Consider the following 72,089-nt stretch of genomic DNA (forward strand, 5'->3'; position numbering starts at 1 on the left):
CTGTAAATGTATGTGGGAACGGGCCTGATGGGGAGATTCCGAGGATGTTCTTTCAAGTGTCATAGTATTGCGAGAATGTGTTATGTGCAATAAAGGTCATAAACTCTAGTATAAGAGGCCAGGCCTCAGAGATGTGGTTAGAGCACCTCGTGACGATACTTGCTGTCTGAATTGATGTGTTCTCCTCCGGAGAGAATAAAATCCTCGTTTCCTGCCTTCCAGTCTCCAGCGCCCGCTTCTTCATTGATTAACATTGGTGGGTCATAGAGGCGATACCGCCGGGCAACATAAAAAGGGTCTTTGGTTACTGGTTGTCTTTGGAACCCTTTTTTACAATTGGCGTCCCAAACGTGGGGCCCATCAGCGACTCGTGGATCCAGTGGGAGAGGTCCTGACGACAGAGTGAACGACTGCAACGATCGGAAGGTACCCTGTCCGATAGACCCTCGTCTGACAGCCGATCATCCGAACTTCACTGGTTCCGAACAGACCTCTCTCGAGTGATCTGCGGTCCTGACTGGGAACCATCAGGAGTGCCACGAGAAGTACGGAGAGAAGAGGACGATCGGGCGCTGGATTCGGAAGACAAGAAACTGTCCATGCGGTCCGGGTAAGGTCGTGTAAACACGACGAATTGCGAAAGTGATAGATAATTGAAAGTGATCGATAATTGTTGAGAAAATACTAGTATTACTTTTTGTTAATTTATTGGAGATTCACTGTCTACAAACGGAGAAACAACAGGCTCTCCCTTTATAAACAGCGAAGGATAGGTACGCACCCGTCGGACCTATTTTTCTCCCCTACTGAACAATTGCCCCTTCCCCCCATTGATTAACTGTTATAGATTGTTTTCTGGAGATTCTCTGTCTGAAAACAGGGAAGATTAGGTCCCCTCTTTACAGATAGTGAAAGGGTAGGTGACGCGAACCTTAGCGAGCTTACTTATTCTCCCCATTGACCATATTGATTTTTTATTTTTGACCTAACATTGATTGATCTAAATTGATTCATGAGGTATTCACTACGTGCAAACAACGTAGAATAGAAATATTCTGTCTAGTCTTTGCACGCAGTGATAAGATAGGTAGTGCTGACTATTATCCCATTGTGATCCGTCATGCCTGTCTTCTCCCCACTGGTTAGTAGCCTGTTTAACCCGGACCGCTTATTAGAGATGAACCATCCGGCTCCGCTGGAAGGCACCCCTAATAAGGACATGTTCATGAAGCATGGATTGATCGCTATAGCCTATAGTGAGCTGTGGCATAAATATACGAAAAGGGATCGAGAAAGTCAGTGGCCACTGAGAGGATCCTTTGATCTTGACAAAATAGAGACGGTAGAAATAGCCCTTCGTAGGAATGAAACAACACCTATTATGCTCGATAGTCTCGGCATGTGGCGCAAAGAAGCCACCCGACGAAGGGAAGACGACGAATTTAGGAAAGGTGAAGGGCCAGCGATGGCGCAGTCCCGAGGAGTAGATATGAAAGGAGAACGGTGTAAAGGGGTGTGCCGACAAATCAACCCCGGAACACAACGACCCGAAGGTAATCCCCCGACACTACGCACAGGACGAATAGATTTAAAACAGAACCAATGTGCTTTCTGTAAACGTCTCGGGCACTGGAAAGCCCAATGCCCGACTTTGCAGAGCATAGGTAAGAACGGAGGGTCGACAGAAAGGACAGACCGACAGAAAGGGAAAAGACGCGAAATAAAAACCAATCAGACTAGTGCGGACAGGACAGATAGAACCACACCGTTTGATTATGCTCGATGGCACAGATTTCGTCAGACCAATTTTAACGACATGTTAGAGTTTTGGGACTGATTGCTCTCTGTTGCTCCCCCACTCTGAAACCCAAACACAATTGCAGATCAGTGTAAACAACCCCCATTAGAGAAAGGACTCAAGGAAGCCAGAAACGTCTATTATATAACTTAGGATTTAATTACGGTAAAGAAAAACACACAACCAACAGTAAATAGAATAACTAGTAGAACTCTCTAAAAAAAAAAAACAAACTTGGTTAATAGGAAAAATACAAAACATATTATGCTCACTCCGGAAGTCCTCGAAATGTAACAATTCGATGGTCCCGCCCATCCGGAACACATAGCACGTGTGGGGCGGGGCCTGCCAGCAACCATGGGCCAAAAAGGAGATTGCTGGCGAGAAGGTCCTGGAGGCTCCACCAAGCAGGCAATGAAATGGTCTTCCCATACTGCCCTTCCAGGGATGGCGTCCCCCGGGCCGCGAGTAGGGAGGGGGCGGCTGCAAATGACCCCCTCCCTCGTATCTCCTGGTCCGGCCATCACGAATTCCTCCAGCGAACGGATGCAGGGTGGGCAGGGAGGAAGAGGCGACGCGGACGAGCCTCTTCCACCTCCACAGATAGGAGGCTTCCCTGCCCTGGTCCGGCGCCGATGTCCTCCAGCCGGGCGACGGCCTGGTATATTTTCTCAGAACAGGACATGCAATGCCCGTCTGGTATATTTCCATAGCACAGGACACACAATGTCCGACGGGCATATTGCGGAGCACCGGATGTACAGTGGTCCCCCAAGAGTCGGAATCAGGGGTGTAGGGTGGTCATCATGTGCGCCCCTGATTCCAAGGGGCGGCGTAGGATGCGCCGGGAGAGGAAGGCGGCCCGGACGAGCCTCTCTCACCTCCCCAGACGAAGGCTCCATTGCTGCAACCTGGCGCCCTGAACCAAAATGTCCTGCTCCAGCAGCATGATGCTCTGTCCTTCGCCATCACAAGAAGTTTCTTCCACTCCCGATGGATGCGACAAAGGTGGCTGCCACAGGGTCTCAAAATGGCGTCTGGGCCCTCGAAAGGCGGGTCCAGGCCGCTGGAGTAACTTTGTCCGGAATTGCAACTCGGGCACTTGCCCACCTGGGCGCAAGCCCCCACCATCGACAAACATCCCCTCGACTTTGAAGATTCTACCAAAGTCCCAAGAGCCCTCAGCCCCTTCAGGCTTCCGGAGGGGAACAGCTGCATTGATCACTAATGAAATAACCACGGCACAGCAACAAGATGGCGGTGCTCTCGTGTCTGCATCAGCTTCCGTCTGAACCACCCAGGAACATTATGGGCTAACGAACTCGAGTAAGTTCCGGCTGAGCATCAACGTGACCCGGTAAGAAAGACTCTACCCCCTCCCTCTCTTGATTGACGGTCCACACCACCAGCCCCTCTGTTAGCACAATTTTCTTTTGAACTGCCGAAAGGGACCCTGGTCCAACCGCCAATCGTCGAGGATATTTTTCCTCTGGTACTACTTCCGGACTAAGCCGGCCTCGCCCAAGATGGCGCCGGTATCAATGGAAACTAACGGACGCCTCGTGGTGTTCCTTAACTAATGAAACTTGATGTACTAAGATATATATACGAACCATTGTGCACTCGAGGGGAAAGGGAGGAGGGTTCACTTGGCGAACGTTTGAGAGGGGTTCCGTAAAAATGTTGATTTCAATGAACGATTTATTTTTGATATTTATTGTAACTGGTACATGACGTCGCCTATGATGCACACCCACGGTTTACATCTAGAAAATACAATTCCTATGAGCTTGACTGTGTTTCCATTTATGAACTAAATTGCCCCTGGTTCCCTCGTCACGCAATGAAATATTTTTAGTTACTTGCAAATAATAAATTAGGCCTTTTTTTACATGTTCTTGTGTTATAAAATAACCCCCTACTGTATGTGCCTCCATCAACGACATATCAGGCTAAATTATGATTGTGCTCTCACATTTTACGTACTGAATGACTATACAAATAAAAGTCTTAAAAACTATGAATAGGCATCGCATACTTTTTGTAAATATGGGTATCGGCGGGAGGGTTTTTTCTGCGCGCAACCGTTCTGCTCTTTTTTTAAGGTTATCCGAGAAATGATTGTCCGGCCCCGGATTGATGATCGGATCCCAGGTATGATACGTTGCCTCCAAAATATGCGACTAAGCTCAGGGACTGACATATGAAGAAGGACCTCGACGTCCGAGAATGGGTAAAGTAAAGCGGCGTGATTGATGAAATGTTATAAAGATATGGTGGTCGAAGGTACTGAAGTACCGGGTTGTATGAAGAACTGATATGCCTTAGGACCTCACAGCTTTGGGAATGATTTAAGGATCCCGATGGCCAGATACATCTACAAAACCACGTACCTCACGCTAGGCACCTCTAAATCCTTTTTAGCGTCCCCCTACTCACGATCCTTCATGCCATCCTCGAACACCCCCATGAACCACCTATCACATTGCCCGCCCCCCTTTGACTGCAGAGACAAAGACCCTAAGGATTATATCCCGAAGAGATAAGTACGAGTATGCAGTAAGTAAAGGACTTTCGTGCCCGTACATTTGATGTGTTCGAATGTTGTTCCCCCACCTCCCCTCTTTTTTCCCTCCTTTTCCCCTCTGCAGATTACATTGGGGTCCCGATTAGGGTACCGTAAGGGATCTGGAGCCACGTCACGCCCGATGCATGAAAACGGACTACCGCTGCAAGACGACACAAAAAGGACGCCCTACCCAATACACGACCTTTTTATACCAGATCTAATGCTCTTCTGTCCCAAAACTGCATGCTCTCTACATCCTAACACAGACCCGAAACGTCTAACGTTGGGTGACGCACTGAATAGCCCAAACAATACACGGCCATTCTCCATGTCCTATGTGTACTGTTTGGCCTATCGTCTCTCTCTCTCTCTCTCTCTCTCTCCCTCTCTCTCTCTCTCTCTCTCTCTCTCTTTCTCTCTCTCTCTCTCTCTCTCTCTCTCACTCTTTCACCCCTCCACACTTTCCCTCTTCCTAGCGACTGGCACCTAATTGACGAACCTGGTGCACCTCCTGATTGGCCCCAAATACCACAAGTATTTGCACAAATTTGTCCTAAATGAAATTGTATCGGTACCACGTTACTACCTCTCCTTTTCTGCTAAATATGGATGAAATTTAAATTGGCCAAAAGGAAAGGGACAGGTAAGACGACTGAGGTTCCCTAAATTTGACCCACAGCCAGGGAACCATTTGTCAGTGGCTTCTATATGTCTGTGGTAATGCGACCATCCCCATTCCAAATTGCCTCTACACCCCGAGCAGTAAGAAATGATCGAGACACCTCCGTCTTCCCAAAATGCCCCCAGTTTGGTGTCAGCTGCCCTGAACGAGAGCCTGAAAAACGCCCCCTGCTCTAATTCACTGTGTCCCTAATTGTTTTCCATAAGATCCCTCCTTCCCCGAGGATAAGTTCAATAATTACTGCCAACCACCCCCCGAGTTTTTATAAGTAACCAGGTTGCGAGGATTTATATAGAAAGTTAGAAAGATGTGTGCAAAGTTGAAATTTAGATCGAAAATCGAAAGAACTTGTTGCAGTAAGCCTTGTTGTAAATAAGATGTTTCTATGTAATGCAGACTTGTTTAGCCTATGTTCACCCCTCAGAAGGATGCCTATCAGACTATGGTGAATAGCACGTTGCACTTTTTTTAAAATACGAAGCCCTGAAGGCCAGCCTAGCCTTGCAAGACTCGTACTAGGGAAATGGGTCTCTACCAGAAGAACTGACATCTACTATAATAGACGTATGCAATAAATGAGTACCAGACCTCGTACCTATTGCAAATGAACGTAATAACCATCAAAGCGCCAAAGAATTAGCCAGCAAAAGGAAGTTGTAAGGAATCCAGCAAACCCATCATCAATTGTTTATACGTTAGCCGCAAGAATCTCCAATGTAGCGAGTGCTTACCCCAGTTGCTTGGTGTTGGGAGAGAAATAGATTTATGTAATTACCTTCTTCTGGAAAAACTCTAAAAACTGTTTCTTTCAAAACTCATTTAAGGGTATCACTGTCGGAGGAGAAAGAGACCGGATGTGGGAGCACGCGGCCTGACTGCGGATTGTGGAACATCAGCGACAGAGGCCGAGGCGAGACCACAGCAGTAAGGAGACGCAGGACGGGGCACTGTCTCAGACAAAGTTAAGGAAAGGGCTGACCTGAAGCCCCTGCTCTATGATCAACGTGTGCCCTAAAGTCCCCGCCCTCTGAACATGGTTACGGACCCGCCTGTCGCAAACTCTCCGTCCCCCTGATCTGTTCCCGACTTGGCCTTGCTCCATCCCCTCCTCCTCCGACCTACCATAAGGACTGTTCACACCCGCACCTTTCCACCCGAACTCCCAAGTTCCTCCAAATCCTACTGAGCTACCCAGAGAAGAGTACTCCCTGCGTCAGAAGGGAGGGAGCTCCGATCAAGTAGACCACGAACTATGTTAATCTTAGGACGGTGACCTAGAACTCCACCAAGGGTCGCCTCTAAAGAAAAGATGAACGAAGTATGTGGTTCTACCCACTGCTGAACGCCTTGAAGATGATGGAAGCGACTGGAAATGCTCACCACACAGATTCAAGAGACAAACAGATTTCACAATTCTGGAACAATTGCATTTTCCATTGCAAATCTATGCTCTGCACTAAGGAAGAAGATGCGCCTGCTCCAAAACCGTAACGCATTGCTCCTATGAGGTCTGGCGAAACAAGACAAAATGTACCCCTGCCCGCAGACCTCCAACGACTCAATCCACATGAACATTCCTGTTGACAGAACAAATTGCAATCCAGGTGCTTAACAGTGCCAACAGAAGACGACAAAGACACCGAGAACTCTGACATTTTTATTTTTTCTATATCTCCTTTCTCTCCCGATCACCATTGGACTGACTATGCTCCCACCGAATAAAAAAAAAGGACTTACTTATATGGTAACTTACCAGCTCCTATTCCGAATGACTATAAATATCTATGATCTGTACCCAACGCCCTCGCTACGTAATTCTAGTCTGATATTGCATTACGATGATTTTTCCTACAACCAACTTAACAATGAACTCGTTTACTAGATGATGAGATTCTTTCAATGTGATGTTTATAATATGATGTATATGCACAGTTCCTTTGCCTAAGTCCCCTCTCCCTTACTTATGACCGCTGCAATAGGTATAGATAGGAAATAGGCCAGCAAGATGTCTTGGAAATGTTAAAGGGAGGACTGTGAAAAATTAGTACAAGCTTGGTGAACATTATCTGCGCCATCTTGCCCCTTTTCGAGCCCATTTGTGCGCGTAAGCAACAACCATTTTGAGCACCATGGCCTCCCTGCCCCTCGCTGATAGCCAGCGCGTCTCTCTCTCTCTCTCTTAACCTTGCAAGCACCTCCCGCGCACTGACAACCCCCGCTCTCTCATGCCTTGGGTCATAAACCCCTCTTCAGCGCAGCTCCGCCACAGAACCCCATCCTGTTCCCAGCGCGACACCTCCCTTCATTCCTTTCATGGCCTCAGATCCTTTTGATACAAACCCCCTTTTCCTGTATCCCCGTTTGTCTTCCTTGTTCCCAGACCGCCACCTGGCCTTGCGGATACTGTTTATTACCCCGTACAGTAGGAAGCTTCCCCTCCCCATCAAAGGACCCACGAACCGATCAAAGCCCCCACCCTATGAGATCCGATCAACTCCACGCATTCCGTGAATCGGCGGAATGCCCTGCTGCGCGACAACCACCACCTGTTGTGACCGGGGTGGGGAATCCAACTGTAAATGTATGTGGGAACGGGCCTGATGGGGAGATTCCGAGGATGTTCTTTCAAGTGTCATAGTATTGCGAGAATGTGTTATGTGCAATAAAGGTCATAAACTCTAGTATAAGAGGCCAGGCCTCAGAGATGTGGTTAGAGCACCTCGTGACGATACTTGCTGTCTGAATTGATGTGTTCTCCTCCGGAGAGAATAAAATCCTTGTTTCCTGCCTTCCAGTCTCCAGCGCCCGCTTCTTCATTGATTAACATTGGTGGGTCATAGAGGCGATACCGCCGGGCAACATAAAAAGGGTCTTTGGTTACTGGTTGTCTTTGGAACCCTTTTTTACACACGTCCCCAGAAACCAGATCCCCGGCAGCAGTTGCTCCACCTATGCTGGGTGGTGATTCTTTGGAGTCCCCGCCACTTGGCAGTCCAGTCCTGTCCAGGGTGCACTCACACCTCCATAAGAAACGCAGACACACACCATTGACACCTGCCAACCCCGATTTGGCTCTAGGTGACCTATCACCAGCTCCCAGGCCCACCCTGCCTCCTGGCCCATACAGCCCTGTGGCTCATCATTTCAGTTGTCCCAGTGGCGCTGGTGCAGTTGACTCTCATGTATCAGATGGTGGCACAGTGTCAGTTGTGCCCTCTCCTGTTGCACGTCCTGGCAGTGTATCTGGGTCTATGGCTCACGTGTCAGTTAGGAGATCTGTGGCTGTGTTGCACACTCCTGTTTCTGGTGCTGGCAGTCTGTCTGGGTCAGTGGCTCACGTGTCAGTGACTACATCTGTGGCTGTGTCTCACACTCCTGTTGCTGGTGCTGCCAGTGTGTCTGGGTCCGTGGCCCATGTGTGTGTGACTCGGGCTGTGACTGTGTCTCACACTCCTGTTGCTGGTGCTGCCAGTGTGTCCGAGGCAGGTAGTTCACGCAGTCCCCCTGATTCTGTGATGTGAGGTGCTGTGCACTTCACTGAAATGTTACTTCACATGGTGTGTCCATTGGGAACTGCGTGGCACTCTTGTGGTTCCTGTGACGGGTTGGTAGGGACACGTAGTTGTGCAGCCTCTGATGTACCTGCTGTGTACTGCACTATGCCCTGTTGATGCTCTGATACTGCATACTGCCCTCTCGTTACCTGCTATGATGTACCTGCTGTGTACTGCACTATGCCCTGTTGATGCTCTGATACTGCATACTGCCCTCTCGTTACCTGCCTCTGATGTACCTGCTGTGTACTGCACTATGCCCTGTTGATGCTCTGATACTGCATACTGCCCTCTCGTTACCTGCCTCTGATGTACCTGCTCTGTACTGCACTATGCCCTGTTGATGCTCTGATACTGCATACTGCCCTCTCGTTACCTGCCTCTGATGTACCTGCTGTGTACTGCACTATGCCCTGTTGATGCTCTGATACTGCATACTGCCCTCTCGTTACCTGCCTCTGATGTACCTGCTCTGTACTGCACTATGCCCTGTTGATGCTCTGATACTGCATACTGCCCTCTCGTTACCTGCCTCTGATGGACCTGCTCTGTACTGCACAATGCCCTGTTGATGCTCTGATACTGCATACTGCCCCTCTCACGTGCTGCCTCTGATGGACCTGCTCTGTGCAATGGACTGTTGATTCTCTGTGCCCCTCTCATGTGCTGCCTCTGATGGACCTGTTCTGTGCAATGGACTGTTCATGCACTTGGCCCCTCTCACGTGCTGCCTCTGATGGACCTGCTCTGTGCAATGGACTGTTGATTCTCTGTGCCCCTCTCATGTGCTGCCTCTGATGGACCTGTTCTGTGCAATGGACTGTTCATGCACTTGGCCCCTCTCACGTGCTGCCTCTGATGGACCTGCTCTGTTCTTTGCAATGGACTGTTGATGCTCTGATACTGCATACTGCCCTCTCGTTACCTGCCTCTATTGTACCTGCTCTGTTATGCACAATGCCCTGTTGATGCTCTGATACTGCATACTGCCCCTCTCACGTGCTGCCTCTGATGGACCTGCTCTGTGCAATGGACTGTTGATTCTCTGTGCCCCTCTCATGTGCTGCCTCTGATGGACCTGTTCTTTGCAATGGACTGTTGATGCTCTGATACTGCATACTGCCCTCTCGTTACCTGCCTCTATTGTACCTGCTCTGTTATGCACAATGCCCTGTTGATGCTCTGATACTGCATACTGCCCCTCTCACGTGCTGCCTCTGATGGACCTGCTCTGTGCAATTGACTGTTGATTCTCTGTGCCCCTCTCATGTGCTGCCTCTGATGGACCTGTTCTTTGCAATGGACTGTTGATGCTCTGATACTGTATACTGCCCTCTCGTTACCTGCCTCTATTGTACCTGCTCTGTTATGCACAATGCCCTGTTGATGCTCTGATACTGCATACTGCCCTCTCGTTACCTGCTATGATGTGCCTGCTCTGGTGCCCACTTTGCCCATGCTCACGCATACACTGTGATTAAACCCCTATTTTGTGAAATAAAGGTGGTCTATCAAATCTCGTGGTTTTTCGTTGTCATTCCTGCTTGCGTACTACAAATGTGTATTCGTATTTGCTTCTCATCAGTGGTTACGGTGACATGACACTCCCCCTCCCTACGTCACGTCCCTTGCTGGTATTCACCTCCAGACAGCCAATGGTTTGTGCCTTACCTGCGTCGTCGTCCATAGTAGGCCATGACTAGGACGTGGTGGATCGCGAAGAGCATCGGGAAAGCGTGTAGCGCAGGGTCCATGGTGGTGGTCAGCTTGCGGTGGGTATCTCGGCTGTGTCACCTGTGTTCGCTGTGGGGATTCCGACGTGTTCAGACAGGTTGTTTTTCCGCTGCGGTTTTATGTGTGTTTTCCGCCATCTTGATTGGGGGGACGGTCTTAGTCGTCAGTACGTACGGATGTGTTACGTCCGCCGCGTGGTCGTGTGTAGTTGGCCGGCGGAGCGTGCTTTTCCGTCGCGGACGGAAATTTGACAAGTTTTCCTATCCTGATATGGCGGACGGAGTATTCGCGGCAGGCGGACACGGAAAAGGCTTTTTCCACCTACTCACGGGCCGCGGTGGCTCTTCCGTCCGCCATCCTAATCGACCCCTTAGTGTGTAAAAGAGAGGACAAATCTGTATGTAAATCATTAGTAAGAGATTCGCAAGGTTTGCTGGCGAGCTGCCAACAGATGTGAAGAATAGTGTTGCGTAGAACATGGAATTTAGAGATGAAAGAGGCAGGCAAACTATATAACTTGTAGCGAAGACAAAGAAACAAGGGCCCGATGTAGGTAAAATTGATTTACCGATTTTTAATTACCGAATTTTACCGATTCGGTAATTGAAAATCGGTAAATCAATGTGGTGGACATGTAGGTATTTCCAGATGTGGAAATACCGATTCTGTAACATTGGGTATTTACTGATTCTGTAAATACAGAATCGGTATTTCCCATTGATTCCTATGGACTTCAAAGCCCATAGGAATCAATGGGAAATACCGATTCTGTATTTACAGAATCGGTAAATACCGAATTTTGCAAGGGTGCAGGGGGTGTCACTTTGACACCCTCTTGCACCCCACAAATAGGCATGTGCGCCATGTGGCACACAGACATGCCCTAAGGGCATGTCTGTCTGTCACATGGCTAGGTGTGCATGCACAGATGTGCATGCACACCTGAAATCGGTATTTTACCACACAATAGGATTGTGTGGTAAAATACCGATTTTGTAGGGCCTTTGGGACTCAGAAGGGTCCCACCTACATCTGAGATTTACCGAATCGGTAAAAATACCGATTCGGTATTTTACAGATTCGGTAACTTTACCGAATCGGTAAAGTTACAGATTCTGTAAAGTTGTGCCCCTACATGCCAAATCATGTATACCGGTCGGTAACGGCGGAAAATACCGATTTTCGACCGTTACCGACCGACCTACATCTGGCCCCAAATTCATTATTTGAGAATAATTGGTGAATCTATATTAAACCACATTAACTCCACATTTTCCAATAGAAGGGCTTATTATGTATTAATACCGATTTGTTATGCCATATGGTTGAGGCTACAAAAGAGTCGAGAGAGTCGTTTAATAAAGGATATATAGGGCTAAGAAGTTTGGAAGTAAGTTTAAATAGAGCAGTAGATAATGTTTGGGGTTTGCGAGAAAAGGAAAGATATTCTTGAAATGAAAAAGGAAACAAAAACAAATTCTCAACTGAAGTCCATAAGGGGCATTCTTCTGTAGAATCAAGCAGCCAGTATGAGGCCTGTCGTAATAAGAATGCTTTTTGATAAGCTGGGAAATTAGGAAAATTGACTCCTCCTTCGGTTTTGGGGCGCATTAACTTAGAGATGGACATGCAGGGTTTTTTATTGTTCCATAAAAAGGAAGACAGAATTGAATTAATAGCCATAAATAGTTTGGTAGAGATGGGGATCGGAATGTTGGAGATGGTATATAAAATTATAGGGGAGAGCATAATTTTAATAGTGTCCAGACGGCCCCACCAGGATAGGTATAGGGGATGCCATTTGGTAGTGAGCTCTGAAACTTTTTGAATGCAATTATTCATGCATAGAGTAACTGTGCTTTTAATTTTGTGTGTGAAATTTAAACCTAGATATTTGATATGAGAAAATTTCCAAGTAAAATCTGCTGAAACAAAATCAGCTTTAAAAGTAAATTTAGTCAGAGGTAGACTTTCGCATTTGTCGCTATTTAGTTTATATCCTGAAATCATTGAAAAGGATTTAACCTCCTTTAAAAAGGCAGGAATCGACTCACTGGGGTTAGAAATAAAAATCAAAATGTCATCGGCGTATGCTGCAAGTTTGACATTGGTATTGGGAGTTTCAAATCCATGTATTTGTGTATTTTGACACATTTTTGAGAGAAAGGGTTTAAGGGCTAAATTAAAAAGGAAAGGAGATAAAGGGCAACCTTGACGCACACCTCTACCAAGCTCAAAAAATGATGATATTAGCCTGTTAGCACAGACAGCAGCGCATGGGTAGGAATATAAAAGTGAAACTAGGGACGTAAATTTAGGGCCAATTCCAAAACATTTGAGAGTGTAGAAGAGATATTGCCATTCAACCCTATGGAATGCTTTTTCTGTGTCCAGCGCTATTGCTGCAAGAGAGTGTTTTAAATATGGAACTTTAGATAAAATATAGAAAAAAGTCTCGTATTATCGGAGATTACTCGTCCCTTCACAAAACCGGATTGTTCTTTGCCTAATATATTTGGTAAAATAGGATCTAAGCATAAGGCTAGTGCTTTGGAAAAAATCTTGTAATCTATATTGACAAGTGATATGGGTCTGTAATTTTTACAATATTTCAAATGCTTGCCCTCTTTGGGTATTAGGCATATATGGGCATCTGAAAAAGAACCCTTGCATTTTCCTAACGTGGAACAGGAATCAATTAAAAGGTGTCAGTTAGGCATTAATAATTTAGAGAAATCAAGATAGAATTCGACTGTTAAATCGTCTGGTCCAGGTGCCTTATCTTTTTTGAGGTGTTGGAGTGCATCTAAAAGTTCCTGTTGCGTTATCTCTGTTTCTAAGGATGCTAAGTCAGGAAAGTGCTGCTGAGTCTTATGTAAAGTTGAAAATAATTGTGAGAGCATATGATTTTTAGGGTTTGTTTCAGAGGAGTATAATTATTTTTACAACAGTGCAAATTCGTTCAGAATTTCCGTGTCCTTGAATTTTAAGACAGAATGATCATTTTGAATAGAGTCAATATTCAATTTGTTTTGTTTGGTTTTCAAATAGTTAGCTAAGATTTTACCAGCCTTATTTTTTACCTCGTAACATTTGCACTAGATTTCAGTAGATATAATGAGGCATTGTCAGTTGATTCCTTATTGAACTGTTATTGTGCTTTTGTAAGGGCATTGAGAACATCTTTTGAGTTAGATGTATAAAAGGAATGCTCCAGTCTCTTAATGTCTTGAAGTAAAGATCTTGTACGTGTACGAGCAGTGGTACGTTTTCTTGCTACGTAACTTATAATAAAATCTCTTGCTGCAGCCTTAAAGGCATCCCAAATGGTTGGGAAAGGTAAAGATTCAGTGTGGTTTATAGAAAATTATTCGTTACAAAAGGTAGCAAAGGAAGAGGAAAAAGCTGGCTCCAAAAGAAGAGAATTATTGAATCTCCATTGTCTGAGGGCCTCAGCTTTAGGTAAAATGTCTAAGTCGATTGAGATAGGGGCATGATCCGATATTAATATAGGTCCTATCTCTGCATTCACAAGTGTTTGAGATAAATTATGAGATACAAAAGAGTAATCTATCCGTGATTGAGAGTGGTGTACCGGAGAATAAAAAATATATTCTCTGGTGACTGGATTACACAGCCTCCAAGCGTCTAAGAGTTTATGCTGTGTAATAGTATGTACAAAAGATTTATGGGGTTTATTAGGAATAAATGAAACTTTTGAATTTCGATCTGTAAAGGGATCACAAATCTGATTGCAATCTCCTGCTAATATAAAATTGTCTTCTATACAAAGAGTAATCTGCTTGGCTATTGAGTACCAAAAAGAAGAGTCGCCACTAGTAGGGGCATAAACATTGAAAGAAGAGACTGGAACATCCTTCAACATCAGCTTAACATTAAGCCATCGACCATCAGCATCAGATTCTTGAGATATAAATTTGAAAGTAAGTGATTTACGACAAAGCATCATGACTCCATTGCGCTTGCCATCAACCATTGGAGTAAAATATTTCTCCCACCCTACCTTTTTTTATTTTTAACGACTCATTTTCCGTGAGATGAGTCTCTTGTAAGAATGCTATATCTGCATTTAATTTAGCCAAATAAGTTAAAACTCGTTTTGTGGGGAAGTTCAATCCTCTAACATTCCATGAAACTAATTTCAACAGTATAGCGGGTTAAGGGTATTGAAAAACGAGTATAATAAACAATGGTAATTCAATTCAATGAAAAAATCAGGACAAATATGAGAGAAGATAAATAAAACAAACAAGTGATCATGGCCAATATATGGAGTAAAAGATGGACAGAGAATGATAAAGGGAGAGCAGATATTTGACAAGAGAAAACAGCAGTACGAGGAGATACATATTTAGAGTTGCAATGCAAATGGAAGGGATAAAAAAGCAATAGTAAAATGAGAAAAGTGAATAATACTGAAAGCTGGAAATAGATGACCTCTATAATGAAAATGAATGAAGCAAAAAAAAATAACAGAGTAAAGTATACTAAGAGAAAGGAAGTTAACGACATTCAGGGAAAGGGTAAGGAAAGTATTTAGGAGGGAATAAAGGAAGAGGATTAGGAACAACATTAAAACAAAGATGTAGGGGTGCAACATACCTATATGAGGGAAGACCAGGTAGACACGGGGGTGGAGCCACATGGAATGGGCGACACATCCACGGTCAGCTAAACGGAAAAAGCAGGAAGACGTCATAAGATAAGAATAACAGACCTGTGGGGACGGAACATAACAAACGTTAAGTTAATATTGTAAAATGGGCATAAACACTTATAACTAAGAGCGACAGTACGCTAGCTTGCAAAAAATGAACTCTGATGAAAACAACAATAAATGGAACAAGAACGAGGAAAAACAGTCCTTGAACTACTAAATATTATAACGAGGAGAACAAGATTCAAACAGTATAATCAGTATACAACAATGTCAAGCATTGAAAGAAGAAGGACGAGATGAATCCATGGCAGACGGTTTGCAGGAATTAATGAAGCTTTGTAAATGCAGAGGGTCTTCATATGTGGTCGTTCTGTTGTTGTAGGTGACTTTGAAGCGTCAAGGGTGAAAAAGACCATATCTGGCTTCTAATGAGCGAATATCAGCTCGCATATTTAGAAAAGCCTTGCGTCGATTAGCAGTAGCTTTGGCATAGTCTTGTGTGAAAAACAGAGACGAGCCAGACCATGTGAGTTTTAGAAAAGCTTTAACCGCTGAGAGAACCTTCAACAAATCTGTGTATTCTAGGAAGTATAAAATAACTCCTCTTGCTCTTTGTGAAGATAAGGCACTTGATGGACCACGACCTAAAGATGCGCTCGTTGAATGTTAAGTATCGTTCCCTCTGGCATGTGGAGCAATTTAGGGAGAAATGATTTGAAAAAGGCAAGAGAGTCATTCCATTCAAGGCCATAAATACGTACATTGTTTCGCCTGTTGCGATTTTCCAAGTCTTCAACCTGTTTCTGAAGCGTAGAAACTTGAGAGCGGGGTTGAGAAATGTTGGCACAAGTCTCTGTTAAGGAGGAAACATTTTTTTCAACTGACGAGACCCTTGTTTCCAGTTGAGACCAATTGTCCATCAACTCTTGCAATTTGGTGTTAGTCTCTTCCATGAAGGGTCTAAGAGCTCTAATTTCCTCCAATAATAACTCCATTGACATTGGCAATGTTGATTTTGGTAGTGATAGCGGATCATTTTTGAGTAGTTTAGTGTTGGGTTTCCCTAGAACTGTTGGGGAGGATTCCATTGTTAGTTCCAGACTCTGAGAAGAGGATATGCAAGAGAATCTTCTAGTCTGGAGAATTCAGAAAAAATCGGAGAGTTTTTTACGAAAGTGTTCTTTGGTTTAGACAGTGGAGTGTGGGTTGATTTTATTCTGCCCATAAATCACATGTGGTACACTCCGTGCAGAGGCGGACGCAGTGAGGGTCAAGCGCGATGAGGTAGAAACCGCGCCAAGATAGTTGGATCCATAGAGATCTCAGTACCTTGATATGTGGGAACGCCGTCGATATAGAGTAAAGAAGTCTTTTTTAATAAAAATGACAGTCGTCAGCTTGACTTCAAGCCCACTTCAATACGTTGGTATGGGCGAAATAAAAGTACAAGTGCCAGAGAGTCATTTATAATTCAAAAATGATTGAAATGCGACTGATACTGCCAGGAAATATTTGATAAACAGGAAATATTTGATGAAATATAGCACAAGATGAAATAATTTCAATTTGTAAAAGAAAAGCTTCTCAATCCAGGGTATGCGGTGAACAAAAATATACAATTGTCTCAGAAAGGGAGATTTTTACATCTTAAGGGAATGCTGTGTAGGCTAAATGTAAGCCCAAAATGGCTGCTGGTTATAATGCTTTGAGGAAGCTTAAACAAGGTTCCTTACCAGATATTTCTCCTTGAACTTCACAAACTCCTCAGCAAAAATAAACAAATTGTCACTCTAATTTTCATTTCCTGCTAACTTACAGCGCACTAAGTGGTTCAGTGAAGAGGGGCATCGTTTCAGCAACTATATGTATTTGCGCACGTTTGTGCGATATATTCAAAATGGCGGCTGTACTGGAGTTGGACCGCGAGCGAAACTCATTACGGAGAAAAAAGAATAATTGCTGCCATAAGAGGGGTCATCAAGGGCCTCCGATTGTGCTCCGAAACTTCAGGTACACATACCGGTCTGCGACAGAACTGTAGCCTGCTATTCCGGTCGAGCCGTGGAGCTTCACCCGTGTGCTCCCATTCAGCTCGGGCGTCAAGCCACGCCCCCACAAATATCAAGTCCTTAATATTGTGGCTCAACAATATCGACAGCAAGTATATCGTGGTCGAGAATATCGACTTAAGGCAAGTAATATTGATTTTAAAAATATTGAAATGTTTAATATCCTTTGCAACAATATAGTTGTTAAAAATATCGTTTTTTTATTAATGTTATGTTATTTATTTTAGTTTATATGCTATATATATATGTGATGTATTTTTTGTATAAAAATTGTTTGTATTTTTAATATGTGTATTACATTTTTAGGAGTTATTTATTCATTTTTATTAGAATTATGCGTTTTTAGTTCCGTAGCAGGTTGTGGGTTTATAGGGGAATGGGGTGGTAAGAAATTTAATTATATTAAATGTATTGATTATTTTTATTTATTAATATTTGTTTAATTGAGATTTTATAGTGTTAAACGTGTAAAGTAATGTATTATTAATTAATTCATAATTTGTTGTTAATTAATTTGAATTAACTAAATGGTAATTGATTTTGGTAATTGTGTAATTTATTGTAGGTGTGTATTGTGGTGTAAAGGGTGGGAGGGTGGGAAGTAATTTATTTGTAATTGGTGGATTAATAATTGGTCGTCAATTAATAAGATTAATTAATTAATTAGTAATTATTTATGGTCATTGTGTGATTAATTTTATGGGTGTGCTGTGGTGTTTATAGGAGTAAAGGGTGGGAAGTAATTTGTTTTTAATTAATTAATATATAATTGTTGATTAATGTTAATTATTTGATATTTATTTTGAGTAATTGTTTATTTATTTTGTGTTGTTTTTAATTTTGAAGGGGTAAAGTCTGGGTATTAAATACATTTTATTTATTTAAATATTAGTTGTTAATAGTAATAGTTTTTAATTTAGAAATATGTTTTAAGTGTGTTGTGGATATTGTATAGTGTTAAAGTGTGTGAAGTCAATTCATGTTCATTCATTGTTTTTATTAATAATAATTAGTTAATTATGAAATAAATGTAATTAAAAATGTTGAAGTGTTTTGTTATTGGTGTGGTGGAAATAAAATTAATACTTTTATTTTTATGCTTGTATATATTTTCTAGTTTAAATTAATTATTCTTTATAAATGTATTTTTTATTTTATTTTATATAAAATGTGTAGGTTTTTGTTATATGCAATTAATATTATAATATGTGTTCTTTTCTTTTGATATGTTTAATATATTAGATTTTTTTTAAAATATATATTTTTTCTTTTTAATATTTTTACTTTTTTTTAAATGTTTGAGTGTGAATAATAATGTTTGTTTCTTCGCTATCCCTAATGTTGCACTCACTGGAGTGGGAATAGTAATATTTATCTCTCAGCTATTAGGCATCAGCATAGGAGATAATAATACATATACAGAATTTCTGTTCCTGGTTAAAGCAGTTTACAGGCTTATTATTGCGAAAGCCTGGAAAGATAAATTGGCTCCGACGTTTCAGATGTGGATTGCAAAGATATTATACATATATAATCTGGAGAAAGCTATCTACGACAGAAAAGGCAGAAGGGCAAGAATCTTGGGGGGCAAGATTTGGCTTCCCATTGAGCAGTGGAAGAACAGAAAGAAATGAAAAATAGGGGAGTTGGCATTCTTATTTGTTTGATTGTCGCTGGTTACTGTAGGGTTATCTCGGATTTTGCTTTGTTTTGTCTCTCCATTTCTATGTTTTCCTTTTTGCTTTTGTTTGCTTTTTTTTAGGTATGTAGCTGGCGGTATTATACATGTATAACTGTATGAAAACAAAACTCTGTATTGTAATTACTGTATTGTAAATAACAGAAAAAGAGGGGGGGGCGAATAAAAAACAATAAAAAAAAAAAGGAGTGGGAATAGTAATATTTATCTCTCAGCTATCCAGCACTTTCCCTACTGCTGCATTCACTGGAGGGAGACAAGTAATTTTTACCCCTCCGCTATCCAGAACTTCCACTACTGTTGCGCTCACTGGAGTAGAAATAGTTATTTTTATTTCTCCGCTATCCAGCACTTTCCCTCCTGTTGCACTCACTGGAGTTGGAATAGTAATTTTTACCTCTCAGCTATCCAACACTTTCCCTACTGTTGCACTCTCTGAAATGGGAATAGTAATTTGAACCCCTCCGCTTTCCCTACTGTTACACTCACAGGAGTGGGAATAAAAATGTGTACTCCTCAGCTATTGAACACTTATCCTACTGTTGCATTCAGCGGAGTGGGAATAGTAATTTTTTCCCCCTATCTATCCAACACTTTCCCTACTGTTACTGTCTTTGGAGTGGAAATAGTAATTTTTTGACCTCTGCTATCCAACACTTTGCCTACTTTTGTTCTCACTGGAGTGGGAATAGTAATATTTATCTCTCAGCTATCCAGCACTTTCCCTACTGTTGCATTCACTGTAGGGAGAATAGTAATTTTTACCCCTTCGCTATCCAGAACTTTCACTACTGTTGCGCTCACTGGAGTAGAAATAGTAATTTTTACTTCTCCGCTATCCAGCACTTTCCCTACTGTTGCACTCACTGGAGTGGGAATAGATATTTTTACCTCTCAGCTATCAAACACTTTCCCTACTGTTGCACTCACTGGAATGGGAATAGTAATTTGTACCCCTCCGCTTTCCCTACTGTTACACTCACTGGAGTGGGAATAAAAATGTGTACTCCTCAGGTATTCAACACTTATCCTACTGTTGCATTCAGCGGAGTGGGAATTGTAATTTTTTCCCCCTATCTATCCAACACTTTCCCTACTGTTACTGTCTTTAGAGTGGAAATTGTAATTTTTTGACCTCTGCTATCCAACACTTTGCCTACTTTTGTTCTCACTGGAGTGGGAATAGTAAAAAAACCAAGGTTTCTTTATTTATTGATAGTTCTCTGTTTAACTCTAAACACCAGTTTCTGGCAGAGACCCAGAGTAAACTGAAGCTCCAAGTGTTTATTTATCAGAAATGCTGATGCCTGGCTCCTACAGTAAAATAAATAGCTAGACATTGCAATGTAGCTTCAAGTTATTTTGGAGAAAAACAGGTGGGATGAATGAGGTGTGTGAGTGAGAGCCTCAGTGCTATACAAATGCAGAGAGTCGTTCAATGTACAGAAATATTCCTAATTTAAAATCTTTCTACTTAGGTTGTAAGCAGAAGTGCAAGTTACATCCCTGCATAGAAGATGGGAAGATAGGAAAAATATGGGCCCCTTCTTTTACAATTCTAATGTTTGGATTCATTGACCTCAGTCACCTCGATAGAAATGGACTGGTGTATAACAAAGGCCATGAACGCTCAACAAATAGCCATTAGGAGTAGAACTGATTATCAGTGTTTTAAATGGGCGGGAAGTCTCAGGTACTGAGTACCTGCATGTTAATCAATCAATCAGTAGATATGGAGAGCGTTACTTGTCATTCGCGAGGGTATCCAGGCGACAGCACTCATCTGCAGTAATGCAACCCTTTTAATGGGAGACTGCCAGTGCTTCTTGGTAACAAACTGGTGTCCTGAGATAGTTGAGTACCTGCACTTTTATATTTCTGTATCATGAATGGGCTTCACAGGCTCACTATTCACTTCACACACCACTCCTGCACAGCCAAACAGGATCACACATAGCCTCTAATCACACCTTTGCTACAAAACAGCACCTGCAGTCTGCTTTCAAAAATCACTCTCTGCTTGGACTTTGCAGTCAACAAATGTTGTATTTGAAAATAGACGCGTGTCACTGTGTACAGTCTGCTCATGGTCCCAAGACAACACCACCTTAAGGACCTGATTTATAGGCTGGTGGACGGAGTTCGATACATTGGGACAGAAGATGACAATACCTCTGTCATCCCAGGGGACCGCCACCCACCAAATATGGAGTTATTCACAGGCCATACGGACAGCTCTCTCATTATGACATACGACCTTGTCCGCCACACTACAAATCACACCCTTAGGGTTTTATTGAAAGTTTAATGGACGGGGAATATCCACAAGAAAGTGGCAGAAGTCTTGTCTGCCTCATTCAGAGTGTATAGGCATGTATACACTTTTGTTAGGGCTGACAGGTCATCCACCACTTTACGTAGACGTCCTTTTTCCATGAAAACAATACACAGGCACTGAATCTCCAATAACTACTTGTGCCATGGACAAACATGAATTCTGTTTCAATCTCCTACTTGGCCTCATCTTGTGTTACTCTTAAACAACGTACTCAGATAACCACTCACTAATTTACAGTCTCCTTCAGTCTTCTACTACCTCCTTGCTCCCCAAAGCTCCAAAGCCTCTAGTCTCCCTCTAAGCACTTCTGTAGCAAGGTTGTTATTGGGGGGACTCAATGCACACAAGGAACATTAGCTTCAGGCTCTAGTCAGGTAGTAAAATAAAGTCCTGTTCATGGTGAACCCAGACAAGTGTGAGCCAGAGCACCCGCTGAACCAATGATATCCCCTCTCCTGTCAGTCCCATTTGTAATCAAAGCCATTTCCTCACAACTCTAAACTTCCCTTTGGTTTTTATAGTCATCTGCTGCCTTGGCATTCATGGATACCACTGTTCAATTTCCTCAACGAGAGGGTTCTGTGTAATGATATTGGTTGTCTTTCTGACCGAGCAAGGGTCTATCATCCAAAGACCCCAAACGTGAGAGGTGGAACACGGCCACTGTTCTTGCTGAGTTTCTGGACCCACTAAAGCACAAACAAGTCATTAAAGTGGTGTCAAGCAAACCCAACATGGAAGTGACCCCAGAAGGCACATGCTCCCTGTTTTAAGCTTGGTGACTCCACGACATAGACACAATTTTCACATCCTGAATTATTGCATGTTGGTTGAAAAAAAGGGTATGGGGGCATCCCTCTGATGTCTTCCAGAACATGAAGTATGAGATGCAGGTAAAGACTATGATGTTCATAAATCTCAAGGCGGCTAGAGAAGTTCTACCTATCATGAAGGAGGATGGAAGTGAGGAAGAGACCTGACTGTGGACGATATAGGAAGGCATGGAGGCACTTGGCGACGCGGGAATGGATCAAGGTCTAAAGAGGTCTGCTGAATGTTAAGATAGAGGTATATTTGTAGAAGTTGAATGATGTTTTGAGAGGCGGGGTTTCTTGCCATGCACTTGTTCAGTTAAATGCTATGACTTGAGCTGTGCAATATATAATTTGCCAGCTATTTCATTGATAGTGATGGTTCTTGTTGAAATTGTACCACTTCCATTAGGTTGGCTTTGCCTTAGTTTTGTTAATTTTGCTCTACTTGGATGCTATATATGTTCAATCTTTAGTGCCTAATAAAAATGTTTTAAACTTTAATAGACCAAACTAAGGGGCCGATTATGATGGCGGACGGACCTGAGTCTGTCCGCCACCATAGAGTAGGAGGGAACCTCCGCATGGCCTGCGGAGTTCCCTCCTGTGCAATTATGATGTGACCGCCACCCTGGCGGTCACATCCTCTATTTTTACCATTGCGGCGGGTGCGGCTTCAAGCTGCATCCGCCGCAATGGTAAAAATGCATACATTGCATTTGTGTGCAGAAAGCGGCAGGCACCGTGCGGTGCCTGCCGATTTCTGCATACAAATGCAGGGGGTACTATAGGTACCCCCCATGTGCACCCCCCACCCCCCCCCCTGCACCCAGGGGCCCGCAACGGGCCCCCACAGTGAAGTTACACATGCTTTTCCACGGCGGAAAACCCTCTGCGGAAAAGCATTTTAAACAGCCCATCCTAATATGGCTGACGGTGTCTGAGAGACACCGTCACCATATTAGAGCTTTTCCGCCGCGATTGTAAGCCATCCGCGGCGAAAAAGCTGCGGACGGAAACCAGGACCTACCAGCCATCCTAATGTGGCGGTGGGTCTTTGGTGGGTCCGCTGCGGTTTTTCCGCATCCTCCGGGCCGGCGGTGGCTTCCGCCGGCCCGGAGGATGCGGAAAAACCGCAATCATAATAGGTCCCTAAAGGTGACCCATAGGACATGAATACCCTTATTAACTATGCTATAGCGTGCTGCATGGTCAGGGGGTGAGAGAAGCAAAGCACAAAGTTAAATCTCTAGTGTGAAAAAAGAGCTCCAAGATTAATGAAAACAAAGACATAAATCATCAGAGAAGGAGTAAAGGTTCTAAAATTATTGAGAAATCACTCCTTAAAAAAACACAATTGTCACTTAGAGGAAGACGCCGAGAGCTTTAATGTTGACATGTCCTTGAGAGGACTCTAATCTGCAGTCCCAGGTTATAAAATGTGATCATGCTGTCAAGAGTGTTTTTTTTAAATGTAAACACCAGTGTCTGGAACAGGCCCAATGAACATTCAGTTTCCAAGTATTTATTTGCAATAGTCACGTGGAGCTACTGAAAACAGTATCGCTTTGGGCATGCGGCTACAAGTACATTTTGGAAAAACAAGTTTCAGTACTTAGCTGGAGTAATGTTTACCCTCCTTACTGAGAGAACAGGTTTCTAGAGTAATTTCCTACTACCACTCATGGATGTGAACATCTGAGTGATGCCACAACCCACCCAGATGACCATGGGGCTTTGGCTTGACAACCAACTGCATTCTGGGAGGTGTTGCTTTGAACAATTCACTGAACAGAAATCCACTAATACACCAGCAAACAATGGTTGGTGAAAGGAAAGGCAGTGGAGTGAAAATAAGTTACTCTGATAATCTTACAGTTCTACCCCTGTTGTGCATCAATGCATTTGTGAATATCAAAATCATATTATATTTAAGGAAATATTATGTTATATTATCCACATTTTGCACACTACGCCCCTTGGACCATGTCAAGATGATGTGTTGGCCATCAGATGGGGTTGGCCTTCTGAATCATATCTCATCTAATGGAAATGCCATTATTCTTTTTATGAAAACATTGAAATTAATCTTATAGCTGCATGTTGTACTCCCTGCAACACTAAAATGTGTTTAGGTAGTACATCTACGTATTGGTATTACTATAATCTATGACTATAGGTCAGTTTATTAGAACACCAAGGCTCTCTGAAGATGACAACACAGAGGAATAATCTTATTTTGTGCACAATATATAAACCATGTCCAAAAATGTAACTTATTTTAAGTTTCTAAAGTCAAATACTGAATAAAATGAAGGCCAAGACCTTTCACTTTACTGATGTAAAAATGTAACTAGTGAAACGCTTCTGGGACCTGTAATAAAGAAAAAAATATCTATTTCATGGATACCACAATCAGCTTCAAATTTGAAGTATTAAATTGAAGAAATTTGCACTGTTCTCAGAGTCTGCTAAAGTGCTGATGTTTCATTTCTATAAGGGGAGAATGTTAAGGTGTTATTGTCGACGTCTGACCGCGTCCACCCAAGAGCATCACCAAATGTCTCAAGTAAAGGTGGCAGAAATGTGGTAACTTATATGGGAGAGAATGGCGGCACCAACTGCACCGCACAAGTGAGAGCAGACATTCCAAGATAGAACTTCAGAGTTTGAACCAATGGTAGTGTGAGATCTACTGGTGCTTCGGCACACACATAGGGATAGCAAGAGCTACATAAATGTTACAATATAATGTAGTTCAAAATATGTGCAGGTCACTATTCTTGACATTGTGACAGGTAACCTTCTCTGTACACGCTCTTTCTAGATCCATGCCATCAGATTCCATTTCCAAATGCGGAGAGACTGCGAATCATTCTTCCAACACATATGTGATCACTAAAAATCGCGATTAGGGGCGCCCACATGACCATCCTTGCTTTCAGCGGTTTCATTGACATGAATGTAAAAGGAGCAGAAAGTAACAGAGTGTGGCTTTTCCTTTCCTCTAAACCCTCTACAGAATATATGAGGTTGTTGACATGACAAGGTGTTAATCTTGTGATGTTTTTGTTATTCAGATCCTGACATCTTGTTTAGTTTACATCAATGATTAAGTGCAAAAGGTGGGAGCTTTTTACTAACTGAGTGCTCCTCCCATCTAATATTTTACAAATTTCCACTCCACTGCGCCTTCTATATGAACATTTTCTGAGATCCTCGTCTTCTATCCCTTCTAATACTGCATTTGACAAAAGAATTTGCTCGCCATTTTTAATGCTATGAATTCCCAGAAGTCATTACCAACACATTCTGATCTCTCGGCATCTTACTGTATGTGTACCATTATTTCAGAGAGCATCTCCCAATTTAAGAGAAGAAAGACCTTGGCAGGTGTTTTTGGATACCAGCAGTAAGTGACTAGAACATCTGAAACAGTAACACCTCTAGAAGTGCAAAATGCTTCTATAAATATAAAGAGGTTGGATTAAATCTAGACACACAAGCTTCAGTGAGAGCCTCTCCTGTGTGGGGTGGATTAAAGTTAGAAATGCTATAGATTGGTGGGGTCCATTGTTGATCCACCAGGGCAAGGGTTACACAAGCTGTACCACAAATTCATGGGAGATAAATTTACATATACTAAATTTGAATGATAACCATTATAATTTTGGGGTTTCATTCGGAACCTTCTCGATTGTCATTCATCAGAGCATAATTATATGATAACTATAAATACTTATGGTTATTGATACTACTCTGGGAGCCTAATTTATAGTTTGGTTAGCGGTCGACTCTATCCCAAATGTGACTGATATCCTGTCCACCTTATTACAAGTAAATTATATCTTACAACACTTATAATACATTATTTTTACTGATACTTAATGGGACTCATGCATGTGACTTCTCCTACATTAGAGTTATTTTCCATAGATCAAGGGAAGCAATGGAAATTGCAGTGCGTTTGGCGTTGGCTACCATCTTTTTGGTGTGTCAATGCTTGTTTTGTCATGGTCTTTCTAAATGTTTGTGTTGGGGGAGATGCTGAGCCCCCACCAATATAAAAAAAAACATTGGCATAGAGCAAAAATATCACAAATACTACAGATCGATATAGTAGTCCCTGACAGTGAAGGAAACTACTTTTGTGTGCGGATATGCTCTTTGTGAAAGACCAGAATGATGACACTCACAGCGAGACACATCAAGGGATGAAGTGGACTGACCCATTGCCCCATGCTCTCTGCTCTCATGGGCAGAAGAATTAATGCAACAGACCAATGGCTAAGAAAGGCTGCTTAAAGCCCCTATAAGTCAGTATTTTATATGTAATTTTAGTCAAAATATAAAGGTCTTAGCCAACATCAGGCCTAAAAATAGGTAAAAACTTAATTTTCTTGCAGTCCCAATATAGCTGAAAAAGTGATCCTTAACTCCCGCCTATTCTGAGAGAAATGATGATGGTATTTCTGCATAAGATGAAAGTGCCTCACTTTCTGCATAGGCAGAACTACACGTTTATTACACCATGAATGGAGTACACCTCTTACCCTCAAACACAACACCCAAAGCTTCCCAAATAGGTGACACTATATAGCCGGACTCTACGAATGACACAAACAAAAGGGGGCAGGGCCTCACCCAACCTCCCAGAGAGTGTTTCTGGTCCATGTTGTCAGTATGAATGGTCAAGGTTGCTAGTCTGAAATGATAAACAAATTATATAAAACAATACTTATCAATACACCCACTATCTTACAACCTATGATACGACATATTAAAATGTTCTCATAACTTTTTGGAGACTTAAAAAGATGGTGACAGCTATTTCTAAAGGGTTTGATTTTCTACTATCCATTCCTGTCTGCAAATGATACCTCAGCCTAGAGCTACTTGTCCTTAGTTGCACAACAACTCCTCTTTCACACAGGACCGAGTACGTTTGCCAATAGTTTTATTATGAAACTGGCAGGGCTATGCTTAGCTGAGAAGCTCAGGAAATCCTGACAGCCAGTTGGCTGGTAATCACTTGCGGCGCATGATATACTCACCCAACGTCTCACGTGCGACTTGTCTTACAAAGCACAACCCTATCAATGGTGTGTCTGTGTCAAAACACCTGCTCTGCATTCAGGTCTGCGGTGCTATTGGGAGTGGCCCTAGGCAGAGGGTGGTTTCCAGCAGGGAGTGCACACCATGGCAAGCAGGCTCATTCTGTACGCTTGACATGCTGAAGACTGTAATTCGAGTGGGCCGCGACTGTAGAACAGTGCCCTGACAGTCAGCGGTGTTTCTATTTAGAGCTTCTGAGGCTTTTGGAAGAACAAGTTGAACCTGGAGTTCCTTATGCAGACTCGGAATGCCCCTCGCGTGAACTATTCAGTCTCGTTCAAAAACAGCTCTAGCGTATGCTTGTGTAGGTATGGCCCCGCCATGCACAGTGTGGTCATAACTGATGTCATTTCAGATGTCATCAGTGATGTTATCAATGCTGTCACTGAACATGTCACGAACCATGTAATATGGAAGGGTGTAAGCAGTACATGGCGAGGGCATGAGTTATAGTTACTTCAGGGCTCAGGTTATAGTTGTAGGAGAGTAGGGTCTGCAATCCTATGATCACCCAGATTTTTTGCTTTTGTTTCACTGGTTTACGACTTTCTCTGGCTGTGGGCCTGCCAATCAGACCCACAGCCTGGCTGTTCTCTTTCTAAATTACCACATGTACCCTAGGTGCATCTACCAATTGGTACTGGGCCACCCTATCAGACCCTGTAACTCAGGGCATGAGTGTACCCAGGGCTGCCAGGGGCTGCAGCATGTATTATGCCACCCCTGGCTGGCCTCCTAAATTTGACACAACTGGCTGCATGACAGCTGGGGCAAAGTCGTGTAATCACCCTTTGCTGTAGATATAGTATACCTATATCTAACCCTAAAATGGACACACAGATTCCTATCAGTCACTCCTATGGCAGGCCTTGACAATCCTGAAGGCAGAGTGCTTGGAATCGTGTGAGATGGTGCTCTGGCATGAGCTGAGCCTGTCTGCAACTTGCGGAATCAAGTCCTAATAGCTGTTCCATGATATCGCATACCATATACTCTTAAGTGCATTATAATCCTCGCGGTTAAATGCTATCTTTGGTATTGCTTTATCAAAACATGTCGAGTAAGGTGTCATACGAATTGGAATACTAACCCCTCGCCAATTCTGGCGACGGGGTTAGCATTCCACCCTTCTAGAGGGACACGACATGTATGTAACTGTGAACCCCGGTTAAAGTTAACTAAAGCCTCAGCTCCACAAAATGGATGCTGCCACCACAGACACGAGTCTGACCTCCTGCTGCTGGGAGTCCTTCCAGCGAGGGAGGCCTGGACAAAGGGTTTCCTGTCCGGGGCGGTGCTAGCACCATCCCAGACATGGTTTTGTGTATCCTGGGTAGGCAGGGCTTTTCAGGAAGGTGACTGCTGAGTGGCACCCCGGTGCTCACTACGCATAGGCCAGTCAGAACCAGTTCCAGGGGCACACCAGCCCCTGGCCTGGGGAAGTCCGGAAGGGGAGAGGGGTGTAACCAACCCCCTCCTGGTCCCACCCATAGGCAGGACCTAGTCACCGGGTCAGCCCCCTTTTTTAGTATAAAGATAGGAGCGGGCCCCCTGTTCAAATTAGATCATCTTTGGAATCAAGACACGACTTTCTTCGAAAGGACATCAAGATTTCTTCATCAAGATTCTCCCTTGTGGCTAAGGAGTAGTCACCCTGCATCCGCAGGCACCATCCTAAAGAAACACTGCGGTCTGCTGCAAGTCCTTCATCACGAATCCGACGACCCAGCTCGACGAGACCCGGCTTCCCTGGCACCTATGACCTCTACTCACCTCTACAGCAAAGCTGAGAACCGTGAGTGCGACGAGACCTCGAGGGACCGACGATCGCCAAGACTGCACGACATCTTTACTGCAAGCCCACCGTGTCCTCCACTGGTGAGTGCTTTGGGGTCCGAGAAGCCCCAACCCTGCGCAGCTCCAGCATCCAAGATCAGCCTCCCTGCATCTCCACGATCTGCGTGGGGCCCTTCTGCTGTTTGCTGTGCACCGCGTTGTTTGGCTACTAGCCGGCTGGCTTGTGGCCTTCTGAACGACGCCCGACGACATCACTGCTGCTGGTCTGGTTGCTCCAGACTGGCCCTTGCTTCCTTCTTCAAGAGAGGCACCCCGGACCCTCCTGGTCCACTCCAGACGCCATTTTAGGTCCACCGCGTGGGCTTGAATTTGCCAAGGCTTTGTTTCCCAATCCTGGGTCCAGCGACGCCGACAGCTTCTATCTTCGTGGGACAGCTCGATCCTCCATCCTGGTCGCCGACAACGCCTCCTGGTCCGTGAGATCTCCGAGCACAGCGTCACCCACTCACCTTGTCGAGGTGGCTACCATCCGGTGCCCTCCTGGTGCCCACTGACTACTGGCTAGTAGTCTCGAACTTGGTCCCCTCTGCTTTCAGGTGTCATCTATCTTCAAGATCCAGGCTTGGATCCAACTGAACTCTCTTCACTGGTCACCGGCCAGCATCTTTTCTTCCGGCTCCTGGTCCGTCTACGAGGATTCCCGACGTCTTTTCAGACCTATGCAGCTGCAGCCCCTGGGCTAGGTAACTTCGGCATTTCGGTGCCCCAGCATAGCCTCACTATCCAAGGGTCAGGATCCACTGTCGTTTTCTCCCTACCAGGTCGGGTTCGCCCGAGAACACTAACTTTGCAATTTCTAGATACCATAGACTTTTGTCCGCATCTCGCGTGAGAGTGCACACACTGCACCCGAGTCCCCTGGGTCTCCTAGAAGTAATCTAACGATTCCCTAGTCAAGTCCTAGCGATTCCAAAAGCTATTAGTACTGTACTTACCTGCTAGTAATTTCGCATTCCACTTTTCAAGTATATGGTTTTCCGTGCCCCTCGGGCATTTGTATATACTGTGCTAACTTAAGTATTTTTGTAAGAGTTTTGGTTTGTGCTTAGTACCCTGTCCTCATAAAGAGTACAGGGCTGTTGTGATTATTAATAAATAACTGTTTATTTTCATAACACTTGTGTGGTGTCCTTTCACTTGGTGTTCAAGGGGTATATGTGTGGTAAACAGCTGGCTTAACACGCCCTCTTGAGTCTTTAGCCTTAGACTGCTCGTATCCACGCTACTAGGATAGCTGGTCTATAAGGTTGACTTACAACCAATCATCAATAAGGGTTGCTGGACTGATACATAGTGTTCACTAGAATAGTGAGCACTGCATATCAGGCCACCTTCTCACATTGGTGAGCAGCGGTTGGGATTTGAGCTTGCTGTTGTTTTACCACACGTATCCTAAGAATATCTTGTTGAAAGATCACATAAGTACTGTTAGGTACATATAACTAAAGCTTAGAATACTCTGAGTTCTACTGAACCAGCTGTTGTAGCTCCTCAAGGCCTAGCACACCTTGGCTGCAACTCTTAGCAAGGGATCAGTAGGTAACACATAGTGTAGGTAGGTGCATCACTTACACCACACTAGAAACAGTATGTCGGACAAAGGAGGAAACACTGAGTCTCCCCTTGTGTCAGTTGACCCTTCACAGGTCATCCCTTCAAGATATACTGTGCTTAGCTTCCATGAGTTACGACAAGTGTGTACCTCTAGGAAGATTAAGCAGGGGTCTAACCCCACAACTGCCTTTCTGATTGGTCTCTTAGAGACTTATGATGCAAGGAGGGCTGGTAACCCAGACCCTTCTAATCCAGATGGCAATATGCCCTCCTTACAGGGTCCCTATGATAGCCATGACCATCCCCTTCAGGAGGCAGATGATGCTGATGATGAGGATGAGGATCTGGTGTCAGGGGATGAGGCAGATAAGGGACAGGTAGAAGTCAGCAGACTAACCAGGTCCAACTTAAGCAGACATGAGCTTGGTACTAGGGGAGCCCTGGGGCCACTCTCAGGTCAGCTTAACATTGGGAATGGACGAGCTAGGTCTCTATCCAGAGGCTCTGGCAGATCCCTTCACACCAATGGCTCTCAACACTCCTCTCAGAGGGGGATGACATCTCCTCAGAGGAGAGTGTATGCAGCTAAAGAAAAGGCAGCCAATCTGAGGATTGAAAGGGAAGAACTTGCCCTGGCCAAAGAGAGGCTTGCCTTTGCTAGAGAGCAACAGTTGAGTGGGGCAGTCCCCACTGGTGGCAGCATTGTACCTAGCAATAGGGAAAGGAGTTTTGATACAAAACACCTAAGTAAGATAGTGCCCCCCTTTAAACAAGGGGATGACATCCACAAATGGATTACTGCTTTGGAGAGGGCCTGCACTGTGCAAGGTGTTCCCCAGAGTCAGTGGGCAGCTATCTTGTGGCTCTCCTTTGAAGGTAAAGGAAGAGACAAGCTCCTCACCACAAGGGTAGAGGATGCTAATGATTACCAAGTCTTGAAAAATACACTGGTTGATGGGTTTGGCCTAACCACTGAGCAGTACAGGGTGCTGTTCAGGGATACCCAGAAAACTCAGTCTCAAGATTGGGCTGACTTTGTAGATTGTGCCACTAAGGCTTTTGAGGGCTGGTTGCTGGGCAGTAAGGTTACTGATTATAAAGGATTGTACAATTTGATGATGAGAGAACAAATTTTAAACAATTGTCAGAACCAGTTGTTGCATCAGCATCTTGTTGACTCAGATCTGACCTCTCCCCAAGAATTGGGAAAGAAGGCAGACAGATGGGTTAGAACAAGAGTTAAGCAGAACCAGGGCCAGAATCAAGGTGGTCAGAAGAAAGCAGACCAGAAGGGTAAAGATTCTAAGGGGGAACAAAATGACCAGAAGTCTTCGACAGGTCCCCAACAACCCAAAGAGGGTGGGGGTCAGGCTCCCCAAAAGAAGAAAGAAGGCCAATCAAAAAGGTGGTGCCAATACTGCAAAAGTAAAACTCACTGGTTTAGTGAGTGCACCAAGAAAGGAGGAGGGCAGACTCCTGCCACTGCAGCCCCTAAGGCACCTGTGCCCCCTAGTACAGTCAGCAGTGGTAGTGCACCTCCCAAGGGTTTAGTAGGGTTAACCCTGGGTTCTGAGGGGTGTGACAACTTAGTTGGTACACTCACTCAGGCTGTCCTTGTCAGTACAGGGGATATGGATATGTCCCCTGACATAAGTCCCAATACTTTGGGCAAATACAGACAGACACCTTTCATTAATGGAACAATGGCTCAGGCCTATAGGGACACTTGTGCCAGTGTCACAATGGTGACACCTAACTTTGTGGACCCTGGACAGATCATGCCAGGTACAGAATTCCTGGTGACCAATGCAAGCAATGTCACTACCACTCACAGTATGGCAATTGTAGCTTTCTCCTGGGGAGGGGTAACTGGCCAAAAGAAGGTTGTAGTTAGTTCAGACCTCCCAGTGGATTGTTTGTTGGGCAATGATTTGGAGTCATCACAATGGACAGAGGTGGAGCAGAGGACTCACATGGAAATGTTAGGCTTGCCAGCACATGTGTTTGCTGTGACCAGGTCACAGGTCAGGAAATGCCCCACTGAACAGGTGCTGGATCCTGGAACAATGGACCAGACACCTTCCAAGAAAAAGAGCAGTAGGGTTAAGGCTGTGCCTTCCCCCTTGCCCCAGGTTGTGGATCAAGTCTCAGAGGAGGCTGACCTACAGGAATTGAGGGAAACTGAGCCTAGAGAGTTTGAACTTGATCAAGTTGAATTCTTGGGTTCAGGGGGACCCTCAAGGGAAGACCTGGGGAAGGACCAGTTAGACTGCCCTTCTCTTGAACCCCTCAGACAGCAGGCTGCTGCTGAGGCTGCTGGGAACGCCACAGGTACCCACAAGGTATACTGGGAAGATGGACTCCTGTACACTGAGTCAAGAGACCCCAAGCCTGGCATGACCAGGAGGCTGGTTGTACCCTTGTCTCAGAGAGGTTTCCTACTTACCTTGGCCCATGAGATTCCCTTAGCAGGTCACTTAGGCCAGACAAAGACTTGGGACAGGCTTGTCTCACACTTTCACTGGCCTCACATGAATGAGGATACCAAGGAGTTTTGTCGCTCCTGTGTCACTTGCCAAGCCAGTGGTAAGTCAGGTGGCACAACAAAGGCCCCCCTTATACCAATGCCTGTGGTGGGGGTGCCCTTTGAAAGAGTGGGGATTGACATTGTTGGTCCAATGGAACCCCAGACAGCATCAGGGCACAAGTTTATACTGGTGGTAGTGGATCATGCCACCAGGTATCCTGAAGCTATTCCACTTAGGACCACCACAGCACCTGTGGTGGCAAGGGCCCTAGTTGGAGTGTTCTCCAGAGTGGGCTTCCCTAAGGAGGTTGTCTCTGACAGAGGTGCAAACTTCATGTCAAGCTACTTAACTGCTATGTGGAAGGAGTGTGGTGTCAATTACAAATTCACTACACCCTATCATCCACAATGCAATGGGCTTGTTGAAAGGTTCAACAGGACCCTAAAAGGGATGATTCATGGACTACCTGAAAAGCTCAGGCGTAGATGGGATGTCCTGATTCCCTGCCTTCTGTTTGCTTACAGAGAGGTCCCACAAAAGGGGGTTGGCTACAGCCCTTTTGAACTTTTGTATGGGCATCCTGTGAGAGGCCCCCTGTGTTTGGTGAAGGAAGGATGGGAGAGACCTCTCAAAAAGCCTGCAACCAACATAGTGGACTATGTACTTGGTCTCCGCTCCAGGATGGCTGAGTATATGGAGAAGGCATCTGAAAACCTTAAGGCCAGTCAAGAACTTCAAAAAGCTTGGCATGACCAAAAGGCTGTCCTGACTGTTTACCAGCCTGGACAGAAGGTGTGGGTGTTGGAGCCAGTGGCCCCAGCAGCACTCAAAGACAAATGGTCTGGGCCCCACACAATTCTTGAGCAAAAGGGAGAGGTCACCTACCTGGTGGACCTTGGAACTCCCAGGAGTCCCCACAGGGTGCTCCATGTCAACAGGCTCAAAGCATATGTCGACAGGAAGGACATGAGCTTGCTCATGGCCATAGATGAGGGACAGGAGGAAGAGAGTGACCCTCTCCCAGACCTGCTCACTCAGAATCCTGATGATGGGTCAGTAGATGGTGTTGTCTTTTGTGGCAGCCTCTCTGAACATCAGCAGAAAGACTGTAAACAGGTTCTTCAGTCTTTCAGACATATGTTCTCTCTGACACCCAGTCAGACCAATTGGTGCACCCATGAGGTTGACACTGGTGACAGCCTGCCAGTCAAGAGTAAAATCTACAGGCAGCCTGATCATGTTAGAGACTGCATAAAAACTGAAGTGCAGAAAATGTTGGAGTTGGGAGTCATTGAACCCTCAGATAGCCCTTGGGCTAGTCCAGTAGTTCTAGCGCCAAAGCCTCACACCCAAGATGGTAAGAGAGAGATGAGGTTTTGCGTAGACTACATGGGTCTCAATGCAGTCACTAAGACTGATGCCCACCCAATACCAAGGGCAGATGAACTTATAGATAGATTGGCTTCTGCCAACTACTTAAGTACATTTGACTTAACAGCTGGGTATTGGCAAATCAGGTTAGCTGAGGATGCCAAGCCCAAGACAGCATTTTCAACCCCTGGTGGGCATTATCAATTTGTGGTAATGCCCTTTGGTCTGAAAAATGCACCTGCCACCTTCCAAAGGTTGGTGAATCAAGTCCTTACTGGGCTGGATGACTTCTGTGCAGCATATCTAGAAGATATTGCTGTCTTTAGCTCCACCTGGGAGGATCACCTGGTCCACCTGAGGAAAGTGTTAGAGCCTCTGCAAGCAGCAGGCCTCACTATCAAGGCCACCAAGTGCCAGATAGGGCAGACACAGGTTGTATACCTGGGCCACCTTGTAGGTGGAGGCCAGGTTCAGCCACTGGAGAGCAAAATACAGTCAATCAGGGACTGGGCTCCTCCAACCACCCAGACTCAGGTTCGAGCTTTCTTGGGCCTGACTGGATACTACAGAAAGTTTGTCAGGAACTATGGTTCCATTGTGACTCCATTAAATGAACTGACAAGTAAGAAAATGCCAAAAAAGGTTCAGTGGACAGCAGGCTGTCAAAAAGCATTCGATGGCCTAAAGCAGGCCATGTGCACAGCACCTATCCTTAAGAGTCCAGACTACTCCAAACCATTCATTGTCCAAACAGATGCTTCTGAGTTGGGTGTGGGAGCTGTTCTTTCTCAACTGAATTTTGATGGTCAAGACCAGCCCATTGCTTTTATAAGCAGAAGGCTGACCCCCAGAGAGAAGAATTGGTCAGCTATTGAGAGGGAGGCCTTTGCTGTGGTTTGGGCCCTGAAGAAGCTGAGGCCATACTTGTTTGGCACTCACTTCAAGATTCAGACCGACCATAAGCCCCTCTTGTGGCTAAATCAGATGAAGGGTGAAAACCCCAAACTGCTTAGGTGGTCCATTTCCCTACAGGGGATGGACTTTACAGTGGAACATAGACCTGGTACTGATCATGGCAAAGTGATGGGCTCTCCAGATATTTCCACTTAGAACAAGAAGACTCACCTGGTCAAGGTTAGCTTATTGTCCCAAAGTTTGGGGGGGGGGGGTCATGTAGGAGAGTAGGGTCTGCAATCCTATGATCACCCAGATTTTTTGCTTTTGTTTCACTGGTTTACGACTTTCTCTGGCTGTGGGCCTGCCAATCAGACCCACAGCCTGGCTGTTCTCTTTCTAAATTACCACATGTACCCTAGGTGCATCTACCAATTGGTACTGGGCCACCCTATCAGACCCTGTAACTCAGGGCATGAGTGTACCCAGGGCTGCCAGGGGCTGCAGCATGTATTATGCCACCCCTGGCTGGCCTCCTAAATTTGACACAACTGGCTGCATGACAGCTGGGGCAAAGTCGTGTAATCACCCTTTGCTGTAGATATAGTATACCTATATCTAACCCTAAAATGGACACACAGATTCCTATCAGTCACTCCTATGGCAGGCCTTGACAATCCTGAAGGCAGAGTGCTTGGAATCGTGTGAGATGGTGCTCTGGCATGAGCTGAGCCTGTCTGCAACTTGCGGAATCAAGTCCTAATAGCTGTTCCATGATATCGCATACCATATACTCTTAAGTGCATTATAATCCTCGCGGTTAAATGCTATCTTTGGTATTGCTTTATCAAAACATGTCGAGTAAGGTGTCATACGAATTGGAATACTAACCCCTCGCCAATTCTGGCGACGGGGTTAGCATTCCACCCTTCTAGAGGGACACGACATGTATGTAACTGTGAACCCCGGTTAAAGTTAACTAAAGCCTCAGCTCCACAAAATGGATGCTGCCACCACAGACACGAGTCTGACCTCCTGCTGCTGGGAGTCCTTCCAGCGAGGGAGGCCTGGACAAAGGGTTTCCTGTCCGGGGCGGTGCTAGCACCATCCCAGACATGGTTTTGTGTATCCTGGGTAGGCAGGGCTTTTCAGGAAGGTGACTGCTGAGCGGCACCCCGGTGCTCACTACGCATAGGCCAGTCAGAACCAGTTCCAGGGGCACACCAGCCCCTGGCCTGGGGAAGTCCGGAAGGGGAGAGGGGTGTAACCACCCCCCTCCTGGTCCCACCCATAGGCAGGACCTAGTCACCGGGTCAGCCCCCTTTTTTAGTATAAAGATAGGAGCGGGCCCCCTGTTCAAATTAGATCATCTTTGGAATCAAGACACGACTTTCTTCGAAAGGACATCAAGATTTCTTCATCAAGATTCTCCCTTGTGGCTAAGGAGTAGTCACCCTGCATCCGCAGGCACCATCCTAAAGAAACACTGCGGTCTGCTGCAAGTCCTTCATCACGAATCCGACGACCCAGCTCGACGAGACCCGGCTTCCCTGGCACCTATGACCTCTACTCACCTCTACAGCAAAGCTGAGAACCGTGAGTGCGACGAGACCTCGAGGGACCGACGATCGCCAAGACTGCACGACATCTTTACTGCAAGCCCACCGTGTCCTCCACTGGTGAGTGCTTTGGGGTCCGAGAAGCCCCAACCCTGCGCAGCTCCAGCATCCAAGATCAGCCTCCCTGCATCTCCACGATCTGCGTGGGGCCCTTCTGCTGTTTGCTGTGCACCGCGTTGTTTGGCTACTAGCCGGCTGGCTTGTGGCCTTCTGAACGACACCCGACGACATCACTGCTGCTGGTCTGGTTGCTCCAGACTGGCCCTTGCTTCCTTCTTCAAGAGAGGCACCCCGGACCCTCCTGGTCCACTCCAGACGCCATTTTAGGTCCACCGCGTGGGCTTGAATTTGCCAAAACTTTGTTGCCCAATCCTGGGTCCAGCGACGCCGACAGCTTCTATCTTCGTGGGACAGCTCGATCCTCCATCCTGGTCGCCGACAACGCCTCCTGGTCCGTGAGATCTCCGAGCACAGCGTCACCCACTCACCTTGTCGAGGTGGCTACCATCCGGTGCCCTCCTGGTGCCCACTGACTACTGGCTAGTAGTCTCGAACTTGGTCCCCTCTGCTTTCAGGTGTCATCTATCTTCAAGATCCAGGCTTGGATCCAACTGAACTCTCTTCACTGGTCACCGGCCAGCATCTTTTCTTCCGGCTCCTGGTCCGTCTACGAGGATTCCCGACGTCTTTTCAGACCTATGCAGCTGCAGCCCCTGGGCTAGGTAACTTCGGCATTTCGGTGCCCCAGCATAGCCTCACTATCCAAGGGTCAGGATCCACTGTCGTTTTCTCCCTACCAGGTCGGGTTCGCCCGAGAACACTAACTTTGCAATTTCTAGCTACCATAGACTTTTGTCCACATCTCGCGTGAGAGTGCACACACTGCACCCGAGTCCCCTGGGTCTCCTAGAAGTAATCTAACGATTCCCTAGTCAAGTCCTAGCGATTCCAAAAGCTATTAGTACTGTACTTACCTGCTAGTAATTTCGCATTCCACTTTTCAAGTATATGGTTTTCCGTGCCCCTCGGGCATTTGTATATACTGTGCTAACTTAAGTATTTTTGTAAGAGTTTTGGTTTGTGCTTAGTACCCTGTCCTCATAAAGAGTACAGGGCTGTTGTGATTATTAATAAATAACTGTTTATTTTCATAACACTTGTGTGGTGTCCTTTCACTTGGTGTTCAAGGGGTATATGTGTGGTAAACAGCTGGCTTAACACGCCCTCTCGAGTCTTTAGCCTTAGACTGCTCGTATCCACGCTACTAGGATAGCTGGTCTATAAGGTTGACTTACAACCAATCATCAATAAGGGTTGCTGGACTGATACATAGTGCTCACTAGAATAGTGAGCACTGCATATCAGGCCACCTTCTCACAATAGTTACTTCAGTTAACTATAACTGGTGAGTTTCAGTGACTTCTTCTGTTTAAAATGTTGTGTTGCAACTGGCATTGTCACCTAATTATAACCTTTTCTTTTTTTAGTGAATCTCTAAGGCTTTCTTGAACATCTAGTTAAAATTGTGACGCTCACCTTTGTGTTTTTTCAGTGAATGTCATTTCTAGGGTTGTTTTTAAATGTAAGCCTGTCAGTAAATGTAAGGGAGGCCTATTGTTTTTGTTAAAGGATAATTGCAATGTCTGTCTATAAATATTGAAAGTATTTGTAGTCAAAACAACATTAAACAAATGGCAAACTCTTTCTTTTACACTCTTAAAGCCACATAATGCAGCCATAAGACTAAACACAAGGGGTTCCTGGTTTACCCAGCTAAAGAGCAAAAGCTCCCTATTTGGGAATTCTCAAAAATATTGTCAAAATGTCCTGGAGTCATATTCTATAGGCCCCAGGAAACAGGGTTAGTTTAAAAAAAATATTTCAGGGTGTCTGCTCTACTCCCTTCAGCAACCCCCCAAAAATATCCTAGTGGTGCATTATTAGGCGCTCCACGGAGCAGTGGATGAATGTTGCTGATGCACAAGATTTGTCTTCCCCTGCTATGCAAATTAATGGGTAGTTGAATTTGATGACCAGTACTTTTTAATTCCTAGAATTGGAATAGCTCTCAAAATAGTTGTGATTTCCCAGTCCATCAATCAATCAGGGAATTGTCAGCGTGCTACTCACCCGTGAGGGTCTCAAGGCGCTGGGGGGGAGAGGGGGGAGTCCGCAGATCTGTTTAGCCAAAGAGCCAGGTCTTGAGGGTCTTCCTGTAGGTGTTCAGGGTGAGGCGCCTCTGATGTCTGCCGGTAGCTCGTTCCAGGTCTTGGCTTCAATGTGAGAGCAGGATCTTCCGCCTGCTCTGGCTCTGTGGGTGTGTGGGGTTTCGGCCAGGCTTGACATGACTACAATGCTCCACCACTGATCACTGCTTCGAATTTGCTTCGTGCAATACCATTTCACTTTATGTCATTTTTGTTGTGAGAGGTCACGGTTACAAAGACACAACATCAACAGAAAGGGAGTTATTGCAAGCATTAGGACAAGGTATAATATAATTTAATTTCATGTTGTGTGAAAGAAAGATAGCACCACAAGAAATCAGTTGAAAAAATGAAGCAAGAATGATGATGAAACTTGTATGTACCCTGATATTACAATAGTTAGAAATAACGACATGTGATAGCAAAGGCATTTCATAATTGGCCCCTGCATACAGGGAAGCCACTTCTAAGAAGAAATGATTTGAAAGCACAGCATGGCGCATGGGACGTTACTCCAGTTCAGTGGAAAGGGGATGAGAGTAAGTCTAAAACACAGCTGGAGATGTCTCTCATTCACGCACTGATCCATTTGCCCTCAACACTTTGGGCATCATCACGGTAAAAGGGACCGCCCGCCATAAGGGCGGGGGTCCCGTGGGGGCAATTAGGATGCACCCACCACAGTGGCGGGCGCATCCCGTATTTTTCACATTGCGGCGTGCGGTGCTAAATGCACCGCCCACCGCAATGCTAAAAATACATGTTGTGCTTTTCAAAGCACAACGTGACAGGCACCGCGCGGTGCCTGCCACGTTGCTCTTTGAAAGGCAGGGGGGTACCATAGGTACCCCCCATGTGCACCCCCCATCCCCCCGGAGTCCATGGGGGCCCGCAATTGGCCCCCCAAGCAGACTCCGCATGCCTTTCCGTGGCGGCAATGCCGCCATGGAAAGGCATTCACAATTGCACGTTGTAATATGGCTGGCGGTGTCTGAAAGACGCCGCCACCATATTGAACCCTTCTCCGCCCGGTCAACATGTCGACCGGGCGGAAAAGCGGCGGATGGTCTTTCCGTCCGCCGCGGACCCCCCAGCCATTATAATATGGTGGGGGGTCTTTTCTTCAGGGATAGCGGGCGGATTGCCCCCGCTGGGCCGGCGGTGACTACCGCCTGCCATCGTAATAGGGCCATTTGTGCTTTGATCGTATTAGGTTGACCTCTGTTTACTTCCCGTGGATGTTGTTCTCTCTGTTTATGAGTGTGGGTCATGGGTAATTCAGGCAGAAGCTTCAGTAAATAAATAAAGGGTATAAGACCTTCAGGTTCAACACATATTCTTCCAATAATGCTCTCTTTAGGTTTTTGGGTCTGGCCTCAAAGTAGCTTTACTATCTCTCCAGCATCAAGTAATTAAAAACCTATGAATAAAAATAAACACATATCTGCATGCATACATAGAATGGCTTTAGGTCACCCCTCTTCATCCATTTGTTTTTTTCAACTGCCTTTCCGTTTTGCATCCACCCATCACAGCAAATGGCATGGGGCTGTATGCTAGCTAGGGGTGGGTGAAACTGGAGGAATTTGACACAGCGGAATTCCACAGAGTTACATAAAAACTCGACGATATTCTGCAGAGTACTACCAACGGGCGGAAATAGCCAAGCTGTGCTGTTCGTGCTGTAAGTTAGCGCTGGTATCGTGTTCCGCACTAAAAAATCATTGTGAATGGCACCATGTACTGCCCCAGAGGGCACAGCTACCCTGAGTTGATTTTGATGCAGGTGCCTCAGCCTTCTGATCTTGACCAGTTGCGACCGTCCGCAACTGCCCACGTTAGAAAAATCCTGCTGGATGTCCTTCTAGCGACTGGACTTGCGCTTGCCAGCTTACCATTCTGGAGCTGTGCATAAGAAAAAAATGTGCCACGCGCTGATTGACAAAATTTGCCCAGAACACCCTGTTACAAAAATAATGTAGTGGCCAACATTCTGCCATTTCAATGGGTGGTACAGAATTTTCCATCAACTACCAAGTGTCATCCCACTTGAGTTATCAGTTCTCTTGCACTGTGAGAAATGGCTTTTTACTGATTAATTGTGGAATTTCAGTTAAAAAGGAAGTGTACTTCAGTGTCAGTGCTGTTTGGCCAATACTCCTCTCAGGCAGTGCTGGTCCTCTTTACATAGTAATTCTTATTTTATTTCATCTTGTGGGTTTAATTTCTGTCTTCAGAATGGAATAAACCAAATGCATTAGTATCTTTATGTGCCAATAAAAATCATATTATCCTCTATTGTTTATTCAAACAAAAAAGGGCTTCTACACCTCAGTGCAAAAAGCATCTTCTCTGCAGATATATATTTTTGTCAATTAAAAACAACGTTTACGTTTTTTAATTAAATTTAGTTCATGACAAGGATGCGTATTCTTATTTTTGTCTTATTTTTGTGGTATGTATTTGCAGTTAAAAAACAAATATAATTATAGCACGTTGTTGTCTTTGCAAATCTACTGGCTTAGCCAAGGCAGTTTGAGTATAGGCAATCCTGCTGGAGCAGAGACAGAATATGGAGTAATAAATATAGAGTTTCACAAATATCGAGTCCTTTTTCAGTTTAAAAGGGAATGTTATTAAAGGTAAAGAGGTATTAATATACAATACATCTGATCAGTCAACAAACAATACATCACATTTGTACTCCAGGGTAAATAAATGAGTAAGAATAAAAGATAAAAGCACAGCGAAGAAAATAAAAGAATTAATGCAATACATATTTAATATAAAATATAAAGGAATAACCAAGCACATTATGGGCGTTTAAGTACTTCCTGCTGAGACGGGTTGGGCAAAAAATGCTGCTTTGCACAATTATCAAAAAATGTTGTAACAGGTGTCCATAATTGAATTCTCTTCATGGCCATGTGGAGAGGAAAAGTGGAAAATGTGTCTAATCTAGGATTGTGGCATAGATCATACCACCAAGCTCTATAAGAAATTTTCGTGAAGTTTTTTTCCAAATTCTTGTTATTTTCTGAAAGGCAACAGCAATTAGTAAATCGATAATTTTGATATTAGTTTCACAAGTATCCCAAGATGGTGAGAGACTTCCCAAGAAGATGTCTTTTATACAGAATGGGACATTGGTGCCAAAAATTACATTCATTTGAGACCATACATGTTTCCAAAACTTTTATACAGGTGGACACAAAAAAAACATATGAAACAAATCAGCGTCAGGAGATGTGCAAGACCAGCAAGTATTTGGTATAGAGGAGAATCTTTTATTCAAGTTGTGTGGAGAAAGCAAAAGTATTTGGTATAGAGGAGAATCTTTTATTCAAGGTGTGTGGCGAAAGCAAAAGCCTGTTATAAATGTAAAATATTGTTCGTGTTAAACTAGCTGTTCTGGAGGATTTACGTAATTTAGTCCAAATTTTGTTCCACATTGGTGGGGACCAGACTGTATCAAAGTCTTTCTCCCAAGCCATTTCAGTGCTAGATTTTTGTGGTAGTGTATTTGTGGAATGAAAGTAGGTATATATAGTTGATTCTTCGGATTTAGTGTGTAAAAGAGAGGACAAATCTGTATGTAAATCATTAGTAAGAGATTTGCAAGGTTTGCTGGCGAGCTGCCTACAGATGTGGAGAATAGTGTTGCGTAGAACATGGAATTTAGAGATGAAAGAGGCAGGCAAACTATATAACTGTTGTAGCGAAGACAAAGAAACAAGGGCCCCGATGTAGGTAAAATTGATTTACCGATTTTTAATTACCGAATTTTACCGATTCGGTAATTGAAAATCGGTAAATCAATGTGGTGGACATGTAGGTATTTCCAGATGTGGAAATACCGATTCTGTAACATTCGGTATTTACTGATTCTGTAAATACAGAATCGTTATTTCCCATTGATTCCTATGGACTTCAAAGCCCATAGGAATCAATGGGAAATACCGATTCTGTATTTACAGTATCGGTAAATACCGAATTTTGCAAGGGTGCAGGGGGTGTCACTTTGATACCCTCTTGCACCCCACAAATAGGTATGTGCGCCATGTGGCACACAGACATGCCCTAAGGGCATGTCTGTCTGTCACATGGCTAGGTGTGCATGCACACATGTGCATGCACACCTGAAATCGGTATTTTACCACACAATAGGATTGTGTGGTAAAATACCGATTTTGTAGGGCCTTTGGGACTCAGAAGGGTCCCACCTACATCTGAGATTTACCGAATCGGTAAAAATACCGATTCGGTATTTTACAGATTCAGTAACTTTACCGAATCGGTAAAGTTACCGATTCTGTAAAGTTGTGCCCCTACATGCCAAATCATGTATACCGGTCGGTAACGGCGGAAAATACCGATTTTCGGCCGTTACCGACCGACCTACATCTGGCCCCAAATTCATTATTTGAGAATAATTGGTGAATCTATATTAAACCACATTAACTCACCATTTTCCAATAGAAGGGCTTATTATGTATTAATGCCGATTTGTTATGCCATATGGTTGAGGCTAAAAAAGAGTCAAGAGAGTCGTTTAATAAAGGATATATAGGGCTAAGAAGTTTGGAAGTAAGTTTAAATAGAGGAGTAGATATTGTTTGGGGTTTGCGAGAAAAGGAAAGATATTCTTGAAATGAAAAAGGAAACAAAAACAAATTCCCAACTGAAGTCCATAAGGGGCATTCTTCTGTAGAATCAAGCAGCCAGTACGAGGCCTGTCGTAATAAGAATGCTTTTTGATAAGCTGGGAAATTAGGAAAATTGACTCCTCCTTCGGTTTTGGGGCGCATTAACTTAGAGATGGACATGCAGGGTTTTTTATTGTTCCATAAAAAGGAAGACAGAATTGAATTAATAGCCATAAATAGTTTGGTAGAGATGGGGATCGGAATGTTGGAGATGGTATATAAAATTATAGGGGAGAGCATAATTTTAATAGTGTCCAGACGGCCCCACCAGGATAGGTATAGGGGATGAAATTTGGTAGTGAGCTCTGAAACTTTTTGAATGCAATTATTCATGCATAGAGTAACTGTGCTTTTAATTTTGTGTGTGAAATTTAAACCTAGATATTTGATATGAGAAAATTTCCAAGTAAAATCTGCTGAAACAAAATCAGCTTTAAAAGTAAATTTAGTCAGAAGTAGACTTTCGCATTTGTCGCTATTTAGTTTATATCCTGAAATCATTGAAAAGGATTTAACCTCCTTTAAAAAGGCAGGAATCGACTCACTGGGGTTAGAAATAAAAATCAAAATGTCATCGGCGTATGCTGCAAGTTTGACATTGGTATTGGGAGTTTCAAATCCATGTATTTGTCTATTTTGACAAATTTTTGAGAGAAAGGGTTTAAGGGCTAAATTAAAAAGGAAAGGAGATAAAGGGCAACCTTGACGCACACCTCTGCCAAGCTAAAAAAAATGATGATATTAGCCTGTTAGCACAGACAGCAGCGCATGGGTAGGAATATAAAAGTGAAACTAGGGACGTAAATTTAGGGCCAAATCCAAACCATTTGAGAGTGTAGAAGAGATATTGCCATTCAACCCTATGGAATGCTTTTTCTGTGTCCAGCGCTATTGCTGCAAGAGAGTGTTTTAAATATGGAACTTTAGATAAAATATAGAAAAAAGTCTCGTATTATCGGAGATTACTCGTCCCTTCACAAAACCGGATTGTTCTTTGCCTAATATATTTGGTAAAATAGGATCTAAGCATAAGGCTAGTGCTTTAGAAAAAATCTTGTAATCTATATTGACAAGTGATATGGGTCAGTAATTTTTACAATATTTCAAATGCTTGCCCTCTTTGGGTATTGGGCATCTGAAAAAGAACCCTTGGATTTTCCTAACGTGGAACAGGAATCAATTAAAAGGTGTAATTTAGGCATTAATAATTTAGAGAAATCAAGATAGAATTCGACTGTGAATCCGTCTGGTCCAGGTGCCTTATCTTTTTTGAGGTATTGGAGTGCATCTAAAAGTTCCTGTTGCGTTATCTCTGTTTCTAAGGATGCTAAGTCAGGAAAGTGCTGCTGAGTCTTATGTAAAGTTGAAAATAATTGTGAGAGCATATGATTTTTAGGGTTTGTTTCAGAGGAGTATAATGATTTTTACAACAGTGCAAATTCGTTCAGAATTTCCGTGTCCTTGAATTTTAAGACAGAATGATCATTGTGAATAGAGTCAATATTCAATTTGTTTTGTTTGGTTTTCAAATAGTTAGCTAAGATTTTACCAGCCTTATTTTTTACCTCGTAACATTTGCACTAGATTTCAGTAGATATAATGAGGCATTGTCAGTTGATTCTTTATTGAACTGTTATTGTGCTTTTGTAAGGGCATTGAGAACATCTTTTGAGTTAGATGTATAAAAGGAATGCTCCAGTCTCTTAATGTCTTGAAGTAAAGATCTTGTACGTGTACGAGCAGTGGTACGTTTTCTTGCTACGTAACTTATAATAAAATCTCTTGCTGCAGCCTTAAAGGCATCCCAAATGGTTGGGAAAGGTAAAGATTCAGTGTGGTTTATAGAAAAATATTCGTTACAAAAGGTAGCAAAGGAAGAGGAAAAAGCTGGCTCCAAAAGAAGAGAATTATTGAATCTCCATTGTCTGAGGGCCTCAGCTTTAGGTAAAATGTCTAAGTCGATTGAGATAGGGGCATGATCCGATATTAATATAGGTCCTATCCCTGCATTCACAAGTGTTTGAGGTAAATTATGAGTAATCTATCCGTGATTGAGAGTGGTGTACCGGAGAATAAAAAATATATTCTCTGGTGACTGGATTACACAGCCTCCAAGCATCTAAGAGTTTATGCTGTGCAATAGTATGTACAAAAGATTTATGGGGTTTATTAGGAATAAATGAAACTTTTGAATTTCGATCTGTAAAGGGATCACAAATCTGATTGCAATCTCCTGCTAATATAAAATTGTCTTCTATACAAAGAGTAATCTGCTTGGCTATTGAGTACCAAAAAGAAGAGTCGCCACTAGTAGGGGCATAAACATTGAAAGAAGAGACTGGAACATCCTTCAACATCAGCTTAACATTAGGCCATCGACCATCAGCATCAGATTCTTGAGATATAAATTTGAAAGTAAGTGATTTACCACAAAGCATCATGACTCCATTGCGCTTGCCATCAACCATTGGAGTAAAATATTTCTCCCACTCTACCTTTTTTTATTTTTAACGACTCATTCTCCGTGAGATGAGTCTCTTGTAAGAATGCTATATCTGCATTTAATTTAGCCAAATGAGTTAAAACTCGTTTTGTGGGGAAGTTCAATCCTCTAACATTCCATGAAACTAATTTCAACAGTATAGCGGGTTAAGGGTATTGAAAAACGAGTATAATAAACAATGGTAATTCAATTCAATGAAAAAATCAGGACAAATATGAGAGAAGATAAATAAAACAAACAAAGTGATCATGGCCAATATATGGAGTAAAAGATGGACAGAGAATGATAAAGGGAGAGCAGATATTTGACAAGAGAAAACAGCAGTACGAGGAGATACATATTTAGAGTTGCAATGCAAATGGAAGGGATAAAAAAGCAATAGTAAAATGAGAAAAGTGAATAATACTGAAAGCTGGAAATAGATGACCTCTATAATGAAAATGAATGAAGCAAAAAAAATAACAGAGTAAAGTATACTAAGAGAAAGGAAGTTAACGACATTCAGGGAAAGGGTAAGGAAAGTATTTAGGAGGGAATGAAGGAAGAGGATTAGGAACAACATTAAAACAAAGATGTAGGGGTACAACATACCTATATGAGGGAAGACCAGGTAGACACGGGGGTGGAGCCACATGGAATGGGCGACACATCCACGGTCAGCTAAACGGAAAAAGCAGGAAGACGTCATAAGATAAGAATAACAGACCTGTGGGGACGGAACATAACAAACGTTAAGTTAATATTGTAAAATGGGCATAAACACTTATAACTAAGAGCGACAGTACGCTAGCTTGCAAAAAATTAACTCTGATGAAAACAACAATAAATGGAACAAGAACGAGGAAAAACAGTCCTTGAACTACTAAATATTATAATGAGGAGAACAAGATTCAAACAGTATAATCAGTATACAACAATGTCAAGCATTGAAAGAAGAAGGATGAGATGAATCCATGGCAGACGGTTTGCAGGAATTAATGAAGCTTTGTAAATGCAGAGGGTCTTCATATGTGGTCGTTCTGTTGTTGTAGGTGACTTTGAAGCGGCAAGGGTGAAAAAGACCATATCTGGGTTCTATTGAGCGAATATCAGCTCGCATATTTAGAAAAGCCTTGCGTCGATTAGCAGTAGCTTTGGCATAGTCTTGTGTGAAAAACAGAGACGAGCCAGACCATGTGAGTTTTAGAAAAGCTTTAACCGCTGAGAGAACCTTCAACAAATCTGTGTATTCTAGGAAGTATAAAATAACTCCTCTTGCTCTTTGTGAAGATAAGGCACTTGATGGACCACGACCTAAAGATGCGCTCGTTGAATGTTAAGTATCGTTCCCTCTGGCATGTGGAGCAATTTAGGGAGAAATGATTTGAAAAAGGCAAGAGAGTCATTCCATTCAAGGCCATAAATACGTACATTGTTTCGCCTGTTGCAATTTTCCAAGTCTTCAACCTGTTTCTGAAGCGTAGAAACTTGAGAGCGGGGTTGAGAAATGTTGGCACAAGTCTCTGTTAAGGAGGAAACATTTTTTTCAACTGACGAGACCCTTGTTTCCAATTGAGACCAATTGTCCATCAACTCTTGCAATTTGGTGTTAGTCTCTTCCATGAAGGGTCTAAGAGCTCTAATTTCCTCCAATAATAACTCCATTGTCATTGGCGATGTTGATTTTGGTGGTGATAGCGGATCTTTTTTGAGTCATTTAGTGTTGGGTTTCCCTAGAACTGTTGGGGCGGATTCCATTGTTAGTTCCAGACTCTGAGAAGAGGATATGCAAGAGAATCTTCTAGTCTGGAGAATTCAGAAAAAATCGGAGAGTTTTTTACGAAAGTGTTCTTTGGTTTAGACAGTGGAGTGTGGGTTGATTTTATTCTGCCCATAAATCACATGTGGTACACTCCGTGCAGAGGCGGACGCAGTGAGGGTCAAGCGCGATGAGGTAGAAACCGCGCCAAGATAGTTGGATCCATGTAGAGAAAACTCAGTACCTTGATATGTGGGAACGCCGTCGATATAGAGTAAAGAAGTCTTTTTTAATAAAAATGACAGTCGTCAGCTTGACTTCAAGCCCACTTCAATACGTTGGTATGGGCGAAATAAAAGTACAAGTGCCAGAGAGTCATTTATAATTCAAAAATGATTGAAATGCGACTGATACTGCCAGGAAATATTTGATAAACAGGAAATATTTGATGAAATATAGCACAAGATGAAATAATTTCAATTTGTAAAAGAAAAGCTCCTCAATCCAGGGTATGCGGTGACCAAAAATATACAATTGTCTCAGAAAGGGAGATTTTTACATCTTAAGGGAATGCTGTGTAGGCTAAATGTAAGCCCAAAATGGCTGCTGGTTATAATGCTTTGAGGAAGCTTAAACAAGGTCCCTTACCAGATATTCCTCCTTGAACTTCACAAACTCCTCAGCAAAAATAAACAAATTGTCACTCTAATTTTCATTTCCTGCTAACTTACAGCGCACTAAGTGGTTCAGTGAAGAGGGGCATCGTTTCAGCAACTATATGTAATTGCGCATGTTTGCGCGATATATTCAAAATGGCGGCTGTACTGGAGTTGGACCACGCGAGAAACTCATTACGGAGAAAAAAGAATAATTGCTGCCATAAGAGGGGTCATCAAGGGCCTCCGATTGTGCTCCGAAACTTCAGGTACACATACCGGTCTGCGACAGAACTGTAGCCTGCTATTCCGGTCGAGCCGTGGAGCTTCACCCGTGTGCTCCCATTCAGCTCGGGCGTCAAGCCACGCCCCCACAAATATCAAGTCCTTAATATTGTGGCTCAACAATATCGACAGCAAGTATATCGTGGTCAAGAATATCGACTTAAGGCAAGTAATATCGATTTTAAAAATATTGAAATGTTTAATATCCTTTGCAAGAATATAGTTGTTAAAAATATCGTTTTTTTATTAATGTTATGTTATTTATTTTAGTTTATATGCTATATATATATATGTGATGTATTTTTTGTATACAAAATTGTTTGTATTTTTAATATGTGTATTACATTTTTAGGAGTTATTTATTCATTTTTATTAGAATTATGCGTTTTTAGTTCCGTAGCAGGTTGTGGGTTTATAGGGGAACGGGGTGGTAAGAAATTTAATTATATTAAATGTATTGATTATTTTTATTTATTAATATTTGTTTAATTGAGATGTTATAGTGTTAAACGTGTAAAGTAATGTATTATTAATTAATTCATAATTTGTTGTTAATTAATTTGAATTAACTAAATGGTAATTGATTTTGGTAATTGTGTAATTTATTGTAGGTGTGTATTGTGGTGTAAAGGTTGGGAACGGTGGGAAGTAATTTATTTGTAATTGGTGGATTAATAATTGGTCGTCAATTAATAAGATTAATTAATTAATTAGTAAATATTTATGGTCATTGTGTGAGTAATTTTATGGGTGTGCTGTGGTGTTTATAGGAGTAAAGGGTGGGAAGTAATTTGTTTTTAATTAATTAATATATAATTGTTGATTAATGTTAATTATTTGATATTTATTTTGAGTAATTGTTTATTTATTTTGTGTTGTTTTTAATTTTGAAGGGGTAAAGTCTGGGTATTAAATACATTTTATTTATTTAAATATTAGTTGTTAATAGTAATAGTTTTTAATTTAGAAATACGTTTTAAGTGTGTTGTGGATATTGTATAGTGTTAAAGTGTGTGAAGTCATTCATGTTCATTCATTGTTTTTATTAATAATAAGTAGTTAATTATGAAATAAATGTAATTAAAAATGTTGAAGTGTTTTGTTATTGGTGTGGTGGAAATAAAATTAATACTTTTATTTTTATGCTTGTATATATTTTCTAGTTTAAATTAATTATTCTTTATAAATGTATTTTTTATTTTATTGTATATAAAATTTGTAGGTTTTTGTTATATGCAATTAATATTATAATATGTGTTCTTTTCTTTTGATATGTTTAATATATTAGATTTTTTTTTAATATATATTTTTTCTTTTTAATATTTTTACTTTTCTTTAAATGTTTGAGTGTGAATAATAATGTTTGTTTCTTCGCTATCCAACACTTTCCCTAATGTTGCACTCACTGGAGTGGGAATAGTAATATTTATCTCTCAGCTATCCAGCACTTTCCCTACTGTTGCATTCACTGGAGGGAGACAAGTAATTTTTACCCCTCCGCTATCCAGAACTTTCACTACTGTTGCGCTCACTGGAGTAGAAATAGTTATTTTTATTTCTCCGCTATCCAGCACTTTCCCTACTGTTGCACTCACTGGAGTTGGAATAGTAATTTTTACCTCTCAGCTATCCAACACTTTCCCTACTGTTGCACACTCTGAAATGGGAATAGTAATTTGAACCCCTCCGCTTTCCCTACTGTTACACTCACTGGAGTGGGAATAAAAATGTGTACTCCTCAGCTATTGAACACTTATCCTACTGTTGCATTCAGCGGAGTGGGAATAGTAATTTTTTCCCCCTATCTATCCAACACTTTCCCTACTGTTACTGTCTTTGGAGTGGAAATAGTAATTTTTTGACCTCTGCTATCCAACACTTTGCCTACTTTTGTTCTCACTGGAGTGGGAATAGTAATATTTATCTCTCAGCTATCCAGCACTTTCCCTACTGTTGCATTCACTGTAGGGAGAATAGTAATTTTTACCCCTTCGCTATCCAGAACTTTCACTACTGTTGCGCTCACTGGAGTAGAAATGTAATTTTTACTTCTCCGCTATCCAGCACTTTCCCTACTGTTGCACTCACTGGAATGGGAGTAGTAATTTGTACCCCTCCGCTTTCCCTACTGTTACACTCACTGGAGTGGGAATAAAAATGTGTACTCCTCAGGTATTCAACACTTATCCTACTGTTGCATTCAGCGGAGTGGGAATTGTAATTTGTTCCCCCTATCTATCCAACACTTTCCCTATTGTTACTGTCTTTAGAGTGGAAATTGTAATTTTTTGACCTCTGCTATCCAACACTTTGCCTACTTTTGTTCTCACTGGAGTGGGAATAGTAAAAAAACCAAGGTTTCTTTATTTATTGATAGTTCTCTGTTTAACTCTAAACACCAGTTTCTGGCAGAGACCCAGAGTAAACTGAAGCTCCAAGTGTTTATTTATCAGAAATGCAGATGCCTGGCTCCTACAGTAAAATAAATAGCTAGACATTGCAATGTAGCTTCAAGTTATTTTGGAGAAAAACAGGTGGGATGAATGAGGTGTGTGAGTGAGAGCCTCAGTGCTATACAAATGCAGAGAGTCAATTAATGTACAGAAATATTCCTAATTTAAAATCTTTCTACTTAGGTTGTAAGCAGAAGTGCAAGTTACATCCCTGTATAGAAGATAGGAAAAATATGGGCCCCTTCATTTACAATTCTAATGTTTGGATTAATTGAACTCAGTCACCTCGATAGAAATGGACTGTTGTATAACAAAGGCCACGAATGCATGCTCAACAAATAGCCATTAGGAGTAGGACTGATTATAAGTGTTTTAAATGGGCGGCAAGTCTCAGAAACTGAGTACCTGCATGTTAATCAATCAATCAGTAGATATCGAGAGCGTTACTTGTCATGCGCAAGGGTATCCAGGCGACAGCACTCATCTGCAGTAATGCAACCCTTTTAATGGGAGACTGCCAGTGCTTCTTAGTAACAAACTGGTGCCCTGAGATAGTTGAGTACCTGCACTTTTATATTTCTATATCACGAACGGGCTTCACAGGGCCACTATTCACTTCACATACCACTCCTGCACAGCCAAACAGGGTCACACACAGCCTCTTGTCACACCTTTGCTTCAAAACAGCACCTGCACTCTGCTTTCAAAAATCACTCTCTGCTTGGACTTTGCCGTCAACAAATGTTGTATTTGAACATAGACGCGTGTCACTGTGTACAGTCTGCTCATGTTCCCAAGACAACACCACCTTAAGGACCTGATTTATAGACTGGTGGACGGAGTTCAATACATTGGGACAGAAGATGAAAATACCTCTGTCATCCCAGGGGACCGCCACCCACCAAATATGGAGTTATTCACAGGCCATACGGACAGCTCTCTCATTATGACATACTACCCTGTCCACCACACTACAAATCACACCCTTAGGGTTTTATTGAAAGTTTAGTGGACGGGGAATATCCACAAGAAAGTGGTGGAAGTCTTGTCTGCCTCATTCAGAGTGTATAGGCATGTATACACTTTTGTTAGGGCTGACAGGTCATCCACCACTTTACGTAGACGTCCTTTTTCCATGAAAACTATACACAGGCACTAAATCTCCAATAACTACTTGTGCCATGTACAAACATGAATTCTGTTTCAATCTCCTACTTGGCCTCATCTTTTGTTACTCTTAAACAAAGTACTCAGATAACCACTCACTAATTTACAGTCTCCTTCAGTCTTCTACTACCTCCTTGCTCCACAAAGCTCCAAAGCCTCTAGTCTCCTTCCAAGCACTTCTGTAGCAAGGTTGTTATTGGCGGGGTTCAATGCGCACAAGGAACATTAGCTTCAGGCTCTAGTCGGGTAGTAAAATAAAGTCCTGTTCATGGTGAACCCAGACAAGTCTGAGTCAGAGCACCCGCTGAACCAATGATAAACCCTCTCCTGTCAGTCCCATGTGTAGTCAAAGCCATTTCCTCCCAACTCTAAACTTCCCTTTGGTTTTTATAGTCATCTGCTGCCTTGGCATTCATGGATACCACTTTTCAATATACTTAACGAGAGGGTTGTGTGTAAGTATATTGGTTATCTTTCTGCCGTGCAAAGGTCTATCATCCAAAGACCCCAAACGTGAGAGGTGGAACACGGCCACTGTTCTTGCTGAGTTTCTGGACCCACTAAAGCACAAACAAGTCATTAAAGTGGTGTCAAGCAAACACAACATGGAAGTGACCCCAGAAGGCACACGCTCCCTGTTTTAAGCTTGGTGACTCCACGACATAGACACGATTTTTACATCCTGAATTATTGCATGTTGGTTGAAAAAAAGGGTATGGCGGCATCCCTCTGATGTCTTCCAGAACTTGAAGTATGAGATGCAGGTAAAGACTATGATGTTCATAAATCCCAAGGCGGCTAGAGAAGTTCTACCTATCATGAAGGAGGATGGAGGTGAGGAAGAGACTTAACTGTGGACATCATAGGAAGGCATGGAGGCACTTGGCGACGCGGGAATGGGTCAAGGTCTAAAGTCCTTTCTAAAATTGTGGTCTGCTGAATGTTAAGATAGGGGTATATTTGTAGAAATTAAATGATGTATTGAGAGGCGGGGTTTCTTGGCCTACATTTGTTGAGTTAAATGCTATGACATGAGCTGTGCGATATATAATTTACCAGCTATTTCATTGATAGTGATGGTTGTTGTTGAAATTGTACCACTTCCATTAGGTTGGCTTTGCCTTAGTTTTGTTAATTTTGCTCTACTTGGATGCTATATATGTTCAATCTTTAGTGCCTAATAAAAATGTTTTAAACCTTAAAAGAACAAACAAAAGGTGACCCAGAGGGCATGAATACCCTTATTAACTATGCTATTGAGTGCTGCATGTTCAGGGGGTGAGAGAAGCAAAGCACAAAGTTAAATCTCTAGTGTGAAAAAAGAGCTCCAAGAGTAAAGGTTCTAAAATTACTGAGAAAGCACTTCCTAAAAAAAAACACAATTGTCACTTAGAGGAAGACGTGGAGAGCTTTAATGTTGACATGTCCTTGAGAGGACTTTAATCTGCAGGCCCAGGTTATAAAATGTGAACATGCTGTCAAGAGTGTTTTTTAAAAATGTAAACACCAGTGTCTGGAACAGGCCCAATGAACATTCAGTTTCCAAGTATTTATTTGCAATAGTCACGTGGAGCTATTGAAAACATTATCGCTTTGGGCATGCGGCTACAAGTACATTTTGGAAAAACAAGTTTCAGTCCTTAGCTGGAGTAATGTTTACCCTCCTTACTGAGAGAACAGGTTTCCAGAGTTATTTCCTTCTACCACTCAACATGGATGTGAACATCTGAGTGATGCCACCACCCACCCAGATGACCATGGGGCTTTGGCTTGACAACCAACTGCATTCTGGGAGGTGTTGCTTTGATCAATTCACTGAACCGAAATACACTAATACACCTGCAAACAATGGTTGGTGAAAGGAAAGGCAGTGGAGTGAAAATAAATTACTCTGATAATCTCACAGCTCTACCCCTTTTGTGAGTCAATGCATTTAGGAATATCAAAATCATGTTATATTTATGGAAATATTATGTTACATTATCCACATTTTGCAAACCACGCCCCTTGGACCATGCCAAGATGATGTGTTGGCCATCAGATGGGGTTGGCCTTCTGAATCATATCTCATCTAATGGAAATGCCAGGATTCTTTTTATGAAAACATTGACATTAATCTTATAGCTGCATGTTGTACTCCTTGCACCACTAAAATGTGTTTAGGTAGTACATCTATGTATTGGTACTACTATAATCTTTGACTATAGGTCAGTTTATTGGAACACCAATCACCAAGGCTCTCTGAAGATGACAACACAGAGTAAGAATCTTATTTTGCGCACAATATATAAACCATGTCCAAAAATGTAACTTATTTTAAGTTTCTAAAGTCAAATACTGAATAAAATGAAGGCCAAGACCTTTCACTTTACTGATGTAAAAATGTAACTAGTGAAACGCTTCTGGGACTTGTAATAAAGAAAAAAATATCTATTTCATGGATCCCACAATCAGCTTCAAATTTGAAGTATTAAATTGAAGAAATTTGCACTGTTCTCAGAGTCTGCTAAAGTGCTGCTGTTTCATTTCTATAAGGGGGGAATGTTAAGGTGTTATTGTCGACGTCTGACCGCGTCCAGCCAAGAGCATCACCAAATGCCTCAAGTAAAGGTGGCAGAAATGTGGTAACTTATATGGGAGAGAATGGTGGCACCAACTGCACCGCACAAGTGAGAGCAGACATTCCAAGATGGAACTTCCGGGTTTGAACGGATGCTAGTGTGAGATCTACTGGTGCTTCGGCACACACATAGGGGTAGCAAGAGCTACATAAATGTTACAATATAATGTAGTTCAAAATATGTGCAGGTCACTATTCTTGACATTGTGTTCTCTGCACACGCTCTTTCTAGATCCATGCCATCAGATTCCATTTCCAAATGCGGAGAGACTGCGAATCATTCTTCCTACACTAATGTGATCACTACAAATCACGATTAGGGGCGCCCACATGACTATCCTTGCTTTCAGCGGTTTCATTGACATGAATGTAAAAGGGGCAGAAAGTGACAGGGTGTGGGTTTCCTTTCCTCTAAACCCTCCACAGAGTGTAGGAGGTTGTTGACATGACAAGGTGTTAATCTTGTGATGTTTTTATTATTTAGATCCTGACCTCTTGTTTAGTTTACATCAATGATTAAGTGCATTGGGGCCAACTCCACGGAGGTGGCGGCAGGAATTCCTGAAGTGGGCGGCGGCTGACAGCACATACAGGTATCAGCTTGCGCACAGGTCCCCTAGCCAGACAGCGGCTGATACTGCGACCTCATGGGAAGTAATGGTACAGGCACTCAGGGATAGCGAGGCTGACGAGGAAGAAGAGGCCCCCGAGGCAGGAAGGGCGACAGAGGCTAGCTGAGGCCCTGGGAGCATCAGATATACAGGGGGGCAGACACCAGTACTCCAGGAACGACCGCCATAAGAGCCTTAGACGGGTGGTGGTGAATGGGGCGGGATAGGGGGGGGAGTTTTAGGTTTTGCGCAGGGGGTGGGAGTTGGGGGTTAGCGCATAGTTAAGTAGGACTGTAAAAGTAGTCATGCACACGATCCGGACACCGATTACTCCTTTATTTTGAACGTCGGGCATGGAAGAGCAGAGACATCATCGCCGCCCAACCCCCGGGTTGTGGGCATAACGGCTGTGTACTGACCAACAAATCATATTGTATACCTGCTCAATTTTATGAAGCTACTTGAATATGTATGGGCCTGTACAGGTATGACTGCAATAAAAATTATTTTAAAAAAAAACAAATCAATGATTAAGTGCAAAAAGTAAGAGTTTTTACTAACTGAGTGCTCCTCCCATCTAATATTTTACAAATTTCCACTGCGCTTTCCATATGAACATTTTCTGTGATCCTCTTCTTCTATCCCTTCTAATACTGCATTTGACAAAAGAATTTGCTCGCCATTTTTAATAGTATGAATTCCCAGAAGTCATTACTAACACATTCTGATCTCTCTGCATCTTATTGTATGTGTACCGTTATTTCAGAGAGCATCTCCCAATTGAAGAGAAGAAAGATCTTGGCAGGTGTTTTTGGATATCAGCAGTAAGTGACTAGATCATCTGAAACAGTAAAACCTCTATAAGTGCAAAATGCTTCTATACATATGAAGAGGTTGGATTCAATCTAGACACACAAGCTTCAGTGAGAGCCTCTCCTGTGTGGGGTGGATTAAAGTTAGAAATGCTATAGATTGGTGGGGTCCATTGTTGATCCACCAGGGCAAGGGTTACACAAGCTGTACCACAAATTCATGGGAGATAAATTTACATAAACTAAATTTGAATGATAACCATTATAATTTTGGGGTTTCATTCGGAACCTTCTCGATTGTCATTCATCAGGGCATAATTATATGATAACTATACACACTTCGTGGTTACTGATACTACTCTGAGAGCCTAATTTATAGTTTGGTTAGCGGTCTACTCTATCCCAAATGTGACTGATATCCTGTCCACCTTATTGCAAGTAAATTATATCTTATGACACTTATAATACATTATTTTTACTGATACTTAATGGGACACATGCATGTGACTTCTCCTATATTAGAGTTATTTTTCATAGATCAAGGGAAACAATGGAAATTGCAGTGCGTTTGGCGTTGGCTGCCATCTTTTTGGTTTGTCAATGCTTGTTTTGTCATGGTCTTTCTAAAACTTTGTTTTGGGGGAGATGCTGAGCCCCCACCAATATAAAAAAACATTATCATAGAGTAAAAATATAACAAATACTACAGACCGATATAGTAGTCCCTGGCGGTGAAGGAAACTACTTTTGTGAGCGGATATGCTCTTTGTGAAAGACCAGAATGATGACACTCACAGCAAGACACGTCAATGGATGAAGTGGACTGACCCATTGCCCCATGCTCTCTGCTCTCATGGGCAGAAGAATTAATGCAACAGACCAATGGCTAAGAAAGGCTGCTTAAAGCCCCCTATAAGTCGGTATTTTATATGTAATTTTAGTCAAAATATAAAGGTCTTAGCTAACATTCACCTGAAAGCCTCTGAGGCGGAAGCCGGAGGTGTTTGTAACTCGCTCGCTTTTTAAAAAAATTGTCACTAAATAACTTGTAGCACTGCTTTTTAAAGCACACAAACGCTCTGTCTTACCTACTGGATGCGCTGCTGACACGCGCTAATCCGCTCCTTAGCCTCGGGGAATCGCCATTACCGAGAGCACGCCAAAGGCGAAGCCACGCCCCCTGCGAGGCCACGCCCACCGACCAAGCCTATAAACGCTCTTCTAGCGCACCGTCCCCATTCACCTGAAAGCCTCTGAGGCGGAAGCCGGAGGTGTTTGTAACTCGCTCGCTTTTTAAAAAAATTGTCACTAAATAACTTGTAGCACTGCTTTTTAAAGCACACAAACGCTCTGTCTTACCTACTGGATGCGCTGCTGACACGCGCTAATCCGCTCCTTAGCCTCGGGGAATCGCCATTACCGAGAGCACGCCAAAGGCGAAGCCACGCCCCCTGCGAGGCCACGCCCACCGACCAAGCCTATAAACGCTCTTCTAGCGCACCGTCCCCATTCACCTGAAAGCCTCTGAGGCGGAAGCCGGAGGTGTTTGTAACTCGCTCGCTTTTTAAAAAAAAATTGTCACTAAATAACTTGTAGCACTGCTTTTTAAAGCACACAAACGCTCTGTCTTACCTACTGGATGCGCTGCTGACACGCGCTAATCCGCTCCTTAGCCTCGGGGAATCGCCATTACCGAGAGCACGCCAAAGGCGAAGCCACGCCCCCTGCGAGGCCACGCCCACCGACCAAGCCTATAAACGCTCTTCTAGCGCACCGTCCCCATTCACCTGAAAGCCTCTGAGGCGGAAGCCGGAGGTGTTTGTAACTCGCTCGCTTTTTAAAAAAATTGTCACTAAATAACTTGTAGCACTGCTTTTTAAAGCACACAAACGCTCTGTCTTACCTACTGGATGCGCTGCTGACACGCGCTAATCCGCTCCTTAGCCTCGGGGAATCGCCATTACCGAGAGCACGCCAAAGGCGAAGCCACGCCCCCTGCGAGGCCACGCCCACCGACCAAGCCTATAAACGCTCTTCTAGCGCACCGTCCCCATTCACCTGAAAGCCTCTGAGGCGGAAGCCGGAGGTGTTTGTAACTCGCTCGCTTTTTAAAAAAATTGTCACTAAATAACTTGTAGCACTGCTTTTTAAAGCACACAAACGCTCTGTCTTACCTACTGGATGTGCTGCTGACACGCGCTAATCCGCTCCTTAGCCTCGGGGAATCGCCATTACCGAGAGCACGCCAAAGGCGAAGCCACGCCCCCTGCGAGGCCACGCCCACCAACTTCCAGCACAAATGTGTCGACCCCCCCAGCGCAGCGGACGAGCGCAGCGGGAGCGCCGTTTGCGCGCTGAAGGCGCGCCTAAGGCAAGCCCGTCTGCGCCCGTCCGCGCACGACCGGGCCTAGGGCCAGACCCCCTGGCCTCCAGAGCCTCCGCTAAAACCACATATTCCCGCCGTGACCTCCTAAGCCTCAGGCCTTCTCCCGCCCCCTCATGTAGATATATCCATGATATGGATGGACCCTTTGTCAGTTGCACGAACTGCCAGCCAGCCCAGCTTCAAATCCCGACACGAGTACTGAAGCCTGCAACCCTCAAACTTGCCTCACTGAACTGTCGCTCTCTCCCTAAACATGCGACACCTATCCACCACCTTATAGAAGACTACGAGATTGATATTCTCTTCCTAACGGAAACGTGGCTCACCCCACACTCTGACTCGGACATAGTGTTAGCCACACCTCAGGGATTCCTCATCCAGTCTCTCCCTCGACCACTAGGCAGAGGGGGGGGCATCGCTATTATTTACCGAGACTCCTTCACCTGTAACGCTAGCGACGCACAAATCCCAGACTCGGAAAGTCTTCAATTCTCAATTAAACTTGACCCTACGAACTCCCTTTCAGGGATTCCAGTTTACCGTCCCCCAGGCCACCCCGGCTCCTTTCCCAATGCCCTCCTAGACATGGTAGCAACACAGGCTCACTCCGTCACGAACTTCATCTTAGTGGGAGACCTGAACATTCACTTTGAAGACACTTCAGATTCTGGAGTAGTCGACCTGATCTCTGAACTAGCGGCCTCGGACCTCCGTCTCATTAACTCAGGAGCCACCCACATCAAAGGCCACCTGCTGGACCCAGTGTTCACCAGCACCCCCGCGATGCTAGAAATAGACTCCATCCCCCTTCCCTGGACGGACCACTTCTTGGTCCTATTCCAACTTCCAGGACCCCTCAAGAAACCTCAGAAACCTCCCTCCTTCACTAAAGGCAGGACTTGGTCCAAACTACCTATTGAAGAATGGGCCAACACCCTGATATCCACCACCCCGATTCACGACGATATCCCGGACAACGCCGATAGTAACTTCAGAAACTGGATCACGACCTCCCTTGACTCCGTGCTCCCACTCAGAATGCGCGAAGACAAGACCAACAACATCGGCTCTGCTCCGTGGTACACCCCAGAACTCCGCCAGCTCCGCAAAAACTGTAAAAGAGCTGAACGGCTTTGGAGAAAAGACTGGCACAACGCCAGCAAAGAGGCATACCATTCCTCAGTCAAAACCTATAAAACCGCAATCAAGCTCTCCAAAGCCTCTCACTATGACACCCGGATAAAGGAAGCCTCTAATTCCTCTAGGGAATCCTATCTCATTGTGAAGGAGCTTCTGAAAGTTCCAATCTCTTCCTCGCCCACCACCCCTCAGGTAGATAGAAGCAATGACTTAGCCTCATACTTCAACAACAAAATCGCCCGCATCCTCACATCCCTCCCTCCCCCCAGCTCCCCTTCCCGCAGAAACACTATTCAGCCCCCCGATGAGACGGGAATATGTCCCCAACTCGAAACATTCAAGCCGGTAACGCCCAACGAGGTGGAAACGACACTGAATAAAATAAAAAGTGGATCTCCTTTAGACCCTGCTCCTCTGAGATTCCTCAAAAACGTGGCCCCCGCTATCACCCCTACAATCACGGAGCTTATCAACTGCTCACTTGCTCAGGGATCAGTCCCCCACAGCTGGAAAAATGCAGTGGTGAAGGCACTACTAAAAAAACCTCAGCTCGACCCAACTGATATGGCAAACTACCGGCCCATATCACTCCTCCCGGGGATTAGCAAGATCACCGAGAAACTGGTGAATAGTCAACTCTCCCGATTTCTCGAGACTAATAACATCCTGCGGCAATCCCAAACCGGGTTCCGTCCGGGACACGGCACAGACACCGCCCTGCTTGCCGTCATCGAGGAAGCAAGGCGCATTCTAGACTCAGGGGGATCAGTGGCAGTGATCCTCCTGGATCTGAGTGCCGCCTTCGACACGGTCAATCACCGTGTCCTTCTTCAGCGATTGGCGACAGCAGGGCTCACCGGGATGGCACTCAGATGGATAGAGTCCTTTCTCACTGGACGCACGTTCCAGGTTTGGGACGGCGAATTCCACTCGTCCACACTCCCACTCACCAGCGGGGTTCCTCAGGGCTCCTCCCTGAGCCCCACACTTTTTAATGTGTACATGGCCCCCTTGGAAGATGTGGTAACACCATTCGGGATAAAAATCGTGAGCTACGCTGACGACACACAATTGGTCGTCTCCCTCTCCCAACTTGACGACCACCCAGACAAATTACCAAACTGTCTCACCGAAATTCACGGGTGGATGTGTGAATCGTCATTGAAACTCAACGGTTCCAAAACCGAGGTGATGCTCATGGGCAAACAATGGGCGACCATCCCCCCGGCAATCTGGCCAGACGTGTTCGGGGAAATCCCCACCCCGAAACACGAAATCAAGACCCTCGGAGTCTGGCTAGAACCCGCCCTCTCAATGAAGACCCAAGCGGCTAAAACCGCCGGAACCTGTCTTGGGCTTCTGCGAACTATTCGCAAAATTCTCCCCCTCCTCCCGCCCGTGTCCAGGAAACTACTAGTACAGGGCCTCATATTGTCACGGCTAGACTACAGCAACTTGGTCTACCTAGGGGCGCCGGAAGCCACCTTAGCAAGACTGCAAAGAACCCAGAACGCTGCAGCCCGCCTAATCATGAGCGTACCTCCTAGAGTATCCGCCAAACCCGCCATTAAGGCGCTACACTGGCTGCCAGTCCGCCAAAGGGTGGAGTTTAAGGCCATGTGCACGGCCCATAAACTTATCAACGGATCGGGACCTGCGATCCTTAGTGGTCTGGTCACCCCCTACATTGCACCAAGGGCCCTACGGTCGGAGAACGAGCACCTGGCCAACATCCCTAAATTCAAGAGAACACGCACTGGAGGCCGACGTTTCTCTGTCAAAGCGTCCACTGGTTGGAACTCTCTCCCACGCTCCCTCAGACTGGAGCCCAACCACCTGACATTCAGGAAAAAACTTAAAACCCTTTTGTTCCCTAAATAAACCTTCCACCTCTCTTCCCCTCAGTAGGACTCAATGTTAACAGCGCGGGGATGCCCTCGGGTCACCAGGCGCTATACAAATTGCTAAATAAATAAAATAAATAAACATTAGGCCTAAAAATAGGTAAAAACTTAATTTTCTTGCAGTCCCAATATAGCTGAAAAAGTGATCCTCTACCCCCGCCCCTATTCTGAGTGAAATTATGATGGTATTTCTGTATAAAATGAAAGTGCCTCACTTTCGGCATAGGCAGGACTACACGTTTATTACACCATGATTGGAGTACACCTCTTACCCTCAAACACAACACCCAAAGCTTCCCAAATAGGTCACACTATATTGCCGGACTCTACGAATGACACAAACAAAAGGGGGCAGGTCCTCACCCAACCACCCAGAGAGTGTTTCCTGGTCCACGTTTTCAGTATGAATGGTCAAGGTTGCTAGTCTGAAATGATAAGCAAATTATATAAAACAAGACTAATCGATACACCCACTATCTTACAACCTATGATAAGACATATTAAAATGTTCTCCTAACTTTTTTGAGACTTAAAAAGATAGTGACAGCTATTTCTAAAGGGTTTGATTTTCTACTATCCATTCCTGGCTGCAAATGATACCTCTGCCTAGAGCTATGTTTCCTTAGTTGCACAACAACTCCTCTTTCACACAGGACCGAGTACGTTTGCCAATAATTTTTTTATGAAACTGGCAGGGCTATGCTTATCTGAGAAGCTCAGCAAATCTTGACAGCAGATTGGCTGGTAATCACTTGCCGTGCGTGATATACTCACGCAACGTCTTACGTGCGACTTGCCTTACAAAGCACAATCATATCAATGGTGTGTCTGTGTCAAAACACCTGCTCTGCATTCAGGTCTGCGGTGCTATTAGGAGTGGCCCAAGGCAGAGGGTGGTTTCCAGCAGGGAGTGCACACCATGGCAAGCAGGCTCATTCTGTACGCTTGACACGCTGGAAGACTGTAATTCAAGTCGGCCGCGCCTGTAGAACAGTGCCTTGACAGTCAGCGGTGTTTCTATTTCGAGCTTCTGAGGCTTTTGGAAGAACAAGTTGAACCTGGAGTTCTTTATGCAGACTCGGAATGCCCCTCGCGTGAACTATTCAGTCTCGCTCAAAAACAGCGCTAGCGTATGCTTGTGTAGGTATGGCCCCGCCATGCGCAGTGTGGTCATAACTGATGTCATTTCAGATGTCATCAGTGATGTTATCAATGCTGTCATTGAAAATGTAATGAACCATGTAATATGTAAGGGTATAAGCAGTGCACGGCGAGGGCATGAGTTATAGTTACTTCAGGGCTCAGGTTATAGTTACTTCAGTTAACTATAACTGGTGAGTTTCAGTGGGTTTTGGTTTCCTTAAAATGTTGTGCAGCAACTACCATTGTCACCTAATTATAACGTAATTTTAACTTTTGCCTTTTTCAGTGAATTTCTAAGGTTTTCTTGAACATCTAATTAGAATTGTCTCTTTCACCTTTGTTTTTTCAGTGAATGTCATTCTAGCTTTTTTTTAATGTAAGTCTGTCAATATATAAAAGGGAGGCCTACTGTGTTTGCCAAGGAATAATTGCAATGTATGTCTATTTAAAGTATTTGTAGTCAAAACAACATTAAACAAGTGTCAGACTCTTTCCTTTACACTCTTCAAGCCACATAATGCAGCCATAAGACCAACCACAAGGGGTTCCTGGTTTACCCAGCTGAAGAGCAAAATCTCCTAATCTGGGAATGCTCAAAAATCTTGTCACCTTTTCCTAGAGTCATGTTCTGTCGACCACAGGAAACAAATGGTTATTTTAAAAAAAATATTTCTGGGTGGCTGCTGTACTCTCTGCAGCAACCACAACAAAGACCCTAGTGGTGCATTATTAGGCGCTCCTCGAAGCAGTGGATGAATGTTGCTGATGCACAAGATTTGTGTCTTCCCCTGCTAGGTAAATTAATGGGTAGTTGAATTTGATGACCAGTACTTTTTAATTCCTAGAATTGGAATAGTTGCCAAAATAGTTCTGATTTCTCAATAGGCTTGGGAATTATTGCAATCACATGGGCAAGGTATATTTAAATACAATATAATTGAATATCAAGTTGACTGAAAGAAAGCCAGCACCACGAGAAATTAGTTAAAAAAACGAACCAAGTATTATGATGCCATTTTTATGCACCCTGATATTAAAATAGTTAGAAATAACGACATGTGATAGAAAAGGCATTTCATAATTGGGCTCTGCTTACAGGGAAGCCATTTCTAAGAAGAAAGGATTTGGAAGCACAGCGTGGCCCATGGGACCCTTCTCCAGTTCAGTGCAAAGGGGATGAGCTTACATCTAAAACACAGCTGGAGATGTCGCTCATTCACACACTGATCCATTTGCACTTGATACTTTGTGCTTCAACCGTATTGAATTGACCTCTGTTTACTTCCTGTGGATGTTGTTCTCTCTGTCAAGCGCATTAGCTGCCGCGCCTTTTACTCATAATTTTAAAGTGTTTTGCTGTGCTTTTATCTCGCGGCGCTTAAAGCTACTTATTAGCGCTTTAACGCTCATCTTGTTAGCGCTTTAAAACTCTCTCTTGTTAGCGCTTCTGGCTAGTATTCCCTGAGTAACTTTTATTTTGTCGGCGTCCGCAGGCCGGGTAAGTTTGGGAGGCTCACCTGCATTTAAGTTTTCATCTCCTCGCACTCGGCGAGGCCAGACAGTTTAGCTGGGTCCGACATCTTGGGTTGGGTTGTGAGGCGAGGCACTCCGCGGCCATCTTGCGTAAGGCAAGAGGCTAGTAGGCGGTCCTCCGCACTCTGAGGTGCTACATAAGGATTTTCGAGGTAAGGTCAGTTAGAACCTTGCTTTCAGCGCATTAGCTGCCGCGCCTTTTACTCATAATTTTAAAGTGTTTTGCTGTGCTTTTATCTCGCGGCGCTTAAAGCTACTTATTAGCGCTTTAACGTTCATCTTGTTAGCGCTTTAAAACTCTCTCTTGTTAGCGCTTCTGGCTAGTATTCCCTGAGTAACTTTTATTTTGTCGGCGTCCGCAGGCCGGGGAAGTTTGGGAGGCTCACCTGCATTTAAGTTTTCATCTCCTCGCACTCGGCGAGGCCAGACAGTTTAGCTGGGTCCGACATCTTGGGTTGGGTTGTGAGGCGAGGCACTCCGCGGCCATCTTGCGTAAGGCAAGAGGCTAGTAGGCGGTCCTCCGCACTCTGAGGTGCTACATAAGGATTTTCGAGGTAAGGTCAGTTAGAACCTTGCTTTCAGCGCATTAGCTGCCGCACCTTTTACTCATAATTTTAAAGTGTTTTGCTGTGCTTTTATCTCGCGGCGCTTAAAGCTACTTATTAGCGCTTTAACGCTCATCTTGTTAGCGCTTTAAAACTCTCTCTTGTTAGCGCTTCTGGCTAGTATTCCCTGAGTAACTTTTATTTTGTCGGCGTCCGCAGGCCGGGGAAGTTTGGGAGGCTCACCTGCATTTAAGTTTTCATCTCCTCGCACTCGGCGAGGCCAGACAGTTTAGCTGGGTCCGACATCTTGGGTTGGGTTGTGAGGCGAGGCACTCCGCGGCCATCTTGCGTAAGGCAAGAGGCTAGTAGGCGGTCCTCCGCTCAGCGTAATAGTACTTTAGGATGGATGGATCGACGCGCAGCGCTCGTGCGCAGCGGGCGCGTCGTAGGCGCGCCGGAGGTGCGCCAGAGGTAAGCCCGTTTGCGCCCGTTCGCGCAACGGACGCGCTTAGGGCCGCTACCTCTGGCCCCTCTGACTCCCACCGCATCACCTACTCCCGGCCTGACCTACTTAGGCTCAGACCCAGTCGGAATGGGGCCAGTCCATTAACTACCAAGCGAATCTCCTGTGGACTGCTTAATGTCAGATCTCTCTGTAAGCACCACATGGAAATCGCCTTCCTTATTGAGTCTGAAAATCTCGATGTCCTCTTCCTCACGGAAACGTGGACTCGGGAGGACTGTGAGGTGGAGCTGGGCCTAGCCTGTCCTTCAGGCTATAAAATCAGTCATACCCCTCGCCCGCTTAATCGAGGAGGAGGAATCGGATTTATCCACAAAGATTCGCTTACTCTCTCCCAGCTAAAGATTTGTGAGGTATCAGGCTTTGAACTGATGGGTTTTACAGTCAAATAGCAGGAGCTGAAACTGTGCTCAGGTGTTCTCTGCTATCGCCCCCCAGGACCAGCACCTACCATAGCACTCCTCATTGACTTGATCTACGAACTCTCCAGCTCCCACTCCAAGTTACTGATTCTTGGTGACTTCAATCTGTGGGCTGGTGGCTCAAGAGATAATGTATTTTTTTCCCTTAGCCAAGCCTGCATGGATATTAAGATGGAACAGTTGGTGAACGCCACCACACATCGTAAGGGTCACATCCTGGACTTAATATTCGCGGATCCATTATGGGTTTCGATAGAGGATATTAAGTGCCAGTACTGGACAGACCACTTCTTGATCTTGTTTTCTCTCTGGCTGGAGGACCATACCTCACGGGAGGCTGGACTACCCCAAGCTAAATTAGAGAGATCTTGGTCCCGAATTCTTAAAACCTCCCCTCTGCCGAACATCTTAGACAAGGACTTTAAGCTTGGCAACACAGCCGAGGAGAGCTATGCTCGCTTCTGCCAATCAATCTCGAGTTCCTTGGATAAGCTGGCACCCCTTCGGAAGTCACGGGGTAGGGTGAACCGAGCCAGCCCTTGGTACACGAGCGAACTTCGTCAGCTCAAACTCGACTGCAAACGTGCAGAAAGGGCGTGGAGGAAACAATACCTAGATTCGGAGAAAATTGTGTTCCGGTCTGCCATGCACAATTACAAGGCTCAGATCAAGTTGGCTAAAGCGTCTTATATTGAATCCACCTTGAGTCATGCCCCTAACAAGGCACAGGCCTTGTTTAAAATTGTCAGAGACCTTGCCCATCCCACGTGTGTGGCCAGTTCTGTCCCCTCATCGCAAGATCTCTGTGATTCTATTGCTGAGGCCTTTGAGGAGAAAATCCGCAGAATCCTGGAGGGTCTGCAGGACCCAATCAATTCTCCTACTGGTTCGGGAGCTCCGGAGGTGATGGCCAGTCGACCCTTGCAGGGGATTTCTCACCCCTGTCTAGAAGCTCCAGCCTCACCTACCAGTCGACCCCGACCAGAGGATCAGGCTCACAACTTGGGAGCTCTGGCAATCGAGGCCAGTCGACCCCAGTTGAGTAGCCTTTCCCTTCTCCCCGTGGTTCAGGTCCTCAGTTTGGGAGCTCCGACGAGGGAGGCCAGTCGACCCCAGCTGAGTAGCCACTCCTTGCCCTTCTCGGACCAAGCCCTCAGTCTGGGAGCTCCGGCAAGTGAGGCCAGTCGACCCCAGCTGAGTAGCTTTCCCCCGCCCCCCTTGGTCCAGGCCCTCAGTCTGGGAGCTCCGGCGATTGAAGCCAGTCGACCCCAGCTGAGTAGCTCCTCTCTGCCTCCTGCGGACCAGATCTTCAGTCTGGGAGCTCCGGCGCTTGAGGCCAGTCGACCCCGGCTGAGTAATCTTCCCCTGCCCTCCTTGGACCAGGCTCTCAGCTTGGGAGCTCCGGCGACTGAGGCCAGTCGACCTCAACTGAGTAGCTTTCCCCTGCCTTCCTTGGAGGAGTTTAGCAGCCTAGCCCTTACGATCTCATCTGGCTCCCCTCTTGACCCTCTTCCGCCAAAACTCTGGAGGCTGTTTCAGGAGGAACTTTTCTAGCCTTTACATTCCATCTGCTGCCAGTCATTTGAAACAGGGATTGTACCGGGTTGTTGGAAGAAGGCAGTGGTATCCCCGCTTTTAAAAAAACCTACGCTGGACCCTGCCTGTCTCTCCAATTACCGGCCAATTTCTCTGTTGCCTTTTCCAGTTAAAATCATGGAAAAGTTGGCCACCCGCACTCTATCCGGCTTCTTGGAAGGAAACACCTGGTTGGATGAGACGCAATTCGGCTTCCGCCCTGCTCATGGGACGGAAACCGCGTTAGTGACCGTGCTTGACAATCTGCGGGCGCGAGTCGACAGTGGTCGGGCAGCTTTTTTAGTGCTGCTCGACATGTCGGCCGCGTTCGACACGGTCAGTCATCCAACCTTGATAGCGAAGCTGGAAGAGTGTGGAGTTAAAGACAAGGCCAGGGACTGGTTAATTTCCTACCTGGATAACCGTCAACAACGTGTGTCGCTCCCTCCCTTCAGTTCAGAGGAGCGGAGAGTAGGACAAGGAGTACCGCAGGGCTCAGCCATCAGCCCTATTCTCTTTAATATCTACCTCCGCCCACTAGTCCAGCTTATTAAATCCTTTGGGATCTCTGCATTTAACTATGCAGATGATACCCAGCTGGTCTTTTCACTGGAGGGACAGGATGCGGTCCCACTGGAGACCTTTCACCGATGTATGCAGGCCACAGCGGATTGGCTCCGTTTGAACTCGTTACAGTTCAACGGGACTAAAACTGAGGTTCTGCACTGTTCCGGTGACCGAATCCCCAGGGACCTTCCAGATGACTTCTGGCCCCCGTCCTTCTCTGAGACGGTGTCTGCTACACACTCGGCGCGTAATCTGGGGGTCACTTTTGGGCCTAATTTACAGCTGGATCTGCACGTAAATAAGACCACGTCTACGTGCATGATGCTCATCCGGATGTTGCGCAAGGTTCTACCTCTCCTTCCTGAGCAAGCCAGAGCCGAAGTAGTGCGGAGCACTATCTTAAGTCGACTCGACTATTGCAACGCACTACTATTGGATGCCCCTGTAACACTACTGGGCAAGCTCCAAAGGGTACAAAATCTGGCGGCCAAACTTGCTCTGTCTCGCCCCTACTACAGTTCGGCTACAGCAGCACTACAGGAACTTCATTGGCTGCCGATTCACCTTCGCGTCCGCTACAAAGCCGCATGCATAGTGTTCAGAGCTATTCATGGCTCGGGACCTATCCCGCTGCGGAGAATGTTTGCTTGGTATCTCCCAGCTCGAGCCTTACGCTCCTCGTCATCTAAGCTGCTAGTAGTCCCACGTTTCCAGAGAGTGAGGATGGGTGGCCGATCGTTCAGAGTAGCGGCGGCCAAACTCTGGAACTCCCTGCCACTATCCCTTAGGAGCCTTGAGGCTCTTCCAGCCTTTAGGAAGGCGTTGAAAACCCACCTTTTCCCGAGGACAGGCTAGTTGCGGAAGTTGTTGTTGGATCAGGGTTCAAAGCGCCAGGATGCCCTTGGTGGTGACAGGCCGCGCTCTACAAGTATACCACAATACCACAATACAATGATTGTGTGTAATGGTTGATTCAGGCAGAATCTTCAGTAAACAAGTAAAGTATAAAACATTCAGGTTCCACTCATATTTTTCCAATAATGCTCTCTTTGGGTTTTTGGGTCTGGCCTCGACACAGCTTAGCTATCTCTCCAACATCATGTAATTAAAAACTCATAAATAAAACTATACACATTTCTGTATGCACACATAGAATGGCTTTAGGTCAGCCCTCTTCATCCATTCGTCTATTCAACTGCCTTTCACAATTTGTATCCACCAATCACAGCAGATGTGTGTCAGCTAGGGGTGGGCAAAACGGGTTGAATTTGACTCCATGGAATTCAACGGAGTTACATAAAAACTAACCCTGGGCGGAGTTTGCGGAGTTGTACTACGCAGAATCTCACAAAGTTACCGAAAAACTCAGTGAAATACCGCAGAGTTCCGTGGCCTGGTGGAGTAACCAGCATCATTCATTGCCCCCTCTCAGGCCCCCTGCCCCCACCTCCCACGTAGTAAGGTGTGACCTTACCTGTCCTCCTGAGCCTCCTCCTTTGTGGGTTGGTATGGCGGTGCCGGCTGTCCACAGCAGTGCAGCCCGGCCACCAGTCTCTTAACCTCCACTGCAGCCGCGGACGGTAGTGGGAGTACCGGTCGGGCGGTGATGTGGGGAGGGGGAGGGGCAGGTTGGGGGCAGGGTGGGGGTAGTAATGTATGGATTACGGACTTTAACAGGTAAGTAAACATATAAATAAATAAAACAAATTTTGTTGCGCGTACTGCATCACATTCAGGGTCAGAATCTTAAGCATGGTAACCGGCATGCTCGGTATCAAAGAGGGATGGGGCTGGAAGGTCTGTAAGCATCATCTGCACCATTGGGTGGCCTATAGGCAGGAGAGCCGTGGCAATGCAATGAAGTCGAGGGACCAGGAGTGCCAGCTGCAGGAGGTCTGGGAAGCATGTGACAAGCACCCCCCCCGCTCTCTCGGTGGACATGGAACACAACTCCCCCTCAACAAGAAATTCGAAGTGTAAAAGTCCATAGTTCATCATCTTCACAGGTGATCGGAAACGTTTTATCAAAGGGTAATGCGATCTAGTCCTCACACTCCCCCCTACCGCCGACAACCTGGCGAAAAGAACAAACAGCCAACAGCCACAAGGGATGAGAACATTAAAGTCAGCTGGGGTGAGGCGAGGGCAGTTCTGTGGCCGCTGCTTCCACTGCTGCTCGCTGGCCATCTTTGATCTAGGCCGCAGGGGGTTTCTTGACACGACGTCTTCTACCTTGCTGGTGCCACTGGGGACCCGCGACATCAACTCCCCCAGGGCGGCCCACTGGCTCCTCGGCCTCCGCTGGCGGGTCTATACCCAGTAGGCGACAAGCTTCCTTCAATGAGCGGAGCTGATGGAGAGAGTTTTCAAGCTTGAACACTATTCGGAATGGATGGCCCCAGCTGTAGGGGATGTTGTGATGTTGGAGGTATGTTGTAACCGGTTTGAAGATCCGACGCTTCTGCAACGTAAGTGCTGACAAGTCCTGAAATAAGACCGGTGATTGATTTCTGAAGGACAGGGGATGTAGCTGCAGAGCTTTCTGAAGAATATCCTCTTTTGTGCGGTAATCCTGCACACACACTAAAATGTCCGGTGGGGGGGCCGACATGGCTTGTGGGGGTCCCAGCCTATGTACTCTATCCAGTCTAAGTTCTGCCTCCAAAGGACGTCCCAAGATGTGATTGAAAACTACTCTTGTGAGTTCAAACCGATCCTTGGTATCTTCGGCCAGCGTCACCCCCCGGATCCACACGTTATGACGACGAAAATGATTCTCCAAGTCCTCCAAGTGAGTTTGCAAGTCTACCTGCTAATCATGTATCTGCAGTATCTCCTGCTGTGGTGCCTCAATTTCGGTGTCTCGCCCATCATTCTTGGTCTCCAGCTCCGCTACGCGCTCCCCCATGTCATCTAAATCCTTGCGAACCTCTTTGAGCTCCTCCGAAAATTCCTTCTTGAAGGTGTGGATGTCATCCCTCAAAGCAGTGAATAGGGACTCTAAGAAGGCCTTTGTGATGGGTTCTGAGCCGTCCGTAGGATCCGTGGCCGGGGGGGCCGTAGCTGTAGCCATGTCTTTGGGCGATTGGTTTGCCTAGGCCTTGGCGAACAGGTCCTTTACTGATTTGGTTTTGTGGACCCTCGAGGCGGACATGACGCGTTCAGGGGGTCTCCCTTCAGAAGTCTCCCACCGGTCCCAGAACGCCCGAGTCGCCGCTCCCTTCTCGTGGTCGTGTTGCGAAATCGGTGTCCCTGTGCTGCGGGTTGCGTTGCAGTCTATAGAGCACTAGCGTGCTTTACCAAGTGATTCGCCTCCGCAATTCCCCGCTCTGCACCAGTGGGGTGTCAAGACGAGCGCTGGGCCTTTCCTGTATCCACTGCAGGGTTGTACTTCTCCCTATTGCGAAGCTAACTGCTGGGTCTTCATCAGAGACAGACCCCAGCCCTTCCCTGACGTGCTGAACGTCCCATGTCCGCCAATGGCTCCCGTCTTCCCGCCGAACCCGCCTTTGTGGGGGCCCGGCCCTCTACTGGGCGATGTCCCTCTGTGCCTCTTTAGGTCTCCCCTATGCCAACTATAGGCCCATGGAGCTCATGGCTGGCTCCCCAGTCTATCTGGTGCTGAAAGGGGCCCTGGAGCTCACAGGCTCCATCCGTGTCTCGTCACACAGCATCGTCTTCCCGTATTGCCACGCCAGTCACGCTGTGGCCCCACTCAC

Source organism: Lissotriton vulgaris, unplaced genomic scaffold, assembly GCF_964263255.1.
Source record: "Lissotriton vulgaris unplaced genomic scaffold, aLisVul1.2 SCAFFOLD_2367, whole genome shotgun sequence".
Taxonomy (NCBI): Eukaryota; Metazoa; Chordata; class Amphibia; order Caudata; family Salamandridae; genus Lissotriton; species Lissotriton vulgaris.